We start from the raw sequence: 72,089 nt of genomic DNA, 5'->3' as shown, positions 1-72,089 counted from the left end.
GTACATTTACCCTCAACAAAGTATTTATCAGCAAAGTCAGCGCTCGTTGGAATGGGTAGGGGGGTGTCTGATGTACGTTGGAATGGGTAGGGGGTGTCTGATGTACGTTGGAATGGGTAGGGGGGGGTGTCTGATGTACGTTGGAATGGGTAGGGGGGTGTCTGATGTACGTTGGAATGGGTAGGGGGGTGTCTGATGTACGTTGGAATGGGTAGGGGGTGTCTGATGTACGTTGGAATGGGTAGGGGGGTGTCTGATGTACGTTGGAATGGGTAGGGGGTGTCTGATGTACGTTGGAATGGGTAGGGGGGTGTCTGATGTACGTTGGAATGGGTAGGGGGGCTGATGTACGTTGGAATGGGTAGGGGGTGTCTGATGTGCGTTGGAATGGGTAGGGGGGTGTCTGATGTACGTTGGAATGGGTAGGGGGGTGTCTGATGTACGTTGGAATGGGTAGGGGGTGTCTGATGTACGTTGGAATGGGTAGGGGGTGTCTGATGTACGTTGGAATGGGTAGGGGGGGGGGTGTCTGATGTACGTTGGAATGGGTAGGGGGGGGTGTCTGATGTACGTTGGAATGGGTAAGGGGGGGGGGGGTGTCTGATGTACCATGAGAGTTATTTAAGATACTCTTAACACAGTAATTACATTTTCAGGTTGCATTATTCAAAAATATCGTTAGTTATGAGGTCCAAACAAGTGTGAGTGAATAAAGTGTGGAAGTACTACAGTAGTCTGGATCTGGCATTCTATTGCCTCTGTCTGGACCCTTGCATTTTCAGTAACTCAATGAAGCAACTATTGACCTGTGCAGCAGTGCTAATAGATCCACAGCTAGAGCTGGGAGACCAGAGCACGACAACGACAATGTCTGTGGGTGTAGGATCAGACGTTACACTGAAGTCTTAACTGGTCACATGGCACTTATCTCAAAGAGGCTTATCATTAACCTTTGCATACTGGACAAATTCCCTGCCCACTTCTCTCATTGTCTCTGCCTAATTATCCCCTAGTTTAATTGGCTAAATAAATCACAGCCAGGCCTTTAACAACTTCTGTGTCGGGGACAAGTCTGGAACTCAATGGGCAGTGTGAATCAAATCACCCAGGTAATTAAAACGTAATGGTGACACATAGCTAGGTCACTTCACCACAATTGTCTTAGTTTGTCATGGAGTTGCTAGTGGTAGTAGAATGCTAGCTCGCGCACATATTGTTTACATGTTTTTGTATAGAGAACTGGCATTCATATTCTTATAACGTGGTTGTAATGGAGTATCAAGTATGGTTCCCAAAAGGGTGCTATGTACACCCTTTGTATTGTCCATGCAAACTCAAAAGGTTACAGGTAAGCAGTTTGATTAAACCATGGGTTGGTTCACAACAAGGTACAAAAGGTTTTCAAATTGCAGGTGTAATGGTAGTCAAGTCTGCCATTGAAGTCCCCCTATTGGGTGGTAAAAATGTTGTCAGGCAGAACCTAACATATCTGTGGTGGATTGGAAGCATGGCACCCATCCCATTTCATGGTGCTATGGTTTAAAACATTCTAAGCGGCCAATTCACGAGGATTCGCTGCTCAGGTTAGACACAATCTGATCTGAGGTGCAACTCTGAAATAAATGGTGAGATCGGTCACAGATGAAAACCATGTTTAATAAAGGCACTGTGTTGTCAGCTCATAACCAGAGAGTGTTTTCTTTTTCACACCATGCCGCTTGATCATGGGGATTTTTGTGCTCTTTGCTTAAGATTTTCTATGAAATAGGATTTTCTCTCTCTTTGTGAGGTAGGAAGTCCACTGCAGTGGGTCTCAGCATGGGTCTCTCCTTCTGTGGGGAAGGTATGTCCTACTAGAGAGTTTCTGACACATTCTTTACCAACTCTCTCTTGCTGATAGAAACCAATGAATAGAAAATCAGAAGCTATTTGTTGTCCAGCAGAGAACAGTGAGGGACGGAGGAGGCTATTTTAATTCATGTAATACGTTATTGACTTTGACCCCTTGGGAGCACCATTTGAGGACACTGGTGATCCCTTTTGACTTACATTTCAGTTCTGCCATGAGACAATCAGAATACTCCTATCTACTTTCATTCTTTCACCTTCCTTTTCATCTGTTTAACAATTTGAAATCAATTTGAAACATTTCTCGTTTAAGGGTGAAACAAATTGCTTTCAGAGCCCATATAGGCGTATCCACTGCTTTGGCTTTGATTTATGCTCTAGTTTTCTGTGCATCTCAGACAGATCAGGACATAAACGCAAATACACATACTTCTACAATTATTGTTCAAACACAAATACCATTTAAATGTGTTATGACAGCTTTGTAGTTTTCTCAATTGCATCCTTTAATTTGTGTACCAAAGTAATGACTGATTCCATTCCATTTTTTAAATGACAGTGAAATCCAACCTCGAGAGATCTCTCATGTATCCACCTAAACATTACATTTTCTAAAACAACATTTACAGTAGCCTACAATTTCTCTGGAAAACTGTCATGTTAACTAGCATAAGCATTTTGTCTGGATAAGCTACAGCTTAAGGCAAAACGATGCTGGGTTTGTTATAAATATATTTTTCAAAACAAGAGGGTATAGTAGATCTGTATTATAGCTGAGCTATTATTGAAGAATGCACATATGGAATATCACCAGTGGACAGCTATTACCCAGCCAATACCCAGTGCAGAATGACATTTGTGATTATGTAGATTGCCACTGTCAAAAGCCCATGTCAAAGTTTGTTTAAATTATACTAAATAGGTGTTGCTAAGCAAAAGACATAGAAAGGAATCATGAACCACATTTGCAAAACAATGAACATAATGCAACAGATTTGGCTGTCATTTAAAAGGCTTTGCATAATTACGCTCCCATTGAATAATTCTCCATAATTGCACATGCACTAATGCTCACCAAGAACAGCACACTATTCACTAAACCAGAAGTGTTTGTCTTTAATTGCTGTCCGTTCTTTTTAAACCCATCTTCAAAGGTCAAGTTTATTTAAATATATTATAATGTGTTTTCATATATTTTGCATGTGAGGTTGTATAATAAAATGTTTGAAATAATATAAAATTAAGCAAATAGTAAAGAAGGAGTTCAAGGTGGAGAAAGGTGCCAATTCAGCTATCCTCCCATAAGCAGTGTTCATTAATATTTTCAATGGTGATTCATGTGTCCTTTCTCACCATCCCATCCAGGTAACACTGAATGTGTGTGTGCTCAGTTGGCCTGAAGAAAATGTTTAGTTAAATAAAGGTTAAATAAAATAAATCTCCAGCCAGAGTCTGGGAGCCCCACTGGGCCCACAGGGTCAGATGAGGTGTTTTCTAACCCATTGTTGTCAATTTCACATTTCTGTCTTGAAAACCTAAAAGAAAGCAGACGTGAGTGTTTTTTAAAATCCCATTTCTTCTTGGAAGTGTGGCCACCTGAAGGTAAATAGTGGACAGGAGGGCATGGGGTCAGCTGTGTGTCTGGACCGAGCCTCTCCCCATAAACTGAGGATGTCAGAGGCCTGGCTCGGCCCTGTCTGGAGCTCTGAGAGGGGCTGAGCCACTGTGGCACCTGGGCTGACTGTCTGACACCCCGTCAAGCTCCGGGGCAGGGACTGTCATGGAGTAGAGCTGCCTCCTGAGTCCCCATCCCCATTTAGCATGCAGGGTTGGTACAGAAGGGCTCATGTTCTCGAGGCACCTCCAGTCCGAGGACGGAGCGGCTTTGGAGAGCTAAATGTCTGGCCAAATGAACCCATAATCCCTTGCAACCGTTCAAAATGTATGGGCGGAGAGAGGACAGGGGTCTGCTGGTGGCTCAAAGGAGGGTGCATGGGCCTTCTGGAACAGCATATCAGCAATCTCATCTGTTGCCCTGCAGGTAGCCTCCCACCCAGCCTCAGCACTGGAGACATGCAGAGCTGAAATAGCATAGAATATGTCCCCTCAGCGTGCCCCTGAGGATACAAAGCACAATGTCACCAAGTTTGTTTCAGGATCAGAGTTATGAAGATCAGTACAAAGAGTGAACTGAGGGAACTAGGTGTGGGGGTTGTTACAAAGTCATATCAACAATATCAAGGTTCACATAGGGAGATGTTGAATTAATGGAAAGGATTGTATAACTTCTCTTTTGTTACTCACAATAAACTACTTGAATTGAGATTTTTCAAACTTTTGAACAACCTCCTCAGTCTTTTATTTCTTGCAGTCTTTTACGTACAGTACAATGCCAAGCTCACACTATCTGACCTTATTTAGCTGGAGGTTGTTAAGTATTGGCAGATTCTAAACAGGCTGCCTTTTCAAGGTCACCATGAATCACAGGCGTTTGAGTATCTTTCACTTTATGCATATGTATTGGATTCAATGACTTCTCCCAGAGCATTCTCAACTATTATGTGGACGGAGACTTTGAATTTGTCCTTGAGACATGCGGAGGCTATTGAATCTCTTTTTTTTTTAATCCAGTTCAGATATTTTAAGAAAAATGATAATTTTCATGCTGCATTTTCAGATGTCTTTTATCCCTTTGCGAACAAAGAGTCTTACAACGTTTATGTAACTCACTTTGATGGCAACGTCTGATCACATTGGGACCATGATACACCGCAGGCTATTTTGAAGTTCACATCTATATCTACTGATTTAAACCCCAGACAGTTTAGCTTGTTTAAATATCTGTGTTCGGAGAAAATGACCGAACTGATTGGGAGCCCCCGTTTCAGGGAGATTATGGTTGCTTGTGTATCAGCTTAAAACAGGGGACAAGACAAGCACCCCAACATGACTTTCATTTCGATGATATAAGATGATTATAGCAATAAGGCACCTCAGCGTTTGTGGTATATGGCATACAGTTGAAGTCAGAAGTTTACATACACCTTAGACAAATACATTTAAACTCAGTTTTTCACAATTCCTGACATTAAATCCAAGTAAAAATTCCCTGTCTTAGCTCAGCTAGGATCACCACTCTATTTTAAGAATGTGAAATGTCCGGATAGTAGTAGAGAGAATGATCTTTTTCAGCTTGTATTTCTTTCATCACATTCCCAGTGGGTCAGAAGTTTACATACACTCAATTAGTATTTGGTAGCATTGACTTTAAATTGGGTCAAATGTTTTGGGTAGCCTTCCACAAGCTTCCCACAATAAGTTGGGTGAGTTTTAGCCCATTCCTCCTGACAGAGCTGGTGTAACTGAGTCAGGTTTGTCGGCCTCCTTGCTTGCACACGCTTTTTGAGTTCTGCCCACAAATTTTCTATAGGATTGAGGTCAGGGCTTTGTGATGGCCACTCCAATACCTTGACTTTGTTGTCCTTAAGCCATTTTGCCACAACTTTGGAAGTATGTTTGGGGTCATTGTCCATTTGGAAGACCCATTTGCGACCAAGCTTTAACTTCCTGGCTGATGTCTTGAGATGTTGCTTCAATATATCAACATACTTTCCCGCCTCATGAGGCCTTCTATTTTGTGACGTGCACCAGTCCCTCCTGCAGCAAAGCACCCCCACAGCAGAATGCTGCCACCCCCATGCTTCACAGTTGTGATGGTGTTCTTCGGGTTGTAAGCCTCACCCTTTTCCCTCCAAACATAACACGGGTCATTATGGCCAAACAGTTCTGTTTTTGTTTTATCAGTCCAGAGGACATATCTCCAAAAAGTACAATCTTTGTCCCCATGTGCAGTTGCAAACCGTAGTCTGGCTTTTTTATGGCGGTTTTGGAGCAGTGGCTTCTTCCTTGCTGAGCGGCCTTTCAGGTTATGTCGATATGGGACTCGTTTTACTGTGGATATAGATACTTTTGTACCTGTTTCCACCAGCATCTTCACAAGGTCCTTTGCTGTTGTTCTGGGATTGATTTGCACTTTTCGCAACAAAGTACGTTCATCTCTAGGAGACAGAACATGTTTCCTTCCTGAGTGGTATGACGGCTGCGTGGACCCATGGTGTTTATACTTACGTACTATTGTTTGTACAGATGAACGTGGTACCTTCAGGCGTTTGGAAATTGCACCCAAGGATGATCCAGACTTGTGGGGGTCTACATTTTTTTCTGAGTTCTTGACTGATTTCTTTTGATTTTCCCATGATGTCAAGCAAAGAGGCACTGAGTTTGAATTTAGGCCGTGAAATACATCCACAGGTACACCTCCAATTGACTCAAATTATGTCAATCAGAAGCTTCTAAAGCCATGACATCATTTTCTGGAATTTTCCGAGCTGTTTAAAGGCACAGTCAACTTAGTGCATTTAAACTTCTAACCCACTGGAATTGTGATATAGTGAATGTTAAGTGAAACATTAACGGGGGCGGCAGGGTAGCCTAGTGGTTAGAGCGTTGGACTAGTAACCGAAAGGTTGCAAGTTCAAATCCCAGAGCTGACAAGTTACAAATCTGTCGTTCTGCCCCTGAACAGGCAGTTAACCCACTGTTCCTAGGCCGTCATTGAAAAAAAGAATTTGTTCTTAACTGACTTGCCTAGTTAAATAAAGGTAAAATAATAATCTGTCTGTAAACAATTGATGGGAAAATGATCTGTGTCAGGCACAAAGTAGATGTCCTAACCAACTTTCCAAAACTAGTTTGTTAAAAAGAAATTTGTGGTGGTTGAAAAACATGTTTTAATGACTACAACCTAAGTGTATGTAAACTTCTGACTTCAACTGTATATACCACAGCAAAGGGCTGTGTCCAGGCACTCCACGATGCGTCCTGCGTAAAACAGCCCTTAGTCATGGTAAATTGGCCATATACCACACCCCCATGCCTTATTGCTATTATAAACTGGTTAGTAAAAATAAATGTTTTGTCATACCTGCCGTATACGGTCTGATATACCACGACTGTCAGACAATCAGCATTCAGGGCTCAAACCACCCAGTTTACAATGATGCTTATAACATGATCATATACAGGAAGACAAAAAGCTTGACACATATTTAATGCACCAACTTGCCCACAGCACACATCTAACAAGCACCGGCAAGCACTCCGCCTCTGCACTAGTATCAGATCAAAGCATGGGATGCTCTTCAGGCCAGCTGTCATGTTTTTTCCTGTATACATTATCTAATGAGAGAGGCCGAAACACACAATTACTAGTCCGCCTACATACCACTGCTTTATAGGGCTAAACTGCCATGCTGCATGCCACATTTCAAGTACAAATGTGGAATGGCACGTTAGCCAGCAGAGCTCCACTCATCAGTGAGGAGAGGAAGAAGCTCCACTACTGGAGGTGGTAGACCACTTGGCAGTGGATGATTAGTCGTTTTTATATCCCCTGCTGTCGGGGAATAATTCAAATGCATGCAAGCTGCACCCGTTTCTATTAGTAATTTATCCATAAACTCCAATAATAATCCTGCTTTAAAGGGATGTGACTTTGAAATATTCATGGTAGATTAATGAAATGCCTGTTTGTGTCTAATTTAAAGCCCATGGCATTGTTATGCACTTTGGCCGAACCCAAAGATACTCAATAAGTCGTTTTACTTTGGGTCTGTATCAGGGAGATCAGTTTGTGTGTTTATGTGTGGGGTGTGTTTGTGTGTTACGCTTATTTTAACTACAGTTCAACCCCACAATTAAAGTAACAAACAACCTCAGCATAGTGGGGGTGATGTTGATGAAATTAGATCTACTATTGAAGTCGGGTGTTTAGCTCTTTGGTGACTAACATCATTGCTTGTTATTTCAACTTCGTTAAAAGTTAAAAGTGCACCACAAAAATGGTGTGAGTAGCAAAAAGATCAAAAGAACAACAAAAAGCTTGTATTTTCCTTTGGTAGGTTATAGTAGGTTATACACTTCACAGTGCATAGTACATCAATAGTACATCTTCAAAGTCGGAATATGTTGAATATGCTTGTAACAAAAGACTGTTGGTTGAAAGTACTACATGCTTCATGCAATGTCTCCTTTCCTTTCTGTATGCTAACATAAAAAGTCACATGAAGCACATATCAAATGATCAAACCTGTAAAAGAAGAAACTATGTAAGTGACACACACACATATTTGCGTGCACGTATGTAGGCACACACATCAACATCTGAAGTGATTTACAAATCACCTTTGCAGATTAGTGAGGGGATTGAGTCTCTCCTTCAGCAGCTGCAGGTCTGGGGGCTTCCTGTTCTTGTTGCTGTAGCAGTACAGGTTCGGTGCGCTGCAGGAGGCTGTAGCCACACTGTGCTGTTTGTTAGTGTACGACATCTGTTCTGTGTGTCACAGAGACACCCCTGGCACAGGCCCATTCCCCACAGCCGCAACGCAACACAGCTACACTATATATACAAAAGTATGTGGACACCCCTTCAAATGAGTGGATTTGGCATTTTAAGCCACACCCGTTACTGACCAGAGTATATAATTGAGCACACAGCCATGCAATCTCCATAGACACACATTTACAGTTGAATGGCCCGTATTGAAGAGCTCAGTGACTTTCAAAGTGGCACTGTCAAAGGATGCCACCTTTCCAACAAGTCAGTTTGTCCTGCTTGAGCTGTCCAGGTCCACTGTAAGTGCTGTTATTCTGAAGTGGAAATGTCTAGGAGCAACAACAGCTCATCCACGAAGTGAGAGGCCACACAAGCTCACAGAACGGGACAACCAAGAGCTGAAGCACATACCGCGTAAAAATCGTCTGTCCTCGGAGTTCCAAACTGCCTCTGGAAGCAAAGTCAACACAAGAACTGTTTGTCTGTAGATTCATGAAATGGGTTTCCTTTCCTGTTTCAGCATGAGAATTCCCCCGTGCACAAAGCGAGGTCCATACAGAAATGGTTTGTCGTGATCGGTGTGGAAAAACTTGACTGGCTTGCACAGAGCCCTGACCTCAACCTCATCGAACACCTTTGGGATTAATTGGATCACCGACTGCGGTGAGCCAGGCCTGATCGCCCAACGTCAATGCCCGACCGCACTAATGTTCTTGTGACTGAATGGAAGCAAGTCCCCGCAGCAATGTTCCAATATCTAGTGGAAAGCCTTCCCAGTTCAGTGGAGGCTGTTATAGCAGCAAAGGGGGGACCAACTCCATATTCATTCACATGATTTTGGAATTACATGTTTGACAAGCAGCTGTCCACATACTTTTCATGTAGTGTATGTGCCATTGCAGCAAGTCACCTCTCCAGGCCGTCCACCGGACAACAATAGAGAGAAGGGGGGAAAAGAGGAAGGAGAGAGAGAGTGGGAGAAGGAGAGAGAGAAGGCGAGAGAGGGGGAGAGAGAGAGCAAGAGAGGTAGGAAAGGAGAGTGACAGTGAGAATGAGAATGCGCTAGAGTTCTATTGATCAGGTTCTACTGAGCTATTGATCACTGGAACCAAGCTCTTTTGTGCCCATTCATACTTTCAGTTTGTGGTTTTAATTGATAACTTCATGTGACTCTTAAATGCTGCCTATTACTGAACGTCTTACTGACTGTTTTACCGACTGTGCATTTTTGACTGTTTTTTGTATCATATTGTTTAACCTATTTGTGTGTTATACGTGCTGCGCCCTCTCCCTGACAGGTCGTCATTGTAAATAAGAATTTAGTCTTAATTGACTTACCTGTATAAATAGAAAAAGGTGCTGATTAAGTTAGATATTTGCAAATCTGATTTATTGTCATGTTCTGACCTTTATTTCCTTTGTTTTGTCGTTATTTAGTATGGTCAGGGCGTGAGTTGGGGTGGGCAGTCTATGTTTGTTTTTTCTATGATTTTGGGATTTCTATGTTTTGGCCTAGTATGGTTCCCAATCAGAGGCAGGTGTCGTTAGTTGTCTCTGATTGAGAATCATACTTAGGTAGCCTGGGTTTCACTGTTTGTTTGTGGGTGTTTGTTTCCGTGTCTGTGTTTGTTCGCCACACGGTACTGGTTTAGTTCGTTTCACGTTTATTGTTTTTGTATTCATAGTGTTCAGTTTATGTTCTCTTAAATAAACAACCATGGACACTTACCACGCTGCGCATTGGTCCTCCGATCCTTCTCGCTTCTCCTCCTCAGACGAAGAGGAGGAGGAAAACCCTTACATTTATTGACCGTGCAATTCATCAGGGTTGATGCTAATGGGATGTGCTATATTATGGGCGGAATACACTGGTGTAGACTTCACCGTGAAATGCTTGCTTAAGAGCCCTTCCCAACGATGCAGAGTTTAATAATGATAATACAAATGTAATTAAAGTAGTAACACAAAAGGAATCAAATGTATGCACGGGAATGGAGCTATATACAGGGAGTACTAGTACCAGATCAATGTGCAGAGGTACTAGGTATTTGAGGTAGATTCAATGCATTCGGAAAGTATTCAGACACTTTGACTGTTTCCACATTTTGTTACATTACAGTCTTTTTCTAAAATGGATTAAAAAAAAAAAAAATTCTCCCTCATCAATCTAAACACAATAAATACCCCATAATGACAAAGCAAAAACTGCCACTAGCACAGTCAGTGTAGTCAGCTCAGCTATTCCCATCTAGGTTGGGCAAAACTAAACATGGCGGTGTTCACCGTAGCAATCTCACTGGAATAAAGATATACTGGAATAAATCTCACTGCAATCACTTTTTATAGCTACTGTTTACAGGCATCCTGGGCCGTATACAGCGTTCCCCACTGAGTTCCCTGAATTCCTATCGGACCTTGTAGTCATGGCAGATAATATTCACAGTTTTGGTGACTTTAATATTCACATGGAAAAGTCCACAGACCCACTCCAAAAAGCTTTCGGAGCTTTTGGAGCCATCATCGACTGGGTTTTGTCCAACATGTCTCCGGACCTACTCACTGCCACAGTCATACTCCTGACCTAGTTCTGTTCAGTGGAATAAATATTGTGGATCTGAATGTTTTTCCTCTTAATCCTGGACTATCAGACCACCGTTTTATTATGTTTGCAATCTCAACAAATAATCTGCTCAGATCACAACCAAGGAACATCAAAGCTGTAGTATAAAATCACGAACAACCCAAAGATTCCTAGATGCCCTTCCAGACTCCCTCCACCTACTCAAGGTTGTCAGAGTACAACAATTGGTTAACCACCTAACTGAGGAACTTAATTTAACCTTGAATAATACTCTAGATGCAGTCACACCCCAATAAACCAAAAACATTTGTCATAACAAACTAGCTCACTGGTATACAGAAAATACCCGAGCCCTGAAGCCAGCTTCCAGAAAATTGGAACAGAAATGGTACTACACCAAACTGGAAGTCTTCCAATTAGCTTGTAAAGACAGTATCGTGCAGTATCGAAGAGCTGTTGCACGATCATCCTATTTTTCCAACTTAATTGAGGAGAATAAGAACCATTCTCAAATTATTTTTGATACTGTCGCAAAGCTAACTAAAAAGCAGCATTCCCCAAGAGAGGATGGCTTTCACTTCACTTCATAAATTAATGAACTTCTTTGATGAAAAGATCATGATCATTAGAAAGCAAATTACACACTCCTCTTTAAATCTACATATTTCTCCAAAGGTCAGTTGTCCTGAGTCTGCACAACGCTGTGAGGACCTAGGATCAAGGGAGACACTCAAGTTTTTTAATACTATATCTCTTCAAACATTCTCTAGGTTGCTTTTAAGGACCTCAATTGTTTTCACTATATATTTTACCTCTTGGTGATGTCATACGGAAACATACTGTTAACTTTCACTGCTATGCAGACAATACACAGCTGTACATTTCGATGAAACATGGTGAAGCCCCAAAATTGCCCTCCCTGGAAGCCTGTGTTTCAGACATAAGGAATTGTATGGAGGCAACATTTTTACTTTTAAACTCGGACAAAACAGATGCTAGTTCTAGGTCCCAAGAAACAAAGAGATCTTCTGTTGGATCTGACAATTAGTCTTGATGGTTGTACAGTCGTCTCAAATAAAACTGTAAAGGACGTCGCGTTACTCTGGAGCCTGATCTACTGTTTCTAGGACAACTTTTTTCCATCTACGTAAAATTGCAAAAATCAGAAAAGGTTTGTCCAAAAATGATGCAGAAAAATGAATCCATGCTTCACTTCTAGATTAGACTACTGCCATGCTCTACTTTCTGGCTACTCGGATAAAGCACTAAATAAACTTCAGTTTGGGCTAAACACGGCTGCTAGAACTGAGCCTCTCTACATTGGCTTCCTGTAAGGCTAGGCTGATTTCAAGGTTTTACTGCTAACCTACAAAGCATTACATGGTCTTGCTCCTATCTATCTTTCCGATTTGGTCCTGCCGTACATACCAACACGTGCGCTACGGTCACAAGTTTCAGGCCTTCTTATTGTCCCTAGAAATTCTAAGCAAACAGCTGGAGGCAGGGCTTTCTCCTACTGAGCTTTATGGAATGGTCTGCCTATCCTTGTGAGCGACGCAGACGCAGTCTCAACATTTAAGTCTTTATTGAAGACTCGTCTCTTCAGTAGGTCCTACGATTGAGTGTAGTCTGGCCCAGGAGTGTGAAGGTGAACGGAAAGGCACTGGAGCGAATAACCACCCTTGCTGTCTCTGCCTGGCCGGTTCCTCTCTCTCGACTGGAATTCTCTGCCTCTAACCCTATTACGGGGGCTGAGTCACCCGGAGCGATACATCGGCCGGGTTAGAGTGGGCCTCGAGCCAGGTGCCATGAAGCCGGCTCAGCGCATCTGGTCTCCAGTGCGTCTCTTCGGGCCGTCGTACATGGCACCAGTTCGCCAGCACAGCCCAGTGCGGGCTATTCCACCTCGCCGCACTGCCCTGGCTACGGGGAGCATTCAACCAGGTAAGGTTGGGCAAGCTCAGTGCTCGAGAGCTCCAGTGCGCCTTCACGGTCCCGTCTATCCGGTGCCACCTCCACGCACCAGCTCTCCGGTGGCAGCCCCCCACACCAGGCTGTCTCTCCGTCTCCTTCCTACAGGTGCTCCCGCCTGCTCAGCGCTGCCAGAGTCTCCCGTCTGTCCTGAGCTGCCAGAGTCTCCCGTCTGTCCTGAGCTGCCAGAGTCTCCCGTCTGTCCTGAGCTGCCAGAGTCGCCCGTCTGTCCTGAGCTGCCAGAGTCGCCCGTCAGCCAGAAGCTGCCAGAGCCGTCAGTCAGCCAGGAGCTGCCAGAGCCGTCAGTCAGCCAGGAGCTGCCAGAGCCATCAGTCAGCCAGGAGCTGCCAGAGTCGTCCGTCAGCCAGGAACTGCCAGATTCGCCCTTCACTCCGGAGCTGCCGGAGTCTACCGCCTGTCCGGTGCTGCCGGAATCTCCCATCCGTCCGGTGCTGCTGGAGTCTCCCGTCCATTCGGGACCTGTGGCTTGGGTCCCCAGTCCGAGGTCGGCGGCGAGGGTCGCCGCGTTAAAGAGGCCACGGAGGCGGGTAAAGAGGCAGAGAAGGAGAAGTAGTGGGGTCTACGTCCCGCGCCAGAGCCGCCACCGCGGACAGACACCCACCCAAGCCCTCCCCTATAGGTTTAGGTTTTGCGGCCGGAGTCCGCACCTTTGGGGGGGGTACTGTCACTGTCTGATCTTAGTTCTTTTATTTTCTGTTCTGTGTTTTATTTCACCGTTCAGGACTGTTCGTTTGTCGTTTTATTGTTTTTGTTTCAGTGTTCACTATTCGTATTAAAAATCAAGATGACCACTTACAACGCTGCGTTTTGGGCCTCTCCTTCATACGACGACCGTTACATTTGGGTCAGACTGTTATATCTGGAGAATTTCTCCTGTCTTATCTGGTGTCCTGTGTGAATTTAAGTATGCTCCCTCTAATTCTCTCTCTCTCTCTTTCTCTCTCTTTCTCATTCTCTTTCTCTTCTCTCGGAGGACCTGAGCCCTAGGACCATGCCTCAGGACTACCTGGCCTGATGACTCCATGCTGTCTCGAGTCCACCCAGTCATGTTGCTGCTCCATTTTCAACTGTCCTGCCTGCGGCTATGGAACTCTGACCTGTTCACCAGACATACTACCTTGTCCCGCACCTGCTGTTTTCAACTCTCTCTCTCTACCACACCTGCTGTCTCTAACTCTGAATGATCGGCTGAAAGCCAACTGACATTTACTACTGAGGTGCTGACCTGTTGCACCCTCTACAACCACTGTGATTATTATTATTTGACCATGCTAGTCATCTATGAACGTTTGAACATCTTGGTCATGTACTGTTATAATCTCCACCCCTCAGAGCCTGGTTCCTCTCTAGGTTTCTTCCTAGGTTCCTGCCTTTCTGAGGGGTTTTTCCTAGCCACCGTGCTTCTACGTCTACATTGCTTGCTGTTTGGGGTTTTAGGCTTGGTTTCTGTATTGCACTTTGTGACATCGGCTGATGTCAGTACTCAGTACTTTGTTGAAGCACCTTTGGCAGCAATTACAGCCTTGAGTCTTCTTGGGTATAACGCTACAAGCTTGACACACTTGTATTTGAGGAGTTTCTCCCATTATTTCATGCAGATCCTCTCAAGCTCTGTCAGGTTGGATGGGGAGTGTCTCTGCACAGCTATTTTCAGGTTTTTCCAGAGATGTTCAATCGGGTTCAAGTCAGGGTTCTGGCTGGGCCACTAAAGGACATTCAGAGACTTGTCAAGACGCCACTCCTGTGTTGTTTTGGCCGTGTGCTTGGGGTCGTTGTCCTTTTGGAAGGTGAACCTTCACCCCAGTTTGAGGTCATGAGCACTCTGGAGCAGGTTCATCATACCAGAGAATCTCCAAGAATCTCCATCTGGCCACTCCATCTGGCCACCGTAAAGGGCTGATTTGTGGAGTGCTACAGAGATGGTAGTCCTTCTGGAAGGTTCTCTCATCTCCACAGAGAAACTCTGGAGCTCTGTCGGAGTGACCATGGCGTTCTTGGTCACCTCCCTGACCAATGCCCTTCTCCCCCAATTTGCTCTGACATGCACTGTCAACCGTGGGATCTTACTTAGAAACGTGTGTGGCTTTCCAAATCATGTCCAATCAATTTAATTTACCACAAGTAGGATTCCAATCAAACACGATGCACCTGAGCTCAATTTTGAGTCTCATAGCAAAGGGTCTGAATACGTAGTGTATGTAAATAAGGTATTTCTGTTTTTATTTTTAAAACATTTGCAAAATGTAAAAGTAAGCTGTTTTTGCTTTGTCATTATGGGGTATTGTGTGTTGATTGATAATTGTTTTTATTTAATCAATTTTAGAATAAGGCTGTAACATAATAAAATGTGGAAAAGGGGAAGGGGTCTTCATCATTTCCGAATGCACTGTATGTACATGAAGGCAGGGCAAAGTGACGAGGCATCAGGATAGATAATAATGAAAGTAAAATAAAGAACAGAGCAGTAGCAGTGTGTGTGTGTGTGTGTGTGTGTGTGTGTGTGTGTGTGTGTGTGTGTGTGTGTGTGTGTGTGTGTGTGTGTGTGTGTGTGTGTGTGTGTGTGTGTGTGTGTGTGTGTGTGTGTGTGTGTGCGTGTGTGTTGTGTCGGTATACGTGTATACGTTATGTGTGTGTGTCAGTGGTGGTCAGTGCCCCTTATGATGAAGAAGGATTTTTTTTTGTTCATGAGCATGGCCTTATTTCTATTACAGCATGTTGGATGACTATTCATATTCCATTCACCCAGTTCAATGCAACAGTGATAGATTTAGGCTACTACATGATCCTCAAATTTTCCATATGCCTATCATGAGGTTGCAACAATCTAGCCTATGAAGGAAAGTTTACAACGTAGGTGCACACAGGTCGAGAGAAAAGAGATGACAGACAGTGACACATGGACGGACAGTAACACATTAAATACCGCCTTGTACACTCTCACCTGCATCTAGCCTTTCTAGGGTGTAATCATTAGTTGCAAATGAGAGTTTCTATTGGACAAATTCAGGTATTTTTATCCCTGTTTAGTTTGCTTCTGTTTAAGAAATGTTTTTTCAACAGAATGGGCAGAATGAATATACCCCTGATCATGCATAAACACAGTTCACTTTCATAGCAGCCATGTTGTATTCCTTCGCACCTCTATGCACTCTCCTCCTCCTCTTAAATTTTTCCTTCGTTTGTGGACTTCAATGAACAACACATCAGCTGTATGTGAACAGGTGAAAAAACCTTTCCAAGCCAAACCATGTCATAACTGCTACACACAGCCTACGTCATTGTCCCCATATTAGCTAAAGTAATGTCCTAGTCAACATAGCTAATAAAACAAATGCATTTGTAAAGCCGCTACAATCATGCAGTAACATTACAGTGTATAGTCAGTAAGCAGTTACACCGGCGGGCCCTGTGGCAATAAATGAATATAACCAAAAGCTTACCATGACTTGGAAGAGTTCCAGTGTTTTGTTGGATAGTCATAGCCAGCTAGCTAACATAGCATCCCTCTGTTTGAGCCGGGTGTTTAAGTAACTAAACTAGCGGCCTGCATTTTTTAGCTAAGTGAGTGAAACTGAAAGTGAAAAAAAATAACGAAATCTCTCTGTCTCATTCGCTCTCTCTCTCTTGCTTCTCCTTCATTTTTGAAGAAATTAATTTATTGAAAACTGTTAAACTATTGTATTTCTCCCTTTTTGAGTTAACTACTCATGACATTTTATGCACTGCAATGCTAGTTAGCTCTGTAGCTTATGCTTTCAGTATTAGATTAATTGTCTGATCCTTTGATTAGTGGGACAACATGTCAGTTCATGCTGCAAGAGCTCTGATAGGTTGGAGGATGTCCTCCGGAAATTGTCATAATTACTGTTTAGTCTATGGAAGGGGGTGAGAACCAAGAGCCTCCTAGGTTTTGTAATGAAGTCAACATACCAAGAGGAGCACGGAAGCTAGCTGTCCTCTGGCTACACCATGGTGCTACCCTACAGAGTGCTGTTGAGGCTAGTGTAGACCTTCACTGCAAAACAGTGTGTTTTAATTATTTGATGATGTGAATATATGTAGTATAGTTTTATCTAAAAAGGAGAACTTTTTCAATGTTTTACCATGTTTATATTTATGAAATTGACTGAGGAGGATTGGCCTCCCCTTCTTTCTCGGAGGAGTCTCCAATGGTGTGTGGAACGTATGTTGTGTATGTGGATGCGTGTGGGTTTTTTGTGGGAGTGTCAATGTAGTGTGTGTGAGTGAATGAGTGAGTGAGTGAGTGTGTATATGGTGTATATATATTGTCTAGTGAGTGTGTATATGGTGTATATATGTTGTCTAGTGAGTGTGTATATGGTGAATATATATTGTCTAGTGAGTGTGTATATGGTGTATAGATATTGTCCAGACGAGTGTGCGTAGGGTCAGTTCAAGATAGTCGTTGGAAATAGTTCAGGTACCATTAATGAACTATTTAGCAGTCTGGCTAATTAGCAAGTTTATGGTTTGGGAATAGAAATTTGGGTGGCAATTGTTTGGGCCTTCCTTTGACACCGCCTGATATATACGTCCTGGGTGGCAGTGAGCTCAGCCCCAGTGATGTACTGGGTTCTCCCCACCACCCTTTGTAGCACTTTGCGGTCAAGGGCGGTGCATTTGCCATACCAAGTGATGATGCAGCCAGTCAAGATGATCTCTCAATGGTGTAGCTGTAGAACGTTTTGAGGATCCGAGGGCCCATGTCAAATCTTTTCAGCCTCCTGAGGGGGAAATGGTGCAGCCATGCCCTCTTCACGACTGTGTGGGTGTGTGTGGACCATGTTAAGTCCTTAGTCATGTGGACACCCATGTGCCCAGGAACTACTGTATTTAAAATCGGTGTCTATCAAGTGATCCTAGATTCAATGGACAGAGGCAGGTTCCTGCTCGGAATCAGGAATGTGTGTCCACCCAGCCCAGCAGACTATGAATGGGCACGCCATCAGATGACCCTTCCCTGCCCGGTGCTCTTCACTGGAGGATGAATATACTCGTTCCACAGATTTCCCCTCTGCTTTTGGCTCTTCAGTGGTGATTGAGTGTGGCTGGACGGGGGAAAGTCTGGGTCACAGGAAACATGACAATCTCAGTTTACACTCCGAGACACGTTCATGTTTCACACCAGAGACTCTTGATGTACCATGCAGCCATTTTCTCCTCCCTCTTGCTGTCAATGATGCCCCCAGGACTCTAAGATCCATCCTCCATCCTCACTGGCCCTTCATGTCTAGTTCAGATGTACAAAGCATATGTTCACATCTTCAACTGACAAGAAATTCCTCAATTTTTCACTAACTTTATATGGCCTTCTTTACACTATAGAGGCAGCTGTTGTAAAAAAAGAATAATTGTTATTTAATTCATTTTAGAATAAGGCTGTAATGTAACAAAATGTTGACAGAGTCTGAATAATTCCCGAATGCACTGCGCTCCACATTCAGTGAGTTCCAAAACTATTGGGACAGTGACACATTTCGCTGTTGTTTTGGCTCTGTACTCCACCACTTTGGATTTGGAAGTCCAGACTGTCAGCTTTAATTTGGGTGTATTCTCATCCATATCAGGTGAACTGTTGTAACGGCGTTCTTCGTTTGTCGCAAGAAAGTCGGACCGAAATGCAGCGTGGTGGTTACTCATGTTTTTAATGAATGAATCGTGGTACATGAAATAACTGAATACAAAATACAAAACAACAAAACGGAACGTGAAACCTAATTACAGCCTATCTGGTGAAACTACACAGAGACAGGAACAATCACCCACGAAATACACAGTGAAACCCAGGCTACCTAAATACGGTTCCCAATCAGAGACAACGAGAATCACCTGACTCTGATTGAGAACCGCCTCAGGCAGCCAAGCCTATGCAACACCCCTACTCAGCCGCAAACCCAATAACTACATAAACCCCAATACGACAACACAATAAACCCATGTCACACCCTGGCTTGAACAAATATATAACGAAAACATAAAATACAATGACCAAGGCGTGACAACTGTTCAGAAATTAAAGCACTTTTTGTACAGTTTAGGGGACCAATAGTATTGGGACAAATTCACTTATATGTGTGTTAAAGTAATCAAAAATTAAGTATTTGGTCCCATATTCACAGCATTCATTATATCAAGATTGTGACTCTAAAAACTTGTTAGATGCAAATTTTGCTGTTGGTTATGGTTGTGTGTCAGATTATTTTGTGCACAATAGAAATGAATGGTAAATAATGTGTCATTTTGGAGTCACTTTTATAGTAAGTAAGAATAGAATATGTTTCTAATCACTTTTGACTACTTTAATACACATATAAATTAATTTGTCCCAACACATTTGGCCCCCTAAAATGGGGGGACTATGTACAAAAAGTGCTGTAATTTCTAAACGGTTCATCAGGTATGATGAATATACCCTCAAATGCAAGATGACAGTCTGCATTTTAACCTCATAGTCATTGTATAATTTCAAACCCAAAGTGCTGGAGTACGGAGCCAAAACTGTCCCAATACTTTTGGAGCTCTTTCTATGTAGCCAATGTAAGGGATTTACCAAAACAACAACAACAACAACAACACAAAAGCAATCCACACCTGTTATACAGTATGTGCTTATAGAGCAGTTTCTGCAGAAGCACATTGTAGCTGCTCTGAGAAGGGTCATGTATCATTTCTGCAGCAGTTTAAACAGGTCTTCCAATTAGCAGTCAGGTAAACATAGGCCTGGGGTCAGCCGGGAAGCCTTGTGAATGAAATTGAAGCTGACTGCTTTACAACAGCTCCCAGTGTGAGCCAGATTGATTTATTCACGAGGAAGCCTCCCTGTTCCGTTCTATAGGTGTTCTCACTGGTCCTCCTGCTGCACAGCCCTTTTCGAACACAGTCAATAACAATCATCCTTGTCCTTATGCTATGGTAAGCGTTTACATGAGGACACACAATACTGCATTGTTTACTTCATGACTAAGTTGAATGTAGGGTTAGCGGTTAAAGATGGTGTGAGGTGTTGGATGTCCCCTCGTCGGTGTGACTTGTCACAGCAAACGTCAAGGATCCGATAGGTTTGACTGACAGCTTCAGCCTTCTGGAGTTCACGTCAACTTTGTTTATATCAAAAATGATGTATGAGCCGGCGTCTCTGTTCTGTCATCCTGAGAATCCTTCCTCTCTTCTTCCATCTCCTCACCTTACCTCAGATTGTCTGTTACATTATGTCGTTCATAAGGCTGAAGTGGAGGGTAGTTTACTATGGACACGAACGCTTGTTATCCTGTCAACACAAATGATGTGCAAAGCAGAGGCATGTAGATGAGCTTCAGGGTCAGTCACGGAACTGACAATAAACACGGCAATGACATTGCGAAGAGCAAGTCCCCGAGATGAGATGTGAGCGACTGCCATCCCGTCCTCTGTAGGGTTATTGAAATGTGGGCACACAAACATGCCATTCGATATAGTCCACAATCATCATATCAACAAGAGCATCAGAATGTCAAGAATGTCCAGGCCTGAAAGGCACAAAAGATCATGTTTTTATATGTGACTTGCTATGTGTATGTGTGTGCCTGTGTGCTTGCATGTGCTTGCACATGTATAAATGTATGTGTTTTCCAGGTCACCCTGAAAAAGGACAGTAATATCAATTATCACATCATTAAGAAACAGAGAAACATTCCTCCACGGTAATCTTCAGTCCTTTGAGATTTATTCGTCACATAGTTTATCCTAGAAGTATCTCCGTCTCCCTGACCCTTCAGCGGTCTCAAGTTGGAACGAAAAAACAAGAATTTCAGAGGACATTCCAAGATTCCAAAAAGTTGAATAGAGGTGAAGATGACATGATCAATTCTGTCTGAACATCTTTTGTATCTGTAGCTAGATATCAGGGATGGGCAACTTTGATGGGGGTCGGGCCACAAAAAATGTGAACGCATCATGTGGGGCCACAGTACACACACACACACACACACACACACACACACACACACACACACACACACACACACACACACACACACACACACACACACACACACACACACACACACACACACACACACACACACACACACACACACACACACACACACACACACACACACACACACACACACACATTTTGCCCAGACTTATGCCATGTTAATATGATATCTGAGTGAGAGTGCAAACAAAATCAATGGGGGCCCCCGGCCGATAATTCGACCATGATTACTACAGGTTTGGATAGCTGGTGAGACTAATTTACCAATCTAAAACATGTCGACCGATGTGGGCTAATTGAGTGACTGTCAGTGACTGACATAACAAGAGAAAAACTGCTGATGAACAACCCAATTCGAAATTGCACCTTGTGTATTCTACTATTCTAACTCTTAACAGTAAGTTGAGACCCCGAATGATGAGTTCCCCAAAAATAAATAACAATAATAATATTTGGGAAATTGATTGGCCGGCCTACAAAAGGAGCCAGTTGCCCATCCCTGCTTTACATAATCCTTTCTTTCTTTAAAGCTAGAGGAATTTCGGTGTCATGAAATGCCTGCCAGAACCTCTTTTATCCCACATAACAATGCCTGTTTTGGAGATTGTCAGTGCATTTCATTGCAGTGCATTTCATTGCCTGAGGGACAGCAGCTCGTCATAACCTCAACCCACACACCACAGTTCCAATGACTACAAGAAAACAATGGGTTGCCAAATGTTCTGTTGTCACCAAACGGAGTAACTGAAGTGTTTGATTTTAGCTTGATAGGTGATTTTCCCAAGGCAGATAATTCATATTTAACTCGATAAGCTAGAGACAGGCTTTAAGCAATTTAAACGTGCAAAACAAAATCATTCAAATGTGTTTAGATCATAAGTCATCTTCAGTTTGCTTGACTCTAACATTCAATTAAAAATGGCTTCTTTTCACCTACTGCTGGCAGGCTCCGATAACTGTTTGGCCTTTGTGAACCTGCCACTCTCATATCCATTACTCAACCAGAGAGAAGTAGGCCATTTCCAAACTCCCTCGCAAGGGTATGTTCATGCTGCAATTTTCAATTAAGAAAGTTATATTGTTTGGCAAATATGTGTAACGCTTGTAATTCACCTTTAACTGATTATTCATCGTGTGTGTGACCTCTGCCCCCTTCTCTCCTTTCAACTTGCTCCTGAGTGGAATCCAACCATCTCCGCAAATTATTATTGGAAGCTCCCCTGGAGAGACTGACATTTTGACCTTTCCATATCCAGTCATATCTTCACATAAACATTCCAATGTACCAGAGATCAGCATTCCGGTGCTCTCATTACAACACAACTCCCCATAAGAAACACGCTAGAGGCACTACCAAGACATAAACATGATGCACAGTCAAATATATTTTCTGGAGACTGGAAAAAAATCAAAAATATTCGTATAACAATTACACGTGGTCTGAGGCCGGTTGGACATACTGCCAAATTCTCTGACACAACGTTGGAGGCAGCTAATGGTAGAGAAATTAACATTCAATTATCTGGCAGCAGCTCCGTTGGATATCCCTGCAGTCAGCATGCCAATTGCATACTCACTCAAAACTTGAGACATCTGTGGCATTGTGCTGTGTGACAAAACTGCACATTTTAGAGTGGCCTTTTATTTCCCCCAACACAAGGTGCACCTGTGTAATTACCATGCTGTTTAATCAGATTATTGATATGCCACACCTGTCAGGTGGATGGATTATCTTGGCAAAGGAGAAATACCATCTAGCAGGGATGTAAACTAATTTGTTTTCAAAATTGGAGAGAAATAAGCTTTTTATACGTATGGAACATTTCTGGGAACTTTTATTTCAGCTCATGAAACATGGGAACAACATTTTACATGCTGTGTTTAGATTTTTGTTCGAGATAAAAGGTTACTGCTTGAAATGTAATGATAGTTATTTTCCCTTAAAATTTATCTCAAAGGGGGTTACCAGAAAGAGTATAGTAGGGACTGTCATTCTATTTTGCAACTGATTTGCAATCCTGGAGCTAGGTCAATATTTGCATCTGCTGATTTATTCCTTTCTCTCCTGTCTTCCTCTTTGTGAAACGATCAGACGTTGATGCATTTGTTAGCGATGTCACTGGGAGTCTGGCCAGAGTCTCAGACAGATTGTGTTGTGGTTTAGATTAGAAGATAACTGCAACACAAGGAAACCAAAGTTGTTTTCAACAGCCACCGACTGACAGCTACAGTCCCTTCCTAAGAGACATATTCATATTTTCACTTTTGCTGCCCAATGTAACACTTTTAGTTGTAGATAATCCCTTTGACGCATATCATATGGATCTACATGGAAAGTCCATTTTACCAGCTTGCTTATGAATGATGAATTTCCTCTCCATCCCAAGTCGAGCTATATATATATACTCAAAGTGTAAAAATGAGTGTGCCTCCTTGAAACACCAGAATTATGCCTTTGTGACAGATTATTTCTTTATTCGTGTTGACTTTCGATGTGTCCACATCTTGTAAACTGCTCTAAATTTCTCTGGGAGATCATTAACATTTTGGAAGCCATTCTGCACATTTTAACTGTCACCCTGCAACCATTCCCACTCATGGCTCCTCATCTATTCCTGCGCAACTCTAAAAATACAACGAGACATCGGATTCTCAGCCCCTCAAAGACCTGGCGGTGTGGCATGGAGAGGCCGGGGAAAACACCATTAGATAGATTCGAGGAAGACAGATGACCAGCGTCGAGCTGTGGGCTGGAGGCAAGGCCACAACAGTGTGTGTGGGGGGACGTATTTGGGCACAGAGATATCCAACTATCAAGGAGCCATTTGGAAGAGGCTGTCACCAGGAGAGAGTGCAATTCCCCGACAGATAGACTGAGGGGGAACACATTATTGTGAGAGTGATAGCAGGAGAGCAGAGGAGGAGAGCAGGGGGGGGCTGGGTTTAGGAGGGTTGTGGGAGTGACGCTCCTCTCAAATGGAACACTAGGGACGATTAATACATGACCACCGGCAGGGGGTGAGTGCTGCTGGGAGGGCTGAATGGCCTGGGGTGGGAGTTAGTACCGCTTATCAGGATTACAGGGACGTTTGGGAAGGCTGGGGCAAGGCCAATTTAACACATGGAGACACACACTCAACACCGGAATCTGCCCCAGATAGGGTAGATTAGTGATTTGTCCATGTTTTTGCTCCATTATCAGCACCTCTATGAGTTGTGTGGCCAGTCTGGAATGGAAATAAGTCCTACAGCCAGGCAGGGTGAATGTTTGGAACCCTCCGTACACACAGACATCCCTGATAGGTGAAATAACCTCTTCCCTCACGTATATGCACAAGCACCCATTTTCTGGTCTTGTATATTGGGACAGCTTAGAATGCAAAGATCCCTGCTTTCAGTGTGTAAATAAACATGTTTTTCCTCATTCAGCTCTTCATTCTGTTATTTGTTCACTTCAGCTGCCTTAATGCTAATTACTATCACTCTGTTTTACAAGATCCAGCCTTGTTTGTGTTCATCACCTCTTGTTTAGATAGAGGATATAGTGTGATCCTCATTCTGCACACCAGCTGGAGTTTTGATGAGGCAGCCAGCATTGTTCCCCTCCTTCTCCTCATCCATTCTCAACAGAGTTTTGACAATGAACAGTGTAACCGTTGGACCATATATCTGCGATGTGATCTCGCTCTCTGACGATGTAGAAAGGAGTCATTACTAGGACAAGTGATTTTTCTTTCAGCGAGGCTCAAGGGTCAATTGCTCTCTCTCATTCTATTAGATGGCAGAGTTGACAGGATTGGAGTCTTGTTGCTAACCTGAGCTCTCCATTCCCACGTGTTCTTTGGTGCTATTGAGACATCCGGTGGCACCCAGTTTGCTCTTCAGCTTTCAAGGCACATTGTGTTTTACTTTATTGATACTAACAAGGCAGCGTTAGGTTTGTGTGCCATCTGAATAGAGCCCTGTGTTTGTCCAGATTTATGTGCTCTCCTCTAAGTGAAAATCCCTGCCCAGTAAAATCTTTAAAACCCCATGCTGTCCTCTTATTGAATAACTGTCAGCTGTCTTTAGATGACAGACTTTAGGGTTTTATTCCTCTACATGGCTATAAAGGTTTCATCAGCCACAACTCCAGTACAGGCAAATATATAAGAGGCAATAAAAAGAGCAATGCTCATCATCTGTGTTAAAGAGGCGAGGCTGTCTGGGCATAGATTAACTGTCTGGGCAATTAAGCATGACATGGCGATTCCATTCAACAAGTGTTACAATACTGCATTTTTTAGCAACTACTTTTTTAATAATCTAAATTATCAGAATATTGCAAGATGAAAACAGTCTGTGAGGGCATATTTTAGCAACTTTTTTAATAATCTAAATGATCAGAGTATGATAAGATGAAAACAGTCTGTGAGGGAATATTTTAGCAACTTTTTTAATAATCTAAATGATCAGAGTATGATAAGATGAAAACAGTCTGTGAGGGCATATTTTAGCAACTTTTTTAATAATCTAAATGATCAGAGTATGATAAGATGAAAACAGTCTGTGAGGGCATATTTTAGCAACTTTTTTAATAATCTAAGTGATTAGAGTATTATAAGATGAAAACAGTCTGTGAGGGCATATTTTAGCAGCTTTTTAGCAACTCTTTATCCCTTTACAATCTAGCCTTTCTGAGACAGAAACTAGCCATGCGTGAGTTGAAGTGGAAAACAAGGGTCAGGATTTGCCCAATCATGATTTGGATAGTAAACTAAAGAATAAGTACAGCGCTGGGTCTTCAGAATTATCTCTTTGTAAAGTGTTTATCCTGACAGACCAAAGACAGCGTTGCACTCCAGACTCCACAGGCAACATGGAGCTAGTGGGACAGGGTCCTGGGAATGCCAACATACGGGGACGTTGTAATTGTAGTATTGTTATTGTACACCTCTTTGTTTGTTCTTTGTCTTTCATGTGGTGTGTTCAGGAACATGTAGATCATATTGATCGGTCACATCCCCTATAGTGGGATGGTGAGTAAGGCTTCTGAATTGTGTAAACGTAATGTAGAATGTTAGTCAGAGCTCTGCTGAATTTCTGGCTGAGTCCCAAGTGCCACTCTGTAAATGATGCCCGCACCTCCTGTTGTATTAGGGGTTAGAGGTCAGCCTCCAACCTCATTACATCATTGTGTCCCTGTCGTAACACTACCACTCTGACACTCTTTTAAAGACACCCTTAGTGTAAACACACCAGCCTTCTTGACATTAAAGGGTTGTGCTTCTTTGAACCCCTTTGAAATATCGGAGGTCCTGCACTCCCCCCAGCCGGAGTACACATGTACCCTTCTAAACAAAAGCAAGGCATTAACGTCACCTCAGGCTCAAGTGTAACCTAATCTCCTTGATGCTCAGGTGCAACAATTCCCACTGTTGTTTAGCATCAACAAACAAGGACAAACACTTGCTGCCGTTGGAGAGTGTTGCAGTTAACACACTGGTCTGTATTACCAACATGGATCTGACAACCAACTGCAAGTCCTCCCCAACAACATCCACAAGGATGACATTAAAGGGTGTGTACTGTGGCGACGTTTACAGTATATACAGTACATAGGCCTATGCATTGGTAGAAGTTAGGTATGGAATACACATTTTGCTAATGAGTGTGCTATTTGCTTTTATTGTAGTATTATGAAACTGAACAAATTGACCAGTACCATTTCAAAAAAATATTTAATCTTGTCATTTCAACGAATCATTTAAATGTTTACTTACCATTGACTCTCTGATGTCTGTGTTAGTGTGGCCTGGGATCCTAGAAACTACAAAGGGAAATAAATAGATTTTGTAAAATAGAAGCTGATATTGGAAATGCATACTATTATGTGGAACAAAGCCGTTTTAATCTAGCAACATCAGAAGTATCTCTAAAAAACTACATTTGAAGGGGAATTGGGGGAGCCTCAGCCTTGTAAAATAATACCTGGAATATTCATGGATTGTTGTCCTAGCATTAGCGTAAACCCTCCACAAGGATCCAGCCTCATTGTATGTTACATTGATTAATAACATCCCAGGAAACCAAAGGCATTGAGTATATTTAAGCCAGCGGGATCCAAAGGAGTGTTTGTAACTTTACACATGGAGCCAGATCCCACCTTTCAGCATCTCTCATCCATCCAGAAACAGGGAAATCTAATCAATTGGGTTAGAAAACAACCTCCTAATTTGACGGTAACATTCTGTATTGTCATATTTGGTTTGGCCGCTGCCCAATTCACCAACGTGGGGGGAGAACTGACAGGGAGAGAGTCTGTGTTTGGTTGATATTCTACTTCATTCCATTTAAAATATATATATATATATATTTCACCTTTTTTTAACTAGGTAGGCAAGTTGAGAACAAGTTCTCATTTACAATTGCGACCTGGCCAAGATAAAGCAAAGCAGTTCGACTCATACAACGACACAGAGTTACACATGGAGTAAAACAAACATACAGTCAATAACACAGTAGAAACAAGTCTATATACAATGTGAGCAAATTAAAAGGCCATGGTGGGGGGACTATGTGATAGATTCTCCCTCCTTGTTTACATTCCTCTGTTTTTTCTCTCTTTTTCTCACTACTGTTTTACATTACCTGGCTTTTGTTCCATCCTTTTTTCCTATAAAGCAAATTGTCATCCTTCTGTTGACTACCTCTCCATCTGGAAGATTTTATTTGGGCCCTTTCTTTTTCCGGACGTTTTAAATACATGCATTAGGCAGAAGTGATGTCCTATTCAGTACAATAGAGTTGAATCCACTCCTGTGGTGGCTCTCCAGTGCGGAGGATGCCCTATGGGTGATAAAGAATGGCCTTCATGGGTCTGTTACGGTTTGGAGTTAGAGCTCTCTCTATGCCCTCTGTGCCCCCGTGCCAGTGGGAATGACAGGCTGTGTTAGCTCAGTATACATCAGTGCACCACCTGAGGAACCTTCACCGTTGACGAACACAGCCTCAAATGAACCGACGGTATATTATCTGATAATTTAACACCCATAGTCCAGGATGTAGTCTATTTTCTCAGTACCTCATATGGAATCGTGCAGACATAACACTATTACAACAGAGTGGAAAATACACAAAATGATTGATAATGGTTATCTCTCTCTCACCATTGTGTTGAATAGGGTACATTAAACTGATTAAATGTGATATGAACACCAACTGTTCTACTTCAGTACACCTGCTAAGTGGGATGGCCCAGTGCTTCTGATAAATCCTTGCCGATAATGAATGATAACCAGGCTTAGAATTAGCCCACATTTCAATCATTAAGATCCATTGGGGGAGGGTAGGAGAAGAAGTTAAACATAGTGTGAATATGAGAGAGAGCGGAGAGAGAGAGACATTGAGAGAGGGCGAAAGTGAGAGAGAGAGAAAGAGAGAGAGAGAGAGAGAGAGAGAGAGAGAGAGAGAGAGAGAGAGAGAGAGAGAGGAGAGAGAAAGAAAGAAAGTGAGAGAGAGAGAGAGAGAGAGAGAGAGAGAGAGAGAGAGAGGAGAGAGAGAGAAAGTGAGAGAGAAAGTGAGAGAGAAAGGGAGAGAGAAAGTGAGAGAGGGGAGAAAGCGAGAGAGGAGCTCTTCAGCTTGTGAGTAGGAGTGGGTGAGAGACTGAAAGTGGTAGAGTGCTCTTACACATTTTCTCCCAGACTCCATAAGTGTTTCTTTCACAGTCACAGTAACGTTTGATGTATGGTGGGCACACAGATCCATGTGCATTCTGCCCAACAAAAATAAATCCATGGGACAAGGGTCTCCAGTGAGGGAACTGGAGCCTTGCCTCTAGGATCATCTGAGGCCTCCTGGGCCTGTAGCATTGGGATATGGTTGGATACAGGAAGAGGGCTGACGAGGAGGTCGTAATGACCAAATACGCCGCTGATTGGACAGCTTGTATGCATTAAACTGGGTTAGATGATGCTTTGTGTCCTTCAGTCCGCAGAGGGCCAATAACAAAGCCAAGCTGTATGCATAAGGTGACCCTATTGCAGACCGCAGCTCTGTTTGCAGGCCTGGTGCCTGGGCTCCCAAAGAAACACCTCTCTGTTTGCAGGCCTGGTGCCTGGGCTCCCAAAGAAACACCTCTCTGTTTGCAGGCCTGGTGCCTTTTATTTATTTTTTTATTTCACCTTTATTTAACCAGGTAGGCTAGTTGAGAACAAGTTCTCATTTGCAACTGCGACCTGGCCAAGATAAAGCATAGCAGTGTGAACAGACAACACAGAGTTACACATGGAGTAAACAATTAACAAGTCAATAACACAGTAGAAAAAAAGGGGAGTCTATATACATTGTGTGCAAAAGGCATGAGGACGTAGGCGAATAATTACAATATTGCAGATTAACACTGGAGTGATAAATGATCAGATGGTCATGTACAGGTAGAGATATTGGTGTGCAAAAGAGCAGAAAAGTAAATACATAAAAACAGTATGGGGATGAGGTAGGTGAAAATGGGTGGGCTATTTACCAGTAGACTATGTACAGCTGCAGCGATCGGTTAGCTGCTCAGATAGCAAATGTTTGAAGTTGGTGAGTGAGATAAAAGTCTCCAACTTCAGGGATTTTTGCAATTCGTTCCAGTCACAGGCAGCAGAGTACTGGAACAAAAGGCGGCCAAATGAGGTGTTGGCTTTAGGGATGATCAGAGGAATACACCTGCTGGAGCGCGTGCTACGGATGGGTGTTGCCATCGTGACCAGTGAACTGAGATAAGGCGGAGCTTTACCTAGCATGGACTTGTAGATGACCTGGAGCCAGTGGGTCTGGCGACGAATATGTAGCGAGGGCCAGCCGACTAGAGCATACAAGTCGCAGTGGTGGGTGGTATAAGGTGCTTTAGTGACAAAACGGATGGCACTGTGGTAAACTGCATCCAGTTTGCTGAGTAGAGTGTTGGAAGCAATTTTGTAGATGACATCGCCGAAGTCGAGGATCGGTAGGATAGTCAGTTTTACTAGGGTAAGTTTGGCGGCGTGAGTGAAGGAGGCTTTGTTGTGGAATAGAAAGCCGACTCTTGATTTGATTTTCGATTGGAGATGTTTGATATGAGTCTGGAAGGAGAGTTTACAGTCTAGCCAGACACCTAGGTACTTATAGATGTCCACATATTCAAGGTCGGAACCATCCAGGGTGGTGATGCTCGTCGGGCATGCGGGTGCAGGCAGCAATCGGTTGAAAAGCATGCATTTGGTTTTACTAGTGTTTAAGAGCAGTTGGAGGCCACGGAAGGAGTGTTGTATGGCATAGAAGCTCGTTTGGAGGTTAGATAGCACAGTGTCCAAGGACGGGCCGGATGTATATAGAATGGTGTCGTCTGCGTAGAGGTGGATCAGGGAATCGCCCGCAGCAAGAGCAACATCATTGATATATACAGAGAAAAGAGTCGGCCCGAGAATTGAACCCAGTGGCACCCCCATAGAGACTGCCAGAGGACCGGACAGCATGCCCTCCGATTTGACACACTGAACTCTGTCTGCAAAGTAATTGGTGAACCAGGCAAGGCAGTCATCCGAAAAACCGAGGCTACTGAGTCTGCCGATAAGAATATGGTGATTGACAGAGTCGAAAGCCTTGGCAAGGTCGATGAAGACGGCTGCACAGTACTGTCTTTTATCGATGGCGGTTATGATATCGTTTAGTACCTTGAGTGTGGCTGAAGTGCACCCGTGACCGGCTCGGAAACCAGATTGCACAGCGGAGAAGGTACGGTGTGATTCGAGATGGTCAGTGACCTGTTTGTTGACTTGGCTTTCGAAGACCTTAGATAGGCAGGGCAGGATGGATATAGGTCTGTAACAGTTTGGGTCCAGGGTGTCTCCCCCTTTGAAGAGGGGGATGACTGCGGCAGCTTTCCAATCCTTGGGGATCTCAGACGATATGAAAGAGAGGTTGAACAGGCTGGTAATAGGGGTTGCGACAATGGCGGCGGATAGTTTCAGAAATAGAGGGTCTAGATTGTCAAGCCCAGCTGATTTGTACGGGTACAGGTTTTGCAGCTCTTTCAGAACATCTGCTATCTGGATTTGGGTAAAGGAGAACCTGGAGGGGCTTGGGCGAGGAGCTGCGGGGGGGCGGAGCTGTTGGCCGAGGTTGGAGTGGCCAGGCGGAAGGCATGGCCAGCTGTTGAGAAATGCTTGTTGAAGTTGTCGATAATCATGGATTTGTCGGTGGTGACCGTGTTACCTAGCCTCAGTGCGGTGGGCAGCTGGGAGGAGGTGCTCTTGTTCTCCATGGACTTCACAGTGTCCCAGAACTTTTTGGAGTTGGAGCTACAGGATGCAAACTTCTGCCTGAAGAAGCTGGCCTTAGCTTTCCTGACTGACTGTGTGTATTGGTTCCTGACTTCCCTGAACAGTTGCATATCGCGGGGACTATTCGATGCTATTGCAGTCCGCCACAGGATGTTTTTGGGCTGGTCGAGGGCAGTCAGGTCTGGAGTGAACCAGGGGCTATATCTGTTCTTAGTTCTGCATTTTTTTGAACGGAGCATGCTTATCTAAAATGGGGAGGATGTTACTTTTAAATAATTACCAGGCATCCTCAACTGACGGGATAAGGTCAATGTCCTTCCAGGATACCCGGGCCAGGTCGATTAGAAAGGCCTGCTCACAGAAGTGTTTTAGGGAGCGTTTGACAGTGATGAGGGGTGGTCGTTTGACTGCGGCTCCGTAGCGGATACAGGCAATGAGGCAGTGATTGCTGAGATCCTGGTTGAAGACAGCGGTGGTGTATTTGGAGGGCCAGTTGGTCAGGATGACGTCTATGAGGGTGCCCTTGTTTACAGAGTTAGGGTCTGGGCTCCCAAAGAAACACCTCTCTGTTTGAGAGCACTGAATGTGGAGACCTCGGGACACACACACTCAACATGCCCTGAACCCGAGGAGTTGAAGGACGATGCATATGGAATTCAGAGAACATATGAAATGAATTGTGGTTTTTTTCAATGACGTTAACACATTAAAGCTGATTCCATGTCACTAAGTTTGTAATTTCTATCTAATGTCTATGTTAATAATTTAGCAGAAACTCTTATCCAGAGCGACTTACAGGTACAATTAGGGTTAAGTATCTTACTCAAGGGCACATTTACATATTTGTCACCTAGTCAGCTCAGGGATTTGAACCAGCAACCTTTCGGTCACTGGCCCAATGCTCTAAACCGCTAGGCTACCTGCCACCCATGCTGTATGTCGATTGTATGTATGTATGTTTTTGTCTGTAATGTCTTTTTCGTTATGTGTCGAACCCCAGGAAGACTAGTTGTCGCCATTGGCGTCGTCTAATAGGGATCCTAATAAAATCATAAAAATCTCACTATAACAGTTATTTTATTATTTGTAATTGAGTCGTCGATTGATGAAGTTATCATATTGAAACTGACTCCAAGTCACTAATATAGCAGTTATTTTATTTACATGTCATTCATTTGTTTATTGATGATGTAAAACATAAATAAAATAATAAAAAAATATTGGACAGTAGGAGTTATCCATAGGGAATGTACTTTGAGGAATGACTCTGGAGTTGAAGTACTTTCACTTGACAGTCCTATATCTGTCCATTACTTATTCATTTCCAGACCTGATAGTGATTGTGTGCATGCTTAGCACATGTCTGTCTGTGTGAGTGCTTGTGCGTGTGTGTGTGTGTGTGTGTGTGTGTGTGTGTGTGTGTGTGTGTGTGTGTGTGTGTGTGTGTGTGTGTGTGTGTGTGTGTGTGTGTGTGTGTGTGTGTGTGTGTGTGTGTGTGTGTGTGTGTGTGTGTGGGCGTGTGAAGTGTCTGTGAGTGTGAGTCAAGCATACATTTAATTGTTTTGCCTGATCTTAGGCCATTAATTAGATGTATTTCCAAACACTGTTTTAAGATGGATGACGATTTCATCACTGATTGAGAACACAAAAATACTTGTTCTGTATGAATGTCATCAATATGGCAGAGGTTTCTGGGAACCTCATGTGCCTTGGTGTTGTTTTCGCTGCTACTTAATTAAATTTCATCATATCTGGCGGTTCCACTGACATCCTAAATTAGGAGAACAGAGCACAAATCAGGACAGGCTGGTGATGACATGCATGGGAACGACAAATCGCTTTGGAACAGTTTTCTATTACCCACAGTAGGAAGAGAGACAGAAACATACTGTCTAGCTATTAATTATGTGGATTTAGCTAAAGGGAAACAAAAGGTGTCTTTTCATGAGATTTGTCTCCTGGCTCGGTGCTGACGTCTTTGTGAGAATTTACTGTTTTGTTTAGAGGCAGATTCACAAAGAGTTGGTTTGACACTGCAGCAATGCCTGACCTATCAGCAGTTGATTCTCCAAAAAACAGAGGGGATAGTACATGTTATTTTGTCTAACAAATGTTGAACAACTGAGATGCAAAATGTTACAATTCAACAATTCTGTGATTGATCCAAAAAACAATGAATCGCTTGGCTTGTTGATCTTTGCTAGACTGTTGAGAGAACTTTGTCATGTGTTATATTTCTCACAGAAAATATTTTTGGCACTGGGTGAGAACAGGGAGACCAGTGATTTTAGCTGATGGTTTGGTAGTGTGGTGATGATAGTGGGGTTCTCAAAGTGCCAGTGTGCTGTCCCTTCTCATCCCTCACCCCTCCCTGTCTCAGGGATCTCCCATCTCCCCACACCACCACCCTCCTCCTCTTCTCATCCTGGACACATACAGGCTCTGTGGCATTTCCCTCCTGCTCCAGCCAGTTGTTCTTGGCCGAAAGAAAACCACGGAGAAAATGAAGAGATCTAAATGTCAGTGGGGAGCTGAGTGCATACCTCTCGCCGTGTCCCAAGACCAGTCACCCAGAACAACTTGTGATCCCGGGACAAAGCTGACAACAGCAGGTGGCCATATGAAGACATTTTCCTGCCAGAATTAGATACTATCCCGGGGAAGCACCTTTGAGTCAAGGATAATACCCCCATCCAGCTGGGTGGAGAAGGATTTTCATTTCAATTTCTTTACACAACAATGCTTTTCATCTTATCTGGGGCGTAATAACAGTGCTCTGCTAGGAAATAAATGGGGACCAGTTGAAAAACAGAATTATTCCATGAACCTGCAACATTACTTGACATGTCTCACTGTGGCGGTATATGTACATAGGCGAGTGCACAGATGTAAACACAGATACAAAATGCACCAAAAATATATCTACAGTACCAGTCAAAAGTTTTGACAAACATAACCATTCAAGGGTTTTTCTTTATTTTGACTATTTTCTACATTACAGAATAATAGTGAAGACATCAAAACACATATGGAATCATTATCATGTTTCAGGTAAGACCCGAATGCAGACTGTGTTGAAGTAACAATGTTTATTACAGCAACAGGGGCAGACAAACGGCAGGTCAAGGCAGGCAGGGGTCGATAATCCAGAGTAGTGGGGCAAAGGTACAGGATGGCAGACAGGCTCAGGGTGGGCAGAAAAGGGAAAAACTGGGAAAAACAGGAACAAACAATAGACAGGAACAGAGGGAAAAACGCTGGTAGGCTTGACAAAACAAAACGAACTGGCAACAGACAAACAGAGAACACAGGTGTAAGTACCCAGGGGATAATGGGGAAATGGGCGACACCTGGAGGGTGGTGGAGACAAGCACAAGGACAGGTGAAACAGATCAGGGCGTAACAATCAGATAGTAATCAAAAAAGTGTTTAAACAAATCAAAATATATTGTATATTTGAGATTCTTCAAAGTTGCCACCCTTGGCCTTGATGACAGCTTTACACAATCCTGGCATTCTCTCACCAAGGTTCATGAGGTAGTCAACTGGAAATCACTTCAATTAACAGGTGTGCCTTGTTAAAAGTTCATTTGTAGAATTTCTTTCCTTCTTAATGTGTTTGAGCCAATCAGTTGTGTTGTGACAAGGTAGGGGTGGTATACATAAGATACCCTATTTTGTAAAAGACCACGTCCATATTATGGCAAGAACAGCTCAAATAAGCAAAGAGAAATGACAGTCCATCATTACTTTAAGACATGAAGGTTGTCAATGCAGAACATTTCAAGAACTTTTAAAGTTTCTTAAAGTGCAGTCTCAAAAACCATCAAGCGCTGCGATGAAACTGGGCTCATGAGGACCGCCAGAGGAGAGGAAGACCCAGAGTTACCTCTGATGCAGAGGACAAGTTCATTTGCGTTACCAGCCTCAGAAATTGGCAATTAACTGCGCCTCAGATTACACCCCAAATAAATACTTCACAGAGTTCATCAACTGTTCAGAGGAGACTGCGTGGTCGAATTTCTGCAAAGAAACCCCTACTAAAGGACGCAAATAAGAAGAAGAGACTTGCTTGGGACAAGAAACACGAGCAATGGACATTAGACTGGTGGAAATCTGTCCTTTGGTCTGATGATTCCAAATCTGAGATTTTTGGTTCCAACCACTGAGTCTTTCTAAGATGCAGGGTAAGGTGAATGGATGATCTCTGCATGTGTGGTTTCTACCGTGAAGCATGGAGGAGAAAGTGTGATGGTGTTGGGGTGCTTTACTGATGACACTGTCTGTGATATATTTAGAATTCAAGGCACACTTAACCAGCATGGCTACCACAGCATTCTGCAGTGATATGCCATCCCATCTGGTTTGCACTTAGTGGGACTATCATTTGTTTTTCAACAGGACAATGACACAAAACACACCTCCAGGCTGTGTAAGGGCTATTTGACCAAGAAGGTGAGTGATGGAGTGCTGCATAAGATGACCTGGCCTCCACAATCACCCGACCTCAACCCAATTGAGATGGTTTGGGATGAGTTGGATCGCAGAGTGAAGGAAAACAGCCAACAAGTGCTCAGCATAGGTGGGAACTCTTTCAAGAATGTTGGAAAGCATTCCAGGTGAAATTAGTTGAATGTCAAAAGTGTGCAAGCTTAACCTGTGCAAATGGTGGCGACTTTGAAGATTATCAAGTATAAAATATACTTTGATTTGTTTAACAACTTTTTAGTTACTACATGATTCCATATGTGTTATTATTTGTGGTGGCAGGTATCCTAGTGGTTGGAGGGTTGAGCCAGTAACCGAAAGATTTCTAGATCGAATCCGCAAGCTGACAAGGTAAAAATCTGACGTTTTGCCCCTTAACAAGGCAGTTAACCAACTGTTCCTAGGCCGTCATTGTAAATAAGATTTTGTTCTTAATTAACTGACTTGCCTAGTGAAATAAAGGTTCAATAAAAAATAATACATTTCATAGTTTTGATGTCTTCACTATTATTCTACAAGGTAGAAAATAGTAAAATAAAGAAAAACTCTTGACTGAGTAGGTCTGTGTAAACTTTTGACTGGTACTGTATATAAATAAATACATGTATATATACACATAGATACACACATGTGCGCGCACACCCACACACACACAGACACACACACACGGGTAATGAAGACACATTGGGAAGACACCTAGAGCCAAAAATGTAATCCAAGTGGGATTGGGTTTTCTTTGTATTTTTTTCTGAAAGGTGTTTTCTGGGGGAATATAAATTATGCATGAGGATGAAAAGGTCACCCTGAAAATAAAATGATATAAGCTCTTTGTCACACAAAAAAAATTTTTATTTCATTTTTCGTTTCATTTATTCATTTGAGGTTTGTGGCACAAAAGGCCAATTTCGGCTGTGAGTCACCTAACCGCTGTCATCCCATAGCTGGTTCTGTTTTTAACAGATCAGTATGGCGATGTATAAACATATTGCTCTTAGTCCTCGATTAAAGCAAGCCCTTTGTAACGCTAAATTCTGACTCAAAAAGCCTAATTGTTTACCATGGTCTTGAAAGACTAAGACATACCAGGCATTATTTACATCCAGTATCATACAGCAGTGCTTTGGATTTAGACTTCCCATCACTGTGTTTTACCCATATCCAAGAACATGCTCTTAACCTCAGTTGAAGTCTCATGGAACATATTATCCCGTTTCACTCAAAAGGTTTACCTCAAATGCAACACCAGCTAGACAACTTTAGATCCGCATGCCTGTGTATGATGTTATGTGAGCTCAACCCAGCTGTGACTAAAAATCCTTAAATTCCAGCCTGATTGCACATCAGAGTTGTCTTGGTTTCATCAAACATTGTCTTCTGTCCTCTCTACAGTCCCATGATATGAATTAAACCGGTGAAGAGAAATAGCATCGAAATCTAAAACAGAGAACAATGTACGCTTAGAAAATTTGCTGAAGAATACAGCATAAAACTACTTAAAATATTTCATCACCATGAGTAACCTGGCAATATGTGCTCTTGTTCCTTAACCTGTGTTCCATTGAGAAATATAAGCAAGCTTCTTATGAGTGTGTGTCTGTGTAAAGGCAGAGAGTTGTATTCAAACAGCCGTGTGGATCATGCACCGCTACCCTCCCCTGCCTCTTCTCTCCATCCGTAAACAGTGGAAGTGAAACATGGGGCCGGAGTCGGCCGGAGCCAGCGGCCAATCTGCTATCCCAGCCTCACCTTTCCCGGATCATTTGCTGGCTAACACCTGATACTTTCATGTTGCTAACTCCGAGGCTGCCCACAATCGCCTTGCCAAATGGCCTGAGACCACCTATTCTGCAGGCCTCTATTGTGGATCAGTTGAACCCAATCCAGAAGCAAACTCAGCCTAATTAACCCCATATGTTCTCTCTGAGTTCAGATCCAAACACCGGCTATATCTATGGTTCACTACTAAAATCTGTTTCAGGCAGACTTTGGTTTAATGCATATATAGGCTCAGTGATCAAAGGAACAAAGTATGTATTGATCAGAAGGCGCAGAGTGAAAAAAGATCAAAAGAAGCATTGTTTTCACAACCACAAAGTCATTTTTTACCATTTATATGCATCAAGAAGTGCACAAAAACTGTAAAAAAAAATTAGCCGAAGCAGAGAATTAAAGGATTCATTACAAAATATGAAAAGACCTTTGTGACTTAATTAATTACAATTTTATATGAGTGCATATATTAATTAGCAAAGACGGCAGGGCAGTAAGCCATGATCGGGATCAGTGTGTGTGAGACAGAGCTTCAAAAGAAGCCGCCAGAGAACAGAAACAGCTTGGCCTGAGTGGCCGGCCAGCCTCCCATAGGCCTGGTTGGCCTGCCTGCCGAAAGTGGAGGAGGAGGAGATGGAGGAGTGGTTACTAAAAACCGCTCCAAACTAGTCCTCCAACAAAGACAATCTGGAACAAATTCTGATCTGGCAGCAAAAATAGCTTTGTGGAATTTGCAAATACTGCCTAATAGAATATAAGTGATTCAAGAAGGAAATATAGAGCAGAGCAGCACATGTGAATGTGAATTAAGCCTTGCTTTATTTGAGACAGGAAGCAGCGTTATAGAAGCAGATTTGCTCAATATTATTAGCAACCTGCCACAGTATTAGAAAGGAGAGTTTCTCAAGAAATCAATGTCATAGCTGCAATCTAACTGTATATTTTCTATTTGCAGAAAATCATTCAAATCATAATCTTGTTGTATTTCATATTGTTGTGCCAATAACAATGCATAGGAAAATCTGAACATATTTATTTCCTGATTTTTCGACTGAAAATTAATCTGCCTCATTAGTTGCAGAATTATCAAATCTCAATCATAAATAATTAAATAAATGCAAAATAAATACTTCCATTTGGGACAGTGATTAAGAGGAATTTCTGAGCTTGTTTTTGATGAACGTCTAGATTTGTTTGGGGCCGCAACTGTCAATAACTGTATATTGTAATTCAGGAGGCCCAGAGTATGAAACCAAGGTACATAATGTCTACTACTACCATCACCTTTACTACCACTACTTCCACTACCACCACAACCACAACTACTACTACCACAACAACTACTATTACTTCTACCTCCACTACTACTGCCACTACCACCACTAATACCACAACCACCACTACCACCCCTACTACCACGACAACTACTACTACTTCTATCACCACTACTACCACCACTACTACTACCACTACCACCACTAATACCACAACCACCACTAATACCACAACCACCACTACTCCCACCACCACTACTACTACCACCACTATCACCACAACCACCACTACTACCACCACCACTACCACTACCACCACTACCACATCTGCCACTACCACTACTACCACCCCCACCACTACTACCACCAGTACTTCCACCACCTACTACTACCACCACTACCATCAGTACTACTACCACAACAACTACTACTACTACTACCACTGCTACTACCACCACTACCACTACTACCACTACTACCACCACCACTGCCTCCACTACTACCATCACCACTACTGCCACAACAACTACTACTACTACTACCACTACTACCACCACCACTACTACCACCACGACCACTACCACTACCACCACTACTACCACAACCACCACTAATATCACAACCATCACTACTACCACTATCACTACTACCACAACCACTACCACCGCCACTGTTACTACCACCACTACTACCACTAATACCACAACCATCATTACTACCACTACCAAAACCACCACTAATACCACAACCATCATTACTACTTTCATTGGGACAAGGTTGCTCACAGTTAAAGTGCACTGGACTGGGAAAAGAGTAGACATCCTTCACTCACTTTCAAGTTACTAGCCCTGTCACTTCCTGACCTTAGTTCCTTTTTTATGTCTCTATTTTAGTTTGGTCAGGGTTGGGGTGGGCATTCTATGTTTTGTGTTCTATATTTTCTATTTCTATGTGTTTGGCCTGGTATGGTTCCCAATCAGAGGCAGCTGGCAATCGTTGTCTCTGATTGAGAACCATACTTAGGCAGCCTGTTTTCCCACTATGGGTTGCGGGTAGTTATTTTCTGTTTAGTGTTTTTGTTGAGCCTTACAGAACTGTTTGTTTGTCGGTTTGTTGTTTTTGTTCAGTATTCATCTTTATTAAAATTATTATGAATACGTACCACGATGCACTTTGGTCCTCTTCACCTTCTTCATACAATGACCGTTACAAGCCCAAGTCCCAGTGGACCGCATACTGAGAAACGCAAATGGCTGTTGAGCTTAGCATGCATTTTGATTATCTTCCTGAGACTCACTTGTCATATTGATGAAATGTAAAGACACATATACAGTATACAGACTGATGACCAGAATTTGTAATGGCTAGTATTGTAATGCTACAATTTTAGTCATTTTCTGTGTTTGTTTTCTTCAAGAATCTGTGGACATTGCAGTTGTACCCTGTGTGATAGGGGTGATGACCTCTTGGAGGTCAGTGTGACGTTACAGTTCCTTCCTAAGTAAATAAAATGACTGTCTAGTAAATAAGTCAACAGCTTTGTTTTACAACAAGAGCAAATTAACAGCTAATCCTCTGTGGTTACCAGAGACAATTTAGATACCAATGAAAAAAGCGAATCAACAAATAACCGTCGCTGTCTGGAAACATTCCAGAAACAGTCATGGAGGCTTTTCCAACCCTCCATGACTGAAAACTGAAGTGTTAATGGTAGTTGTTTTGATTTGACCTAACCAGTTCCTGATTTACAGTTCCATGAGTGACAAAAACCTTGTAATGCTTTCGCATTTTATCGTTTTAAGCTCTATTGAAACAATCGAGTCAAAAACATTTTATCTGGTTAGTTGAAGACAATGGCATTGGAGGTGCTGTTTGGAATCCAAATTCTATGAAATGTTAATCGCTTTCTATGTTCCGGGCCTCCTTGTTTTTGTCCTCGGTGGGACTCCCAATGAGTTCTGTGACTTCATTTGAATAAGTGGCAGAGTACTGCGCACCTCAGCTGGAGAGTTAGCTGTTTTCTGTTTGGGTCGGACTAAAGAGTGAGTTAGAGCGAGTTATACAGTTCTGTATACAGTCCCTCCAAGCCTGCTGTTAGGCCTTGTTATTAATGCTCATGCCACCACCGGCTAGCTGAGTGATTGCTGGATGGATGGCCTATTTGATTGACGTGACAGAAGATTGGCTTGCTGTTTAAAAGCCCACCCCTCTACCCTACTCCCCTCTGAAGCTGTCTTTGGAAATACATTGCGTATGACGGTGTGTTGTTTTCATTACAGTATAATTGTAGGGACTGGGCTTCTCTGTACAGAACGGCTCGGGTTATCACTGTTGATTGATATGGTTGGTCCATCGATTTAGAAGGGCACTACATGCCACGGAGGACACTTTGTTTATGGTTCAAACTGAGAGTCCTGGAGATTAAATCAATGATCAATTGTCAGAAGGGACATTTTATCAGGGATTAAGACACTTCTTTTCGATGTTATCAAAAATGGCTGGAACTTTGTCAGATCTAATACTGTCCATGGCATTTAAATCACATCGTACGTCAGCAGTTTGACAAGTAGATAAGTGCAACGTGCAACATGTTGGTGAGAGTGGCATCTGTAAAAGTACCCTGTAAAGCAGTGGCTGATTGTCAGTGCCATTGAGCGCACATTCATGTCATCATGTCAAGTTCTTTCAATCACTGAGTCAAAGTCCTCATTGATCCACCACTACAAGTCTGTTATCGGTTAGAAGCCAACCACAGATGTGACAGTTTTCACAGCCCCTCCAGATAAGGAGACAGGCCCACTGGTGCCATTATGTCATGTCTAAATCTCCAATCCAGAGAGCTGCTTAAGTACATCCTGTACTCGCACAGATTTATGAAGCTTTTAAAGGCTGCATGTATGTTATATCATGTATGTTATAGCTCTATTTGCTCAATATCTCATTTGAGTCTACTCAGTTCAATCAAGTAATTTAGTTCAATTGACTATCATTGTCACAGGTTTCATATACAATGACAAAACAACCACAAATAAATCAAATCTATATGTTGCAGAAGTAGATAGGCATACGTCCATTTGTATCTGAAATGTGCTATCACCAGATGCCGTCCATACTGACTGACATTGATGCCCATGGCCATGAAATAAAGGATCAGGATGACTGGAGCTCAAGATGTTGACACACACTGTTCTATCTAGGCCCTGTGTATAGTCATGTTGGCAGAACTGGCTAAATGCACAAGTTAAAGAAGAAAAGAACATTGAAGGATTTCTCATTAAAACAGCAAAAGCAGGACACTTGGCATTGTGCTGGAGCAACACTGCTATAGGCCCTGTCTCACCAGCTGGTTTTAGGGTAATTATACCATGTTTGAATCCCAAATGGCACCCTACTCCCTATATAGTGCACAATAGCCCTATCAAAAGTAGTGCACTATAAAGAGAATAGGGTGCTGTTTGGGACAATGTGCTGAACTCTGTTCCCACTTCTTGGGCAGATGGACGCCTGTGTAGAGGCCCGTCCATAGAATTAATACCGTGTCCCCGGGCCCGCCCATAGATTAATGTGGGTAAAGGTTGAGTTATGAGTTATGACAGAGCAAATCTAAACGTTTGAAAAGCATTGGCGAGAAAGCAGGCCAGGCCTTCCATGGATTTCAATGTGAGTGAAGGTCTTCCAATGTTTCTCTATCCTAGTTGTCTCTGTTTGTTCAACGTCTTTTTTCAGGGTGTCGTCAGTTATTTATTTAATCTTTATTTAACACATTCTTATTTACAATGACGGCTAACCCCTGCCAAACCATCCCCTAGCCCAGACGACACTGGGCCAATTTTGAGCCGCCTTATGGGACTCCCGATCACAGCTGGTTGTGATACAGCCCGGGACCGAACCCAGGTCTGTAGTGGCGCCTTAGACCGCTGCGCCACTCAGGATCCCAGTTATCCCAGTTATGGTTTTAGGGTGAGTAGGGTTTTAATTTCTCCATTTATTAACTGTTCTAATAAATAAACAAGTGAAGAATTGCTCAGCTTTTCCTTACAGACGTTGGGTAGTAAAGCATTATTGTATCTGTAGATGGAAGAAAATGACTTACACGCCAACATTATCACTAAAATCTATGTAGTTACATGGTAGTCTCAGTGCCATTAGAAAGTATTTACACCCTTTGACTTTTTCTTGTGTTACAAAGTGATTTTCAAATGGATGTAATTGTAATATTTTTCAATGATCTACACAAAATACTCTGTAATGTCAAAGTGGAAGAAAAATTCGAACACTTGTAGAAAATGCATGAAAAATAAAACACTTGTCATGTTCGTCGTAATGATGAGACCAAGGCGCAGCGTGATAAGAATACATTCTTCTTTAATTAACGAAGAACACTTAAACAAACTAACAAACTAACAAAACAACAAAACGAACGTGAAACTATGATAAACCCAGTGCTGACACAGGCAACTACACATAGACAATAACCCACAAAATACCCAAGGAATATGGCTACCTAAATATGGTCCCCAATCACAGACAACAATGAACAGCTGCCTCTGATTGGGAACCAATCTAGGCAACCATAGACATATAAACACTTGCGTCACTTGAGTGGGTTGAGTCACTGATGTGATCTTCCTGTCTGGGTTGGCGCGTGCCGTGGTGGAGATCTTTGTGGGCTATACTCGGCCTTGCCTCAGGATGGTAAGTTGGTGGTTGAAGATATCCCTCTAGTGGTGTGGGGGCTGTGCTTTGGCAAAGTGGGTGGGGTTATATCCTTCCTGTTTGGCCCTGTCCGGGGGTATCATCAGATGGGGCCACAGTGTCTCCTGACCCCTCCTGTCTCAGTCTCCAGTATTTATGCTGCAGTAGTTTATGTGTCGGGGGGCAAGAGTCAGTTTGTTATATCTGAGGTACTTCTACTGTCTTATCCGGCGTCCTGTGTGAATTTAGGTATGCGCTCTCTAATTCTCTCTTTCTCTCTTTCTTTCTTTCTCTCTCTCTCTCGGTGGACCTGAGCCGTAGGACCATGCCTCAGGACTACCTGGCATGATGACTCCTTGCTGTCCCCAGTCCACCTGGCCGTGCTGCTGCTCCAGTTTCAACTGTTCTGCCTGCGGCTATGGAATCCTGAACTGTACACCAGACGTGCTCCCTGACCCAGACCTATTATTTGACCATGCTGGTCATTTTTGAACATTTGAACATCTTGGCCATGTTCTGTTATAATCTCCACCCAGCACAGCCAGAAGAGGACTGGCCACCCCTTATAGTCTGGTTCGTCTCTAGGTTTCTTCCTAGGTTTTGGCCTTTCTAGGGAGTTTTTCCTAGCCAATGTGCTTCAACACGTGCATTGCTTGCTGTTTGGGGTTTTAGGCTTGGTGTCTGTACAGCACATTGGGATATCAGCTGATGTGCACACCTAGATATACAAAAAAAACCTAGACATACAAAAAACCCTAGACAATACAACAACTACACAAACCACCCTCGTCACACCCTGACCTATCCAAAATAATAAAGAAAACAAAGATAACTAAGGTCAGGGTGTGACAACACTAATACATCTTAATTAGATAAATATTCAACCCAGCAGTGATTAAATCAAATCAAATGAAATTTATTTATATAGACTTTTGTACATCAGCTGATATCTCAAAGTGCTGTACAGAAACCCAGCCTAAAACCCCAAACATCAAGCAAATGCAGGTGTAGAAGCACGGTGGCTAGGAAAAACTCCCTAGAAAGGCCAAAACCTAGGAAGAAACCTAGAGAGGAACCAGGCTATGTGGGGTGGCCAGTCCTCTTCTGGCTGTGCCGGGTGGAGATTATAACAGAACATGGCCAAGATGTTCAAATGTTCATAAATGACCAGCATGGTCAAATAATAATAATCACAGGCAGAAGAGTTGAAACTGGAGCAGCAGCACGGCCAGGTGGACAGGGGACAGCAAGGAGTCATCATGCCAGGTAGTCCTGAGGCATGGTCCTAGGGCTCAGGTCCTCCGAGAGAGAGAAAGAAAGAGAGAAAGAGAGAATTAGAGAGAGCATACTTAAATTCACACAGGACACCGGATAGGACAGGAGAAGTACTTTAGATATAACAAACTGACCCTAGCCCCCCGACACATAAACTACTGCAGCATAAATACTGGAGACTGAGACAGCTTATTACAGCTGTGGTTATTTCTAGGTAAGTCTCTAAGAGTTTTCCACACATGGATTGTGCAACATTTGCCCATTAGTCTTTTCAAAATTCTTCAAGCTCTGTCAAATTGATTGTTGATCAAATCAAAACAAATCAAATCAAATTTTATTTGTCACATACACATGGTTAGCAGATGTTAATGCGAGTGTAGCGAAATGCTTGTGCTTCCAGTTCCGACAATGCAGTAATAACCAACAAGTAATCTAACTAAAAATTCCAAAACTAATATCTTATACACAGTGTAAGGGGATAAAGAATATGTACATAAAGATATGAATGAGTGATGGTGCAGAGCAGCATAGGCAAGATACAATAGATGGTATCGAGTTCAGTATATACATATGAGATGAGTATGTAAACAAAGTGGCATAGTTAAAGTGGCTAGTGATACATGTATTACATAAGGATGCAGTAGATGATAGAGTACAGTATATATGTATACATATGAGATGAATAATGTAGGGTATGTAAACATTATATTAGGTAGCATTGTTTAAAGTGGCTAGTGATATATTTTACATCCTTTCCCATCAATTCCCATTATTGAAGTGGCTGGAGTTGAGTCAGTGTGTTGGCAGCAGCCACTCAATGTTAGTGGTTGCTGTTTAACAGTCTGATGGCCTTGTTTTTCAGTCTCTCGGTCCCAGCTTTGATGCACCTGTACTGACCTCGCCTTCTGGATGATAGCGGGGTGAACAGGCAGTGGCTCGGGTGGGTGTTGTCCTTGATGATCTTTATGGCCTTCCTGTAACATCGGGTGGTGTAGGTGTCCTGGAGGGCAGGTAGTTTGCCCCCGGTGATACGTTGTGCAGACCTCACTACCCTCTGGAGAGCCTTACGGTTGTGGGCGGAGCAGTTGCCATACCAGGCGGTGATACAGCCCGCCAGGATGCTCTCGATTGTGCATCTGTAGAAGTCTGTGAGTGTTTTTGGTGACAAGCCGAATTTCTTCAGCCTCCTGAGGTTGAAGAGGCGCTGCTGCGCCTTCTTCACGATGCTGTCTGTGTGAGTGGACCAATTTAGTTTGTCTGTGATGTGTATGCCGAGGAACTTAAAACTTACTACCCTCTCCACTACTGTTCCATCGATGTGGATAGGGGGGTGTTCCCTCTGCTGTTTACTGAAGTCCACAATCATCTCCTTAGTTTTGTTGACGTTGAGTGTGAGGTTATTGTCCTGACACCACACTCCGAGGGCCCTCACCTCCTCCCTGTAGGCCGTCTCGTCGTTGTTGGTAATCAAGCCTACCACTGTTGTGTCGTCCGCAAACTTGATGATTGAGTTGGAGGCGTGCGTTGCCGCGCAGTCGTGGGTGAACAGGGAGTACAGGAGAGGGCTCAGAACGCACCCTTGTGGGGCCCCAGTGTTGAGGATCAGCGGGGTGGAGTTGTTGTTGCCTACCCTCACCACCTGGGGGCGGCCCGTCAGGAAGTCCAGTACCCAGTTGCACAGGGCGGGGTCGAGACCCGGGGTCTCGAGCTTGATGACGAGCTTGGAGGGTACTATGGTTGTTAAATGCCGAGCTGTAGTCGATGAACAGTATTCTCACATAGGTATTCCTCTTGTCCAGATGGGTTAGGGCAGTGTGCAGTGTGGTTGAGATTGCGTCGTCTGTGGACCTATTTGGGCGGTAAGCAAATTGGAGTGGGTCTAGGGTGTCAGGTAGGGTGGAGGTGATATGGTCCTTGACTAGTCTCTCAAAGCACTTCATGATGACGGAAGTGAGTGCTACGGGGCGGTAGTCGTTTAGCTCAGTTACCTTAGCTTTCTTGGGAACAGGAACAATGGTGGCTTTCTTGAAGCATGTGGGAACAGCAGACTGGTATAGGGATTGATTGAATATGTCCGTAAACACTCCAGCCAGCTGGTCTGCGCATGCTCTGAGGGCGTGGCTGGGGATTCCGTCTGGGCCTGCAGCCTTGCGAGGGTTAACACGTTTAAATGTTTTACTCACCTCGGCTGCAGTGAAGGAGAGACCGCATGTTTCCTTTGCAGGCCGTGTCAGTGGCACTGTATTGTCTTCAAAGCGGGCAAAAAAGTTATTTAGTCTGCCTGGGAGCAAGACATCCTGGTCCGTGACTGAGCTGGATTTATTCTTATAGTCCGTGATTGACTGTAGACCCTGCCACATACCTCTTCTGTCTGAGCCGTTGAATTGAGATTCTATTTTGTCTCTATACTGACGCTTAGCTTGTTTGATAGCCTTACGGAGGGAATAGCTGCACTGTTTGTATTCAGTCATGTTACCAGTCACCTTGCTCTGATTTGAGTTTCTGAGTTTCACGCGAATGCTGCCATCAATCCACGGTTTCTGGTTAGGGAATGTTTTAATCGTTGCTATGGGAACGACATCTTCAACGCACGTTCTAATGAACTCGCACACCGAATCAGCGCATTCGTCAATGTTGTTGCTTGACGCAATACGAAACATGTCCCAGTCCACGTGATGGAAGCAGTCTTGGAGTGTGGAATCAGCTTGGTCGGACCAGCGTTGGACAGACCTCAGCGTGGGAGCTTCTTGTTTTAGTTTCTGTCTGTAGGCAGGGATCAGCAAAATGGAGTCGTGGTCAGCTTTTCCGAAAGGGGGGCGGGGCAGGGCCTTATATGCGTTGCGGAAGTTAGAATAACAGTGATCCAAGGTTTTGCCAGCCCTGGTGGCGCAATCGATATGCTGATACATTTTATGGAGTCTTGTTTTCAGATTAGCCTTGTTAAAATCCCCAGCAACAATGAATGCAGCCTCAGGATGTATGGATTCCAGTTTGCAAAGAGTCAAATAAAGTTTGGTCAGAGCCATTGATGTGTCTGCTTGGAGGGGAATATATACGGCTGTGATTATAATCGAAGAGAATTCTCTTGGTAGATAATGCGGTCTACATTTGATTGTGAGGAATTCTAAATCAAGTGAACAGAAGGATTTGAGTTCCTGTATGTTCCTGTGATCACACCACATCTCGTTAGCCATAAGGCATACGCCCCCACCACTCTTCTTACCAGAAAGGTGTTTGTTTCTGTCGGCGCGATGTGTGGAGAAACCCGCTGGCTGCACCGCATCCGAGAGCGTCTCTCCAGTGAGCCATGTTTCCGTGAAGCAAAGAACATTACAGTCTCTGATGTCCCTCTGGAATGCTACCCTTGCTCGGATTTCATCAACCTTGTTGTCAAGAGACTGGACATTGGCGAGAAGAATGCTAGGAAGTGGGGCACGATGTGCCCGTCTCCGTAGTCTGACCAGAAGACCGCCTCGTTTCCCTCTTTTACGAAGTCGTTTTTTTGGGTCGCCAGCTGAGATCCATTCCGTTGTCCTGGTTGAAAGGCAGAACACAGGATCCGCTTCGCGAAAGTCATATTCTTGGTCGTACTGATGGTGAGTTGACGCTGATCTTATATTCAGTAGTTCTTCTCGACTGTATGTAATGAAACCTAAGATGACCTGGGGTACTAATGTAAGAAATAACACGTAAAATAACAAAAAACTGCATAGTTTCCTAGGAACGCGAACCGAGGCGGCCATCTCTGTCGGCGCCATGGGGCAAGAAAACCATTTTCAGGCCTTGACATAGATTTTCAAGCAGATTTAGTCAAAACTGTAACTCGACCACTTAAGAACAATCCCTGTCTTCTTGGTAAGAAATTCCAGTGTAGATGTGTCCTTGTGTTTTAGGTTATTGTCCTACTGAAAGGTGAATTAATATCCCAGTGTCTGTTGGAAAGCAGACTGAACAAGTTTTTTTTCTCCAGGATGTGCTTAACTCCATTCTGTTTTTTTATGCTGAAAAACTTCCATGTCCGTAACGATTACAAGCATACCCATAACAGGATCAACCACCACTATGCATGAAAATATGGATAGGGGTACTCTGTAATTTGTTGTATTGGATTTGCCCCAAACATAACACTTTGTATTCAGGGCAAAAAGTGAATTGCTTTGACACATGTTGCAAACAGGATGCAAGTTTTGGAATATTTGGATTCTGTACAAGCTTCCTTCTTTTGACTTTGACATTTAGGTTAGTATTGTGTAGTAAGTCAACAATGGCCTCATGATGAAATCCCTGAGCGGTTTCCTTCCTCTACGGCAAATGAGTTAGGAAGGACGCCTCTGTCTTTGTAGTGACTGGGTGTGTTGATACACCATCCAAAGTGTAATTAATAACTTCACCATGCTCAAAGGGATATTCAATGTCTGCTTTACCAACATATGCCCTTGTTTACGAGGCCTTGGAAACCCTCCCTGGTTTTTGTGGTTGAATCTATGTTTGAAATCCACTGCTTGACTGAGGGACCTTACAGGTAATTGTATGTTTGGGGTACAGAGATGTTGTGGTAATTAAACAATCATATTAAACACTATTATTGCACACAGATTGAGTCCATGCAACTTGTTATGTGACTTTGTAAGCCTATTTTACTCCGGAACTTATTTAGGCTTGCCATAACAAAGGGGTTGAATACTTATTGACTCAAGACATTTCAGCTTTTCATCTTTTATTAATTTGTTGAATTTTAAAAATATATCATTTTACTTTGACATTATGGGGGTATTGTGTGTAGGCCAGTGACAAAAACATCTCAATTTAATCAATTTTAAATTCAGGCTGAAACACAACAAAATGAGGAAAAAGTCTAGGGGTCTGAATACTTTCTGAAGTCACGGTATTATGTAGCCTACAATTTATGGTTGAATGTGGACTGACTGACCCTGTATATAGGGTGCTTACTTTCTTCGTGTTCTTCTTCTTTTTATTTATTGTGTGTTTTTATTATACTTTTGGTCATTTTTAGTATTACATTGTTATTGATTACTGCATTCTTGGGTTTAGAGCTTGCAAGAAAGGCATTTAACTGTACTTGTGCACGTGACATTAAAACTTGAAACTTGGAATGTAGGTAAGATTACAATAAAATAATAAGATTACATAAAATCTCACTATGGAGATACAGTATACTGTAATTACACTGTACCTGTCTATGCAATAACATGTACATACACAGGTTTTAGGACACTTTTCAATGAACCCATCATTGACCAAAATGACTATAGTTCTATGCTTTAGTATAAGAACATATAAGTAACAAAGAGCAAAATGATTTTCTACAGTTTTTGCACTCACTGCCTTTATGTCAGTGAGTGCAATATGGTGAGTGATTTTGACCATTTTCTATCTCACTGAAGCCAATCTGTTGCATGACCTAAATAGAGGAATACGAGGGAAACAAAGTACTACATATGAGCTGTGGACTGCTGTGCACTAAAACCATAGCAGAGGAAAAAACAGATCTATAAAGTGTTTCACCAGAATCCCAATTTCTCCTCATTATACTGCATATCAGATTCCAGGCACTACGATATTGATATTGTGGAACATGCTATAGGCATGTGTAATATCTGAAAATATATTTTTGTTACTTCTTTATATTTTTTATCCTTGAGCAAATCAGAAATGAATAGAAATCAAGAATAGAAATTGCGACAGAGATAGGCACATTGCAGACTCGATTACTAATCAAAGAGCCTTTCACAGTGACGTAAAGAGAAATTGTGATCGTAACTACTGTCATTGTCATCAGTTTTATCCGGATATCAGAGCCTTCATTTTCAACACTACAGTTAAAAGGAACATTGTACAATAATAAAAAATGACCCATTCCAAAATGTCCTGATTGGAAGAAACACAAAGAGTGTAGGGTGTCCAATCAAAAACACATATTTTGACCAATGGGTAAAATTATATGTTTTTCATGTAGATGCTCCTCTAAGAAACTATCCGAAACGCATGTATCTATCATAATCCAAATTAGTTAAAAATTAGGGTGGCTAAATCATTGGAGGCCAGAGAAAAAAAGTGGTCAAAACTGGAAAATCGCAATGCGTCTACTAGGTTGGATGCTGTGCGAGAATTGGGCCTAGCTGACAGGCTCACCGTTGAACTCGTTATGTTTCTTTTCAAATCAGGAGGACAAAAAACTACATAGAGGTAAGATAGATATAGATTTTGAGACATGAAATGTAGTATTTTCATAATTTAATATAAGCTTTTTAAATAGATGCGATATTCCTGATCTTTTTAAAAGATTTCTCATAAAAACAAGAGTATCTCTGTGAAATGTCAACGGAGAACTGAGCATATCTCTGAGAAATGTCAATGGAGAACTGCGCATACCACTGTGAAATGTCAACGGAGTACTGAATGTACCACTGTGAAATGTCAACGGAGTACTGAATGTACCACTGTGAAATGTCAACGGAGTACTGAATGTACCACTGTGAAATGTCAACGGAGTACTGAATGTATCACTGTGAAATGTCAACGGAGTACTGAATGTACCACTGTGAAATGTCAACGGAGTACTGAATGTACCACTGTGAAATGTCAACGGAGTACTGAATGTACCACTGTGAAATGTCAACGGAGTACTGAATGTATCACTGTGAAATGTCAACGGAGTACTGAATGTATCACTGTGAAATGTCAACGGAGTACTGAATGTATCACTGTGAAATGTCAACGGAGTACTGAATGTACCACTGTGAAATGTCAATGGAGTACTGAATGTATCACTGTGAAATGGCAACGGAGTACTGAATGTATCACTGTGAAATGTCAACGGAGTACTGAATGTACCACTGTGAAATGTCAACGGAGTACTGAATGTATCACTGTGAAATAGCAACGGAGTACTGAATGCATCACTGTGAAATGTCAACGGAGTACTGAATGTACCACTGTGAAATGTCAACGGAGTACTGAATGTATCACTGTGAAATGTCAACGGAGTACTGAATGTATCACTGTGAAATGTCAACGGAGTACGGAATGTACCACTGTGAAATGTCAACGGAGTACTGAATGTATCACTGTGAAATGTCAACGGAGTACTGAATGTATCACTGTTAAATGTCAACGGAGTACTGAATGTATCACTGTGAAATGGCAACGGAGTACTGAATGTACCACTGTGAAATGTCAACGGAGTACTGGATGTACCACTGTGAAATGTCAACGGAGTACTGAATGTATCACTGTGAAATGTCAACGGAGTACTGAATGTACCACTGTGAAATGTCAACGGAGAACTGAATGTACCACTGTGAAATGTCAACGGAGTACTGAATGTATCACTGTGAAATGTCAACGGAGTACTGAATGTACCACTGTGAAATGTCAACGGAGTACTGAATGTATCACTGTGAAATGGCAACGGAGTACTGAATGTATCACTGTGAAATGTCAACGGAGTACTGAATGTACCACTGTGAAATGTCAACGGAGTACTGAATGTATCACTGTGAAATGGCAACGGAGTACTGAATGTATCACTGTGAAATGTCAACGGAGTACTGAATGTATCACTGTGAAATGTCAACGGAGTACTGAATGTACCACTGTGAAATGTCAACGGAGTACTGAATGTATCACTGTGAAATGTCAACGGAGTACTGAATGTATAACTGTGAAATGTCAACGGAGTACTGAATGTATCACTGTGAAATGGCAACGGAGTACTGAATATATCACTGTGAAATGTCAACGGAGTACTGAATGTACCACTGTGAAATGTCAACGGAGTACTGAATGTACCACTGTGAAATGTCAACGGAGAACTGAATGTATCACTGTGAAATGTCAACGGAGTACTGAATGTACCACTGTGAAATGTCAACGGAGTACTGAATGTATCACTGTGAAATGTCAACGGAGTACTGAATGTATCACTGTGAAATGTCAACGGAGTACTGAATGTATCACTGTGAAATGGCAACGGAGTACTGAATGTATCACTGTGAAATGTCAACGGAGTACTGAATGTATCACTGTGAAATGTCAACGGAGTACTGAATGTACCACTGTGAAATGTCAACGGAGTACTGAATGTACCACTGTGAAATGTCAACGGAGTACTGAATGTATCACTGTGAAATGTCAACGGAGTACTGAATGTATCACTGTGAAATGTCAACGGAGTACTGAATGTACCACTGTGAAATGTCAACGGAGTACTGAATGTATCACTGTGAAATGTCAACGGAGTACTGAATGTATCACTGTGAAATGTCAACGGAGTACTGAATGTATCACTGTGAAATGTCAACGGGGTACTGAATGTACCACTGTGAAATGTCAACGGAGTACTGAATGTACCACTGTGAAATGTCAACGGAGTACTGAATGTATCACTGTGAAATGTCAACGGAGTACTGAATGTACCACTGTGAAATGTCAACGGAGTACTGAATGTATCACTGTGAAATGGCAACGGAGTACTGAATGTATCACTGTGAAATGTCAACGGAGTACTGAATGTACCACTGTGAAATGTCAACGGAGTACTGAATGTATCACTGTGAAATGGCAACGGAGTACTGAATGTATCACTGTGAAATGTCAACGGAGTACTGAAGGTATCACTGTGAAATGTCAACGGAGTACTGAATGTACCACCGTGAAATGTCAACGGAGTACTGAATGTATCACTGTGAAATGTCAACGGAGTACTGAATGTATCACTGTGAAATGTCAACGGAGTACTGAATGTATCACTGTGAAATGGCAACGGAGTACTGAATATATCACTGTGAAATGTCAACGGAGTACTGAATGTACCACTGTGAAATGTCAACGGAGTACTGAATGTACCACTGTGAAATGTCAACGGAGAACTGAATGTATCACGGTGAAATGTCAACGGAGTACTGAATGTACCACTGTGAAATGTCAACGGAGTACTGAATGTATCACTGTGAAATGTCAACGGAGTACTGAATGTATCACTGTGAAATGTCAACGGAGTACTGAATGTATCACTGTGAAATGGCAACGGAGTACTGAATGTATCACTGTGAAATGTCAACGGAGTACTGAATGTACCACTGTGAAATGTCAACGGAGTACTGAATGTATCACTGTGAAATGTCAACGGAGTACTGAATGTACCACTGTGAAATGTCAACGGAGAACTGAATGTACCACTGTGAAATGTCAACGGAGTACTGAATGTATCACTGTGAAATGTCAACGGAGTACTGAATGTACCACTGTGAAATGTCAACGGAGTACTGAATGTATCACTGTGAAATGGCAACGGAGTACTGAATGTATCACTGTGAAATGTCAACGGAGTACTGAATGTATCACTGTGAAATGTCAACGGAGTACTGAATGTACCACTGTGAAATGTCAACGGAGTACTGAGTATCACTGTGAAATGTCAACGGAGTACTGAATGTATCACTGTGAAATGTCAACGGAGTACTGAATGTACCACTGTGAAATGTCAACGGAGTACTGAATGTATCACTGTGAAATGTCAACGGAGTACTGAATGTATCACTGTGAAATGTCAACGGAGTACTGAATGTATCACTGTGAAATGGCAACGGAGTACTGAATATATCACTGTGAAATGTCAACGGAGTACTGAATGTACCACTGTGAAATGTCAACGGAGTACTGAATGTACCACTGTGAAATGTCAACGGAGAACTGAATGTACCACTGTGAAATGTCAACGGAGTACTGAATGTATCACTGTGAAATGTCAACGGAGTACTGAATGTACCACTGTGAAATGTCAACGGAGTACTGAATGTATCACTGTGAAATGGCAACGGAGTACTGAATGTATCACTGTGAAATGTCAACGGAGTACTGAATGTACCACTGTGAAATGGCAACGGAGTACTGAATGTATCACTGTGAAATGGCAACGGAGTACTGAATGTATCAATGTGAAATGTCAACGGAGTACTGAATGTACCACTGTGAAATGTCAACGGAGTACTGAATGTATCACTGTGAAATGTCAACGGAGTACTGAATGTATCACTGTGAAATGTCAACGGAGTACTGAATGTACCACTGTGAAATGTCAACGGAGTACTGAATGTATCACTGTGAAATGTCAACGGAGTACTGAATGTATCACTGTGAAATGGCAACGGAGTACTGAATGTATCACTGTGAAATGTCAACGGAGTACTGAATGTACCACTGTGAAATGTCAACGGAGTACTGAATGTATCACTGTGAAATGTCAACGGAGTACTGAATGTATCACTGTGAAATGTCAACGGAGGACTGAATGTACCACTGTGAAATGTCAACGGAGAACTGAGAGTACCACTGTGAAATTGTCAATGGAGCACTGAGGTTACCAGTGTGAAATGTTAATGGAGAACTGAACGCATCACTGTGAAATGTCAACAGAGAACTGAGTGTACCACTGTGAAATGTCAAAAGAGCACTGAGCGTACCACTGTGAAATGTCAACGGAGAACTGAGCGTACCACTGTGAAATATCAAAGAAGAACTGAGAGTACCACTGTGAAATGTCAACTGAGAACTGAGCGTACCACTGTGAAATGTCAACGGAGAACTGAGTGTACCACTGTGAAATAACAATGGAGAACTGAGCGTACCACTGTGGAATGTTAATGGAGAACTGAGCGTACCACTGTGAAATAACAATGGAGAACTGAGCGTACCACTGTGGAATGTTAATGGAGAACTGAGTGTACCACTGTGAAATGTCAATGGAGGACTGAACATACCACTGTGAAATGTCAACAGAGAACTGAGCGTGCCACTGTGAAATGTCAACCGTGAACTGAGCGAACCACTGTGAAATGTCAACCGTGAACTGAGCGTACCACTGTGAAATGTCAAAGGAGAACTGAGCGTACCACTGTGAAATGTCAACAGAGAACTGAGTGTACCACTGTGAAATATCAACGGAGTACTGAGTGTACCCCTGTGAAATGTCAACAGATCTGAGCGTACCACTGTGAAATGTTAATGGAGAACTGAGCGTGCCACTGTGAAATGTCAACGGAGCACTGAGAGTACCACTGTGAAATGTCAACAGAGAACTGAGCGTACCACTGTGAAATAACAATGGAGGACTGAGCGTACCACTGTGAAATAACAATGGAGGTCTGAGCGTACCACTGTGAAATGTCAATGGAGGATTGAGCGTACCACTGTGGAATGTTAATGGAGGACTGAGCGTACCACTGTGAAATGTTAATGGAGAACTGAACATACCACTGTGAAATGTCAACCGTGAACTGAGCGTACCACTGTGAAATGTCAACCATGAACTGAGCGTACCACTGTGAAATGTCAACCGTGAACTGAGCGTATCACTGTGAAATGTCAACAGAGAACTGAGCGTGCCACTGTGAAATGTCAACCGTGAACTGAGCGTACCACTGTGAAATGTCAACCGTGAACTGAGCGTACCACTGTGAAATGTCAAAGGAGAACTGAGCGTACCACTGTGAAATGTCAACAGAGAACTGAGCGTACCACTGTGAAATGTCAAAGGAGAACTGAGCGTACCACTGTGAAATGTCAACGGAGAACTGAGTGTACCCCTGTGAAATGTCAACAGATCTGAGCGTACCACTGTGAAATGTTAATGGAGAACTGAGCGTGCCACTGTGAAATGTCAACGGAGCACTGAGAGTACCACTGTGAAATGTCAACAGTGAACTGAGCGTACCACTGTGAAATATCAACGGAGAACTGAGTGTACCCCTGTGAAATGTCAACAGATCTGAGCGTACCACTGTGAAATGTTAATGGAGAACTGAGCGTACCACTGTGAAATGTCAATGGAGGATTGAGCGTACCACTGTGGAATGTTAATGGAGAACTGAGCGTGCCACTGTGAAATGTCAATGGAGCACTGAGAGTACCACTGTGAAATGTCAACAGAGAACTGAGCATACCACTGTGAAATAACAATGGAGGTCTGAGTGTACCACTGTGAAATGTCAATGGAGGATTGAGCGTGCCACTGTGAAATGTCAACGGAGCACTGAGAGTACCACTGTGAAATGTCAACAGTGAACTGAGCGTACCACTGTGAAATATCAACGGAGAACTGAGTGTACCCCTGTGAAATGTCAACAGATCTGAGCGTACCACTGTGAAATGTTAATGGAGAACTGAGCGTACCACTGTGAAATGTCAATGGAGGATTGAGCGTACCACTGTGAAATGTCAACAGATCTGAGCGTACCACTGTGAAATGTTAATGGAGAACTGAGCGTGCCACTGTGAAATGTCAACGGAGCACTGAGAGTACCACTGTGAAATGTCAACAGTGAACTGAGCGTACCACTGTGAAATATCAACGGAGAACTGAGTGTACCCCTGTGAAATGTCAACAGATCTGAGCGTACCACTGTGAAATGTTAATGGAGAACTGAGCGTACCACTGTGAAATGTCAATGGAGGATTGAGCGTACCACTGTGGAATGTTAATGGAGAACTGAGCGTGCCACTGTGAAATGTCAACGGAGCACTGAGAGTACCACTGTGAAATGTCAACAGAGAACTGAGCATACCACTGTGAAATAACAATGGAGGTCTGAGCGTACCACTGTGAAATAACAATGGAGGACTGAGCGTACCACTGTGAAATAACAATGGAGGTCTGAGCGTACCACTGTGAAATAACAATGGAGGACTGAGCGTACCACTGTGAAATAACAATGGAGGTCTGAGCGTACCACTGTGAAATGTTAATGGAGAACTGAACATACCACTGTGAAATGTCAACCGTGAACTGAGCGTACCACTGTGAAATGTCAACCGTTAACTGAGCGTACCACTGTGAAATAACAACAAAGAACAGAGCGTACCACTTGTGAAATGTCAATGGAGATCTGAGCGTACCACTGTGAAATGTCAACGGAGAACTGAGCTAACCACATATTGAGCGTACCACAAGCTTTTTATTTTCATAGCCTTTTACATTGAATTCAGTTCAAACTACTTTGCAGACAACCGCCACCATATTTAAAATCCTCAATAGTCACCGTGAAAAAGTACATCGCTCTGTCAACAGAGCTCGGTGCCTATTATCGGATGTATTAGCTTACGAAATCTGACTTTTTAAAATAATGTTAATTATATGTAAGAAAGACACTACTGAATGATTCAGTTCATAAAAAATCCTATTTGTGTTGGTAAAAGGTATTTTATAACATAAGGAGGTTACTCACCCAGAGCGGGTGGACACCCCAAAGACTGGGACTTCAATCAGACTTTGGGCTGTGGTCATAAACTGGACACACATGTTTGGGAGTAAGAGCACAAGCATTATCTGTGTCATGTATCCCCCATTTGTATCAAAAACAGATTGTAACAGTGGTGGATGTCACAGAGATCCACAGGCCAAACATTGACACCAGCCACAGCCCGTTTTTCTAACGGGTCATTCTAACGTATGGAGTGTCAGGGTGAAGAGAGTGAAACAACAGTCATCTCCAAAAGATCCATCGCAATTCGTTAGCGGTGTCCGACTCCTCCGAGAGGTTTCCGCCAGGTTTATCAGCAAACAGCCAATGAATATGCAGTTAAACAAACAGCCATCCAAATATAAGACCACCGTGGCTAATGTCATTATGTCTGTGTCCGCAGCTTGTCTGTCAGAAGAAAGCGCCAGCCCTGTTTGAGGAACTCTTGTGGGGATTTAACCACACCAGAATTCTGATCGGACTTGGACTCTGTCCCAGAATGCTGAGTTAATAGCCTTTCTCTCCATTGAATAATGCTTTGAATCTCTAATGTGGCTTGTATGCAGGAACTGTAGTTTAATGTGCCTTTGAGGGAACTTCATTTCCGACAGTACAATGACCGAGGTAAAAGAAAAGGTAGCACATTGTCTGCCAAACATCCTGTAATATCTTCAAATTGTATCTAACTTCACAAGATATCATAGGATATAGCACTCTGTAGAATTGTGATAAACAAATCATTTGTCAGTAAACTTAGAAAATGCAGTGAATTCACACTTGCATGTGTGTTGATGAACCCAATGCACCCAATATGGATGCCCAAGGAGAGCTTTTCTGTCCGTGTTTGTGTCATCTATTTTTGTTCTTTCTCCTTCTGTTACATAAGAATTTTTCAGGATCCAGAAAAAAATATTGCAGGTGTAAAAAGGCCTCTCTTGTAAGTGCCCCTCATAGCTAGCTGTCAATCAATCAAATATTTCTCAGCGTTTCACAACAGTGGGGATAAATAAACAAATGGACATATATATATATATATATATATATATATATATATATATATATATATATATATATATATATATATATACATATATATACACATACATATACATATATATACATATATATACATATATATACACATATATATACACATATATATATATATATATATATATATATATATTCTAATTCATTTCTACAGATGTAACTCAGCACCAGATAAGTATTTACACTCAGATCAAGGCTCACATTGAAACCCTCCACTATAAGGTGTTTTGTTGATGTCAATCAACACATCATTCCATAACACAACACAAAAACAACGTCACTGAGATCAAATGATTTTAGAAAATACGACAAGTATTCTCTTTAATATGAAGGATCCACACAGCTCAATGGCTCTGTTGTTTCATTCAAAGTGGCCCAGTTTCCTCCTCCAAATTCAAGTCCCTTAGTCTGGGCCTGCCCACATGCCATACATTACTGTAGAGGCCACCTGTTGAAATGGTGGGTGGCTAATTCGAGGAGTGGGTGTAACACTCCACTCCACTTGACAGACCACCCTACCCCTTCCAACCTCTAACTGCCACCGTCCATACCCCAGGCCCCATGCCCCCTGGGCCTGCACCCCCAGCCTGTTATGGCAGTTCCCCTGATTGATGGAGCCCCACTCAGGGTTAATTTACACTCATGAATTATGCATGCTGTGATACCACCGCTCCATTCTCTATTTCTCTCCATGGGTTGAGGCTACTTCATGGCAGAAATCGGGACATTTCCCTTCTTCTCCTTGCCACTGTTCCTATCCACAATTACATGGTGCGTGGGGATGGACTGGAATGGGCTGATTTTTAGATGATATCTGTAGAAAGGCTGGTGCATTCTTTTGGTATTCATTATTGACATGCTGGAAATGGTAAGCAGTATCAATTCATAACATTCAGATCTTCAGAGAAATACCTATTTTCTCATTATTTTTGCATAAAAAAAGGCTTCTCCTTTTGTTTGTGAGGAAATAATGGCCAAATATTGACATAATTATCTAAATAGCAGGTAGGAAATATGAACTTTACTGCTTTTGACACTGTCAGGTATTTAGCTGGGTTAGCGGTAGAAAGCATTGGTTTGAACTCGGTACAGGTTTAACTCTGCGGACATGACATTACTAAGCTATCATTTACAGATGATGCCACTAAAATTCATTACCTGTTGTATGTCAGTGACAGCTCAAAGTAAGGTTTCAAATGTTCCACTTAATGAGACACTCACTCATAAAATACACTGGATCCAGTCAAGGTATTTCAAAGACACAATATAATCAACAACTATGAACAAAGTTGCATAACTTGTCGGACATTCTGGGGCGGCAGGGTAGCCTAGTGGTGAGAGCGTTGGACTAGTAACCGGAACCGGAAGGTTGCAAGTTCAAACCCTCAAGCTGACAAGGTACAAATCTGTTGTTCTACCCCTGAACAGGCAGTTAACCCAATGGTCTTAGGCCGTCATTGAAAATAAGTGTTTGTTCTTAACTGACTTGCCTAGTTAAATAAAGGTAAAATAAATAAATAATAATTCCTGAGAAAATGGATGATGTCCCTCACTCCCCCCCCCCCCCCGATGGGAACAGGCTGGTGATTGATGGTACCTGACCCAGTCAGAGGTGAAAGGAACACCCCTTGAAAGACAACATGTGCCACTCTTTTTTAAACATGGTATCCCTCCTGCTATTTCAGTCCCCTCTCCGCTGCGTCTCCATTTTTCGTAGATGACAATTATGCCGCTCAGCAGTTTCCCAGATCTGACTGCAGCTTGTCACTGCATGCAGGGAATATTACAGGACAATGTTAAACTACTCCATCTATAATGGAGTCCATGCTTGACCAAGCCCTCCAAGGTCTCGATAGAGTTGTACAGTAGGGCCCTCCCCTCCACTGTAGTTGGTATGATTCTGAGGGGAAATGGCACAACACTGTAGACTGTTTCAATAGTTTTTAAATGACAGACATCCTATTTTATGTCTTAGATCACTTCAAAAATGTTGTGGTCTGAGTCCTCTTTGTGTTCGCATTGCTATGTTTAGAAAATAACAAAGATCGTTTTCCAACATTCACTCAATGCACTCTGGGTAAATACACTAGAAAAAAAGTACAAGATCTGTCTGGGAAAAGTCAAGAACAAGACAAGCTTTAAAATAAAACATTAACTAGCTGTTGAGGTTGGTTACTGAGCTCTCATGGTGTCAGTAAAGATGATGGAGTTTTGAAAACAACTGTATTTTGACATCCAACAGCAGCTGTCAATTGTGTCGCGAGGCTGTGGTTAATATCTGACCAGTGGACCACCAATCTTCCCCAGCAAAATGTGTTGTTAGTCTCAATATTGACATGCTTCATAAATCAGAGGCAATGAATTGTCAGCTGCTATTTCTACACTCTGTGAAATCTGACCTGCCTTGTTGGGAGCAGAGATCCTAGCAGGGGTATTGACTTGGTGTTGTGAGGGGGGAAATGGCTGGAGCCCATTGTTTGACACACACACACCCCTCCCCGCTCCCCCACACAAACACACACAAAAGCATGGACCCACAAGCGCACAGACTCACACACAGAAGCATGAACACACAAGCACCGACACATAACCGAAATCACACATAAGCCATTAATAACACACTCGAGCAAGTGAGCACTCACACACACCATTCTATAAACCATGACTACTGGGTTTAGCAAATCATTAGCAATGAAGAGGCATCAACATGTACTGTGAGCATACTATATACAATTACAATTCATTTTTCACAAAGAATACATTCCAGCCTTGAGTGTTGCCAGCCCAAATCCAGAGAAAAATGAAGGAAGTGGAGAATAAAAATAAATAGGGCTTGTCTGAGCAGCACAGTGACAGATCACAATCTCTCTCTCTCTCTCTCTCTCTCTCTCTCTCTCTCTCTCTCTCTCTCTCTCTCTCTCTCTCTCTCTCTCTCTCTCTCTCTCTCTCTCTCTCTCTCTCTCTCTCTCTCTCTCTCTCTGTCTCTGTCTCTCTCTCTCTCTCTCTCTCTCTCTCTCTCTCTCTCTCTCTCTCTCTCTCTCTCTCTCTCTCTCTCTCTCTCTCTCTCTCTCTCTCTCTCTCTCTCTCTCTCTCTCTCTCTCTCTCTCTCTCTCTGTCTCTGTCTCTGTCTCTCTCTCTCTCTCTCTCTCTCTCTCTCTCTCTCTCTCTCTCTCTCTCTCTCTCTCTCTCTCTCTGTCTCTGTCTGTCTCTCTCTCTCTCTCTCTCTCTCTCTCTCTCTCTCTCTCTCTCTCTCTCTCTCTCTCTCTCTCTCTCTCTCTCTCTCTCTCTCTCTCTCTCTGTCTCTCTCTCTCTCTCTCTCTCTCTCTCTCTGTCTCTCTCTCTCTCTCTCTCTCTCTCTCTCTGTCTCTCTGTCTCTCTCTCTCTCTCTCTCTCTCTCTCTCTCTCTCTGTCTCTCTCTCTCTCTCTCTCTCTCTCTCTCCCTCTCTCTCCCACTCTTTCTCTCTCTCTCTGTCTCTCTCTCTCTCTCTCTCTCTCTCTCTCTCTGTCTCTGTCTCTCTCTCTCTCTCTCTCTCTCTGTCTCTGTCTCTCTCTCTCTCTCTCTCTCGCTCTCACTCTCTCACTCTCTTTCTCCCTCTCTCCCACTCTCTCCCTCTCTCTCACTCACTCACTCACTCACTCACTCACTCACTCACTCACTCACTCACTCACTCTCTCCCCATCTCCCACTCTCTCCCACTCTCCCCCCTCTCTCTCACTTCTCCAAACAGTTATCTGTCAACAAGCAGCCCTTCATTCAAGTGAAATATAGTGTAAAGGGAGATGTCTTCCATCTGTCCACCGTCATTAAGCTTCCCATTAAGTGAGATGTTTTCATTTCCTTGAAGGAGCCGTGTGACTGGATCTGGATAGAGATCACTGCTGTACACTGATGAAGAGAGGAAATAGACTGTCAGGTGTCCGTTCCCATTCATGCCACCCAGACATCCACCCAGACATCCACCCAGACACTCCACCCAGACATCCATCCAGACATCCACCCATACATCCACCCAGACATCCACCCAGACACTCCACCCAGACATCCACCCAGACACTCCACCCAGACATCCACCCAGACATCCACCCAGACACTCCACCCAGACATCCACCCAGACACTCCACCCAGACATCCACCCAGACATCCACACAGACATCCACCCAGACATCCGCCCAGACATCCACCCAGACATCCACCCAGACACTCCATCCAGACATCCACCCAGACATCCACCCAGACATCCACCCAGACACTCCATCCAGACACTCCACCCAGAAATCCACCCAGACATCCACCCAGACACTCCATCCAGACACTCCACCCAGACATCCACCCAGACATCCACCCAGACACTCCACCCAGACACTCCACCCAGACACTCCACACAGACATCCACCCAGACACTCCACCCAGACACTCCACCCAGACACTCCACACAGACATCCATCCAGCCATCCTCCCAGACACTCCACCCAGACACTCCACCCAGACACTCCACACAGACATCCACCCAGACACTCCACCCAGACACTCCACCCAGACACTCCACACAGACATCCATCCAGCCATCCTCCCAGACACTCCACCCAGACACTCCACCCAGACACTCCACACAGACATCCACCCAGACACTCCACCCAGACACTCCACCCAGACACTCCACCCAGACATTCACCCAGACACTCCACACAGACATCCACCCAGACATCCACCCAGACACTCCACACAGACATCCACCCAGACATTCACCCAGACACTCCACACAGACATCCACCCAGACACTCCACCCAGACACTTCGCCCAGACACTCCACCCAGACATTCACCCAGACACTCCACACAGACATCCACCCAGACACTCCACCCAGACACTCCACCCAGAAACTCCACCCAGACACTCCATCCAGACACTCCATCTAGACACTCCACCCAGAAACTCCATCCAGACATTCACCCAGACACTCTACCATAAAACTCCACCCAGACATCCACCCAGACTCTCCACCCAGACATCCACCCAGACCTCCACCCAGACTTCCATCCAGACATCCACCCAGACCTCCACCCAGACCTCCACCCAGACCTCCACCCAGCCACTCCACCCAGACCCTCCAACCAGACCTCCACCCAGACATCTACCCAGATACTCCACCCAAACATCCACGCCACGTATTTTCTATTGAACATTTATCCAAATTAAACACACTCATAATGTGACCATGTATTGAAAAGGTATTGCTACAGTTGACAGAGATCTTTGTCTTTCAGAAAACCCCTGTGACTAATGGCACCAAATGTACATCTTTTTTTATAGTGTTTATTTTATTTTAGGGTGAGATAATGCTTTATTGTAGGCCTAGAATTGTCAGCTTTTCCCTGCGGTATGCATTTGTCATTGTTATCAGCAGGGAAAGAAATGGAGCAAATACAATTTATTAATCAATGTTGATGTAAATGAAGACAAACGGAAAACCATAGTTCCAGTACATCTCACCAGTTCACATCTGAATAATGACATTTCCCCTTTTTTAGGATCTGGCCTCAGTAACTCAAGCAATTATAACAAATCATTAAACACCAAAGCTAATGAACAATTACATTCATTATTTATTCATATGGCCATGAAATCCAAGTAAGATCCGTTTAGTTGTGTTACTGCTCTGCTGTCGTGTGATTTCTCCCTGACCCTGACCGTTTCGGGAATTCAGCTCTTTCTGATCAGGGTTGTGTCTCAAATAGCACACTATTCCCTACAGTACATAGGGCACTACTTAACTATGGAATAGGGCGCCATTTGGAATGCAGACCTGGACTTTGAATAAGATAGCATTTAAAACATACTGCTAAAAACGAATAGTCTACTTTAACATCTCATAAATACTGTGCTATTCAGTTGTTATAATTGTCCCTCTATTTAAAAGGGTGTATTTAGGTATTAGTTTGTAATTGATGTGGTGAGTTGTTGATCATCCTTTGTAGATCAACAGCCGTTCACTAGGTGCGATTGATTGTGTGTAAGCTGTGTAACTGTTGCAATCCATTCGACCCAGCTCCATTAGGTTGTGCACAACAAGTCTACTTTCACACATGCTCTACTCACACATACATAGCTGTCACCTCATCATCCCACTAGCTGTCCTCAAGTCATTCACTCCAGGATGCACTCATCCCAATTCACCTGCATGACTGCTACTGACTATATTGGAGATGCTGTGTATAGCCCAATGTATGTGGAACTGACTACATGTGCAAACTATTGGATCCATGGAACACATCAACCGCATGAAAAATAGGTCTATGCATAATAGGTATAATCTATGCATTTCAAAATGCCTTTTATGTTAAAATAAACAATCTTCTGACATGTTTCCAAAAGGGTTCTTCGGCTGTCCTCATAGGAGAACCCTTTTTGGTTCCAGGTAGAACTCTTTTGGGTTTTATGTAGAACCCCCTTGTGGAAAGGATTTTACATGGAACCCAAAATGGGGACCCAAAATGGGGACAATCGAAGAACTGTTTTAGGTTCTAGATAACACCTTTTTTTCTTAGGAGTGTACTTATATACAGTATGCCATTTTATACAGTATAGAAGTTTCACAAGCGATTTCTGGAGACATGGACCAGTACTGGCCGGGCTGCTTGTTGTTGGTACGATAGTTGGTATGGAGGGTAAACTATGACCCCTTGTGTATGGAGTTGAACTGTCATAGGTGTGCATTGCAGACAGCCCTGCAGCTCTACATAGCCCTACGTTTGGATCAAACCTCCTCATCAAAACATGCCACAGAGTTCAGGAAAACATCTGTATTACGTTAGGCAGCAAACTATTGTAGAGTATTTTTACAGCTACATCAACAGAATGCACAAGGGATGTGACACACATACACATGATAAGACACGTACCCCTCACACATATACACATGGATGTTGTATTATAAATATGTGATAGTGGAGGCCTGAGGAAAAACACTAAATGTATTGGTTAAAGTGTTATGAAATGTAATGTCATGCAATATTTTAAATGGTATAAGACTGTCTTATGTTGCTAGACCCCAGGAAGAGTAGCTGCTGTCTTGGCAGGAACTACTGGGTATCCATAATAAACCACAGGAAGAGTAGCTGCTGTCTTGGCAGGAACTACTGGGTATCCATAATAAACCACAGGAAGAGTAGCTGCTGCCTTGGCAGGAACTACTGGGTATCCATAATAAACCCCAGGAAGAGTAGCTGCTGCCTTGGCAGGAACTACTGGGTATCCATAATAAACCCCAGGAAGAGTAGCTGCTGTCTTGGCAGGAACTACTGGGTATCCATAATAAACCCCAGGAAGAGTAGCTGCTGCCTTGGCAGGAACTACTGGGTATCCATAATAAACCACAGGAAGAGTAGCTGCTGTCTTGGCAGGAACTACTGGGTATCCATAATAAACCACAGGAAGAGTAGCTGCTGTCTTGGCATTCACTAATGTGGATCCTTAATAAATACAAATACAAAATTGTGTTTCCCATGTTGCAGATGGTGCTATACATTCCCAGGGTCACTGCTGTTGCGTCAATATATCTATTTCTTCATTCAAATCAAATCACTAATTGGATCAGGCCATGTGGATTATCTAGGTATCTTTTTCAACATGCCATGGTCATCGAGTGGCGTAATACTGGGTGCCTAGCTAGCACATAACGTTCTGAGAACCATATATTTCTTAAAGCTTGGTGAGAGCATGGTTGTGCTATGGTTATTTTGCATTCAACCTTCTTACAACATTCTAGGAATGGTGCAGGATAGCTGCTTGACAAAAAAAAACATTATTTTCTTGGTATTTTATTACTTTCATTACAGAACGTTTCAAACATGGTTACATTTAATTTAAATTTGTGTTTTTTGTCGGAGAAGGTTCTAGGAACGTTCTCCGACTGGTTTGACATTGAGAATGTTCTCAAATAGTTCAAAGAACATTAAGAAACAACATTCTTCTTTGGGAATTTCAGTACTTCAGCATAACGTTTCCTACAGGTTTCCTCGTGGTTCTATTTAAAGTCATGTCTAAAAAATTGTTCAGAGAACTTTAAGACAACTTCCCATAAAAAAAAACACAAGAAAACTTTAGTAACATTTTGAGAACATTCTTAAGAATGTACATTCCGTTCTCAGCATCAACAAAAATGTTCTATCCTCTATCTTGTTAAGTGTGTTTAGAGGTGAATACAACAAGGGTTATGTTTGCAGAGGGACACGCTGGAAGTAGGAGTATTACATAATAATAATAATAATAAAAACATGTATTACTCATGTACTGTATGAACAGAGAAAAATACTTACTGCATGGTTGTATGGATCACTGTGGCCTCACCCACTCATTGGTCACACCCACTAATAGGCCACACCTGATCTTAATAAGTGCTTGTTTCCTTTGAAATTAGCTCTGTTTGAATAGACTAAAATGAATAGCTCTGTATGAGTAAAACAACATGGTATGCTAGCTCCATCCTGGTGGCACAGTGGATTGAAGATAGAGAACAAAAGATTATAGGTTCAAATCTCACTGATGCCGTGTCACACACAAAAAAATGTTTTTGCATGATTAATTCCTATGTTAATTCCTATATTTCTATGTCACCTATCTGTGCATCGAAGGCCAAAAAAAGCTTGCTGTGTTACTGAAAGTTCTAAGGAAGTTATAAAAAAAACCTCAAAATAACCTATAATTTCCATTCTCAGAGCTTTAATAAAACCTCATGGAAGAACTGGCAAGGAACCTGAGTAAAATGTTCTCAGAACCTCCCTGCAACTTAAACTTACTCTTGAAAGTTGTAATAGTAGAATGCACAAGGTGCAATTTCAAAATTGGGTAGTTGTCAGGTGTTAGTTGTGCAGAGGTGAGAAAAAAATAACGAACTTTACTCAGGAAAATAATCGGGAAAATAATCAGGAAATAAATCCACGCAGGGATCACAAACCCTAACACAAAAGACTAACACAAACCAGGAACAATCACGCACAAAACATAATGGGAACCAGAGGGTTAAATAGGGAAATAATAATAACTTAATGGGAACCAGGTGTGTACACTCAAGACATAACAAATGGAAAAAGAAACATGGATCGGTGGCAGCTAGAAAGCCGGTGACGACGACCGCCAAGCGCTGCCCGAACAATGAGAGGCACCAACTTCGGCGGAAATCGTGACAGCAGTGCATCATCAGTTCCTCTTGTCATGGTAGTTAATTGCATATCTTAGAGAGCTATTTATAACTTGTCAGAAATAGCCCATTTTATTTAGTTTTTTTAGCCCATAGATGTTGCTGTAATTTTTTTGTCACTCAAATATCACATGAATAGAATATCACATGAATAGGCGAAATGTATATAATTGCACGAAAATGTGCTTTTAAACTGCAAAATGTTCTTTGCATCCTATGACAAAATGTGAAGAATTGCAGGAAATAAGCTTTAAACCTGCCAAAGTCTCTCCACCAACAAGAGGTATGTGAACAGTTTGTGTCATGAACAGTGCTTTTGCCCACAGAAATAGACGCAGCGCGGGATGTTCTCTGGGGGGGAGTGAAAAAGTGTTGGAACCACTGTTCTAGACCATGAAACTGATTCCATGTGCCATGTAGGCCTCTATACTCACGTCTTTGTCTTTCTCCCCAATGATGAATAAATAGGCGTTCCATAGGGCAAAGATGGGTACTGTGACAAATGTGTCATGATACTGAATGATGTTACCTATGAGTAACATGCGTCCCTTATTCATTCACACACACGCACATAGCTGATTATCTCTTGGTGAACCCAGTGTGAACCCAGTTTGACAGTGGAATGACTGAATGGCCTGCAGTGTGCACACTGGTGCTTTGTCTTCGATCATTCATGTTTTACTTTCAGATGAACACTGTAATATAAAAATGTATCGTATCATACTTGGAGAACCATTCCGACACTTTCTCAAATCAAATGAGAACAGGGAAATAAACTAGTGAATATATTTGACATTATTTATAAACGACTAACTACTGAATATACTGTATTTGACATTATTTATAAACTAGTGAATATATTTGACATTATTTATATACTACTATATATATACTACAACTATATACTATGTGTCGTTATAAAGTAGTTCAGTGTTCTTATACTTGCCGATGATGATTAGGTAACCTAATTAATAGTGACCTTCACATGTAAATCTCATCAGTGCCTAATTAAAGTCCTAATTATGTGCACATATCTCAAGTTAGTGCCATTAGTTTTTAATCAACCAAGAAAAAATGTATGCCTGAAATTGCAAGCCAATTATGTATTACTAATCTCTAAATAACACGTTAATGTAATTTTCAAAAAACTGTCTAAATAATAAACTTTAGGTTGAAGTAAAGTGCAAGGTAACAAACAAATCAAAATAAATAAATGGACTAAAACCAAGGTTGTATTTCTGCACTGTGTGAAATATTATTATGATGTGTTTCAAAATGTCCATGGGAGGAAGAATCCACTCAGCTAGCGCATTTGGTTCCTTGGAAGTTGTGGGGACGTATGTTTTTGGCTTGACATTGGTTGTGTGAATGAAGTCATACGTTTCCTGATCAGTAAAACAGATACTTTTTTTTAAGTTCTGAGAACAGAAGTGAACATTTTGGCTGTTCTGGGAACGTTTACTTTTAAAGCCGGACTGAGTTCCCCTGCCGACCCCTCGCGCCCCACAGTTTTGGAACCACTGGTCTAGAAGATAGATCTTCATGATAAGAGAAAGAGAGTCTATGACAACCTTCCTGGAGTCTGAATTCCTGGCCCAGTAAGGCACAGACAGGGGGCTAGAGTGGGTAGCTGGCAAGTCGGCGGACAGCTGATCTGTGATCCCGTATATAGAGACACACTCTACATCCCCTTTTTGACATGTAATTGTATCCCCTTGTCCCTCAGGCTCTCATAAATGTGAGACCATCCCTTAAAATCAGGCCAATTATCCATACCAACATGTGTCACTGGTTATTGAGAATTGTATGGAGTAACCCACTGATACTACAATGCTGAGATGCAGTGCCTTAGACCGCTGCGCCACTATGTATGCCCAAGAGTGGGACGTCAGGTAGCCTAGCAGTAAAGAGCGTAGCGCCAGTAACCAAAGGTTGCTGGTTTGAATCCCCTAGCTGAATAATCTGTCGATATGCCCTGAGCAAGGCACATAACCATAATTGCACCTGTAAATTGCTCTGGATAAGAGTGTCTATTAACATGTAAACGAGTGCTTTTTGAGTCATATTCGACCTCTGGGGGAAATGTAATATCCCTAAAATACAGTCTAGAATTTTTATTATAGATTATATAAACACATTGAACTGATGGAGTTCATAAAACAGCATTAAGAATTTATGCTGTGATATACAGCGTTGAGTGGGGCCTTGCGTCCGGATTTTTAGTACCTCGTTAAAAGTCAAACACGCTTTGAATTATGTAGAGGTGAAATAGTGTTCCTCTCTCCTTGTTGGGGATATTGTTGAGAGTGGAAACAAATCAAAGAACACTTCAACTTAGGTATCCATTTAGGAGCCGTTTACATACATAAACACAGCTGTGGAGGAATCACACACAGGCAACAGGCATCACATAAATAACATAGATGGACCATAAACTATTTGTACTGTTATCAGTGATGCTGAGCTGCGATGTCTTGGAAAGCCTCTGCGGATGGCTGATAGGTAATGGAGTGAACCCTGTTGTAAACTTAAATGGTTTTAAGTCTTATTCCAAATCCAGTTGCACTCTGTAAATCACACCGGTGTGAGCTCCTTGGCTTTGGCACATAGTAAATCACAACCCCCCCAGAAAAGGTTCATGTTTGGGGGTTAAAGCAGCTAAAGTCCCATGATCTCCTCAGGTCAGGTCACTGTGAAACAGACAAGCTAGACCATAGCTAAACAGTAGCATTAGTGTACAATATTTTGCTGGGGGGGGATGTGGAAACATACTATTTCTGTAAATTGTGTAATTTATTTGGAGTCCCTGTGAAACTGCTTATGTTATGTCCGCTTTGGTGATGATTTAATTGAAGGAATGCGGTGGAGAATGAGCAGGCGTATTTCTTCTCTCTTGCAGGACACGACACCCTATCAATCTGCACAAGAGAATTTCCTTTCAGTGCTAAGGAAGGTTTACATATGAAGTGCCCTTGAAGTGCTATGCTAGTGCTATCTGTAGGACACATTTGTCAGTCGCCTGAAAATACATACGGTATGTGATTTCACATGTTTTATCCACTTCTAACACAAACCATTCTGAAAACCAAGGACACTTTACGGTAACACCAGCTTTGTGATACTAAAGGCTGTATACAACAATATCATAAGTAACTAATCATGTTTCTATTCGTTGACTTCTGGATGAGATAATGAATTCTCTGACACGCGGTTCAAACATGTTTACAATAGACCAGCAATCTATTGGAGACATGCTGTGTTCTCAAAATCTGCCCTGAAGTTGTAGAGCTGCAGAGAAACCCCAATCTTCAGTCATACAGAAACACAAACAACAAGGACATGGCCCACTGCAGGAGATGTATTCATACTACAGGTTGTTGATGGAGAAAGACACGGTCATGGTTGGCAAACAAATTCACACGTGTGTTTGGTCATGTGTTGAAACACCAAAGGAGCGATCAGACAAGCCACTTTGCATTGCAAAACAAAACATTACTTGTCAGGGGAGAGAGAAAGCAGGAGGGAGGGAGGGAGGGAGGGAGGGAGGGAGGGAGGGAGGGAGGGATGGAGGGAGGGAGGGAGGGAGGGAGGGAGGGAGGGAGGGAGGGAGGGAGGGAGGGAGGGGAAAAGGCAACACTTGTTGTCAGCACTCACACCTACAGAGAACCTTCACCAACAAATTGTTTGTGTCAGCTGAGGATAGGATGTGGGGCCTTATTATGGTTTAGAATGTTGGACCAATGTCAAGTATAAAGTCATAATAATAATAATTTATTAAACTTCTATAGTGCTATTCATAATAAAAATCTCAAAGGGCTTCATAAACAAAAAACAAACAACCAAGCAATATATCATGACAGTTCAGGTCAACCAATAGAGACCCAGTCTGTGAATGCTGCATCCTCTGCAGATGGAGAGGGTCAGCTCATAGCTTGGCGTAAGGAGGGATGGAGGGGGCATCTGGAATATAAATGGCGTTGA

At 42.7% G+C, this 72,089-nt stretch overlaps 1 protein-coding gene across 1 annotated transcript; it reads left to right on the top strand.

Annotated features, from left to right (window-relative positions):
* Positions 1-12,631: 12,631 nt before the first annotated feature.
* Positions 12,632-64,091, top strand: LOC135505638 (uncharacterized). The gene is made up of 3 exons (XM_064924688.1): positions 12,632-12,767; positions 14,603-14,703; positions 62,853-64,091. Exons 1-3 carry the CDS (start codon positions 12,632-12,634, stop codon positions 64,089-64,091), a joined length of 1,476 nt encoding a protein of 491 aa, XP_064780760.1.
* Positions 64,092-72,089: the final 7,998 nt, after the last annotated feature.

Source organism: Oncorhynchus masou, chromosome 19 (genome assembly GCF_036934945.1).
Source record: "Oncorhynchus masou masou isolate Uvic2021 chromosome 19, UVic_Omas_1.1, whole genome shotgun sequence".
NCBI lineage: Eukaryota > Metazoa > Chordata > Actinopteri > Salmoniformes > Salmonidae > Oncorhynchus > Oncorhynchus masou.
Note: the sequence above shows the minus strand (reverse complement) of the source record. Positions and strands in the feature narration are given on the sequence as shown.

Bases quoted from the DNA above. Each gene is read 5' to 3' on its own strand.
- LOC135505638 (XM_064924688.1), top strand. From the start codon at position 12,632: ATGAAGCCGGCTCAGCGCATCTGGTCTCCAGTGCGTCTCTTCGGGCCG. The intron at 12,768-14,602 runs GTAAGGTTGGGC...TCCTTTTGGAAG, and splicing joins TACGGGGAGCATTCAACCAG to GTGAACCTTCACCCCAGTTT. The intron at 14,704-62,852 runs GTAAAGGGCTGA...CATGCCACCCAG, and splicing joins GGCCACTCCATCTGGCCACC to ACATCCACCCAGACATCCAC.